Source organism: Salvelinus namaycush, chromosome 38 (genome assembly GCF_016432855.1).
Source record: "Salvelinus namaycush isolate Seneca chromosome 38, SaNama_1.0, whole genome shotgun sequence".
Lineage (NCBI taxonomy): Eukaryota > Metazoa > Chordata > Actinopteri > Salmoniformes > Salmonidae > Salvelinus > Salvelinus namaycush.
The window spans coordinates 11,499,576-11,571,664 of NC_052344.1; the positions used below are offsets into that span (position 1 = coordinate 11,499,576).

At 45.6% G+C, this 72,089-nt stretch overlaps 3 protein-coding genes across 6 annotated transcripts in view; 1 reads left to right on the forward strand and 2 right to left on the reverse strand.

Annotated features, from left to right (window-relative positions):
- The first annotated feature begins 2,609 nt into the window (after positions 1–2,609).
- On the forward strand, positions 2,610–40,051 carry efcab6 (EF-hand calcium binding domain 6). 4 transcript variants are annotated; one of them, XM_038977557.1, is made up of 28 exons: positions 2,610–2,766; positions 3,664–3,891; positions 4,044–4,264; positions 8,770–9,260; positions 9,618–9,684; positions 16,378–16,514; positions 17,081–17,199; positions 17,356–17,492; positions 18,101–18,249; positions 18,625–18,726; positions 18,896–18,986; positions 19,942–20,244; positions 20,702–20,862; positions 23,072–23,285; positions 23,524–23,638; positions 27,828–27,955; positions 28,288–28,520; positions 28,620–28,683; positions 28,795–28,913; positions 29,038–29,187; positions 29,336–29,491; positions 29,886–30,096; positions 30,350–30,877; positions 31,273–31,509; positions 31,769–31,964; positions 32,118–32,305; positions 37,069–37,218; positions 37,383–40,051. In XM_038977557.1, exons 2-28 carry the CDS (start codon positions 3,684–3,686, stop codon positions 37,503–37,505), a joined length of 4,998 nt encoding a protein of 1,665 aa, XP_038833485.1. In that variant the 5' UTR covers positions 2,610–2,766; positions 3,664–3,683; the 3' UTR covers positions 37,506–40,051. The 4 variants fall into 4 exon arrangements, with proteins under 4 accessions (XP_038833485.1, XP_038833487.1, XP_038833488.1 ...); XM_038977559.1 differs by lacking the exon at positions 2,610–2,766 and having other exon boundaries at positions 3,603–3,891; positions 30,350–30,556; positions 30,668–30,877; XM_038977560.1 differs by lacking the exon at positions 2,610–2,766 and having other exon boundaries at positions 3,603–3,891; positions 30,350–30,544; positions 30,668–30,877.
- Positions 40,052–42,494: 2,443 nt separating this feature from the next.
- mpped1 (metallophosphoesterase domain containing 1) lies at positions 42,495–71,540 on the reverse strand. Its single transcript, XM_038977649.1, has 6 exons — positions 71,368–71,540; positions 70,526–70,707; positions 60,387–60,612; positions 44,776–44,891; positions 43,332–43,445; positions 42,495–42,616 (listed from the first exon to the last, which is right to left on the reverse strand). Exons 1-6 carry the CDS (start codon positions 71,538–71,540, stop codon positions 42,495–42,497), a joined length of 933 nt encoding a protein of 310 aa, XP_038833577.1.
- A 139-nt stretch (positions 71,541–71,679) lies between these two features.
- The window catches only part of LOC120031829 (signal peptide, CUB and EGF-like domain-containing protein 1), a 98,810-nt gene continuing 98,400 nt past the window's right edge, over positions 71,680–72,089 (reverse strand). The window contains exon 15 of the mRNA XM_038977650.1: positions 71,680–71,831. Within this exon, the coding sequence (XP_038833578.1) occupies positions 71,680–71,831 (152 nt within the window). The remainder of the gene's footprint in view (positions 71,832–72,089) is intronic.

The following is a 72,089-nucleotide window of genomic DNA, read 5'->3' on the forward strand; positions in this document are numbered from 1 at the left end:
TTCTCTCACTGTCTATCTCCCTCTCTCTGTTTCTCTCACTCTGTCTGTATTTTCAATTCAATTCAAGGGGCTTTATTGGCATGGGAAACATGTGTTAACATTGCCAAAGCAAGTGAGGTAGATATTATACAAAAGTGAAATAAACAATACAAATTAACAGTAAACATTACACATACAGAAGTTTCAAAACAATAAAGACATTACAAATGTTATATTATATATATACAGTGTTGTAACAATGTACAAATGTTTCTCTCACTCTGTCTGTATCGCTCTCTGTTTTTCTCTCTCTGTTTCTCTCACTGTCTATCTCTCGCTCTCTGTTTCTCGCTCTCTGTTTCTCTCACTCTGTCTGTATCGCTCTCTGTTTTTCTCTCTCTGTTTCTCTCACGCTGCCTGTAACTCTCTGTTTCTATCTCTGTTTCTCTCACTCTATCTGCATCTCTCTCACTCTGTATCTCTCTCTCTGTTTCTCTCACTCTGTCTGTAACTCTCTGTTTCTCTCACTCTGTCTGCATCTCTCTCACTCTGTTTCTCTCTCTCTGTTTCTCTCACTCTGTTTCTCTCTCTATGTATCTCTCTCTCTGTTTCTCTCACTCTGTCTGTATTTCTCTCTCTCTGTTTCTCTCTCTCTGTTTCTCTCACTCTGTTTCTCTCACTCTGTCTGTAACTCTCTGTTTCTATCTCTGTTTCTCTCACTCTATCTGCATCTCTCTCACTCTGTATCTCTCTCTCTGTTTCTCTCACTCTGTCTGTAACTCTCTGTTTCTCTCACTCTGTCTGCATCTCTCTCTCTGTATCTCTCTCTCTCTGTTTCTCTCACTCTGTTTCTCTCTCTATGTATCTCTCTCTCTGTTTCTCTCTCTCTGTCTGTAACTCTCTGTTTCTCTCACTCTGTCTGCATCTCTCTCTCTCTGTTTCTCTCACTCTGTATCTCTCTCTCTCTGCATCTCTCTCTCTCTGTTTCTCTCACTCTGTATCTCTCTCTCTCTGGTTCTCTCTCTGTTTCTCTCACTCTGTATCTCTCTCTCTCTGGTTCTCTCTCTCTGTTTCTCTCACTCTGTCTGTATCTCTCTCTCTGTTTCTCTCACTCTGTCTGTATATCTCTCTCTCTGTTTCTCTCACTGTTTCTCTCACTCTGTCTATAACTCTCTGTTTCTCTCACTCTGTCTGTAACTTTCTGTTTCTATCTCTCTGTTTCTCTCACTCTGTCTGTATCTCTCTCACTCTGTATCTCTCTCTCTGTTTCTCTCACTCTGTTTCTCTCTCTATGTATCTCTCTCTCTGTTTCTCTCTCTCTGTCTGTAACTCTCTGTTTCTCTCACTCTGTCTGCATCTCTCTCTCTCTGTTTCTCTCACTCTGTATCTCTCTCTCTCTGGTTCTCTCTCTCTGTTTCTCTCACTCTGTATCTCTCTCTCTCTGGTTCTCTCTCTCTCTGTTTCTCTCACTCTGTATCTCTCTCTCTCTGGTTCTCTCTCTCTGTTTCTCTCACTCTGTCTGTATCTCTCTCTCTGTTTCTCTCACTCTGTCTGTATATATCTCTCTCTGTTTCTCTCACTGTTTCTCTCACTCTGTCTGTAACTCTCTGTTTCTCTCACTCTGTCTGTAACTTTCTGTTTCTATCTCTCTGTTTCTCTCACTCTGTCTGCATCTCTCTCACTCTGTATCTCTCTCTCTGTCTGTAACTCTCTGTTTCTCTCACTCTGTCTGCATCTCTCTCACTCTGTATCTCTCTCTCTGTATCTCTCTCTCTCTGTTTCTCTCTCTCTGTTTCTCTCTCTCTGTTTCTCTCTCTGTGTATCTCTCTCTCTGTTTCTCTCAGTCTGTATCTCACTAGCGATTCAATTCAATTGGCTTTAGAAACATGTGTTTACATTGCCAAGTGGAATAGACAATAAAAAGGGAAATAACCTCTCTTGTCAGCTTTTTCTCTCATTCTCTCTGTTTACAACCGTTGGCAATCCTGCTGCAGCCCACCTCTACAAGGGTCATGTGGTGTACTGTTTGTTTGGTTTTTGTAGGGTTGTCCTAACCTGGGCATAATGCATTGTACTTTACATGCTTGCTTTCTGGTTTATTAATAAAGTTATGTATTCAGGACAATTGTGTTGTGTGTGTGTGTGTGATGTCTTCAATGCACTTGCATTATTTACGAGCAATATTGAGTTAAAGTATAAATGTTGTTACTTCCGTTGACAACCTCCCTCTGCTCAAACCATGTGGTTCCCTCTCAACTGTTGCTCCATCTGTTGGAGGCTTGGAATACTCAAAACGCTCAACTCTGGTTGAAACTCGTAGTCCAAACCTCTTATCATATACTGGAGCTGCTTTATTTGACTCTTGATCGTTTTGCGTTGTCAAGCGCTTTGAGAGTCTTTTTTTAATAAAAAGCGCTATAGAAGTTGAATACATGTATTATTATTACTTCAGAAGGCATCTGCAGTATCACCATAGTCCTTATCACTAACCACTCGATGTGTTTACTGTTGCGTGAGGGTCTACTACTGGATGAAGAATATGTAGCTTGAAGTGGAGGCAAAGGCATGAAGGGAATTCCTGACATAACTTCCATCCAATCATAAACAATAGCGGGAGGAGTCAGGAACTATAGAACCGTGTCAATACATCTCTATGGCAACCATAACGCGTTCTCTGCGTTCCCCTGCGCTTTTACTCAACTCCAAAGAAACCGAGGGAGAACGTAGGTCAGAGTCAGAGAGAGACAATTTCAATCTATCCAGAACTACATGACATAAAGAAAGAGGGTAACTATAACATTCAATCAGCAACCACATTAGTTGTCCTAATGCTACATGATAGAATGAAAAGGACTAATAACATTGCGCAACAATTCGCAATAATTGAGCACGAACTTCAGAGGAATAGTTTTAACTTAATTGTAGTAGGCTACATTTCTTCCTGCCCCTTTTAATGGATGTTTTTTTAGTTGCAGCTTTAAATTAATCAAGCAAAGTCAAATAATTTATTTATAACAAACAAGCATTTCAATTGGAGAGATCACAGGAACTAATTTTGATATTTCTAAATTACAAACGGTACTTTCCATTCAAGTACTAATTCATAAATTCATTTGTGACATACTTTGCATAAAACAACACAAACATTTTAATAAACAACTGCCCTTTTAATAATCTAAGCAGGAGGCAAATATGTAAATGTTGTGATTAACCTTGGGGCGACTTCAACGTTTATGCTAATTATGAAAAGGTTCATTTGAAGTAAAATAATAATTGCCTTTTATGTTTAAATTCTGCTCTCATCCCTGATGTAAAATGTTTCCTATTGCTGTTGCTTTGATTGACTGAGACAAGTTCTCTACATGATGTGTGTCTGATATCTAAACACACAGTTCAACAGTAGCCTTGAGTTGATTTACGATGTGTTTGCGTTGGGAAGAGTAAGACATTGTAAACAATCCTCATGTGACACAGGGACAGAACACCCTGCTCTCTTGAATTATGTCACCTGGGTTTCACCTTTCTCTCTCTCTCTCACACACACACACACACACACACACACACACACACACACACACACACACACACACACACACACACACACACACACACACACACACAGTACTCAAAAACTCTCCAGTGAGTACTGTATGCACCACCCTTCTCTCTCCCCTGTCCCCACAGCTCCACCGGAGCCAGAAGGCATGAGACGGACCCCCCCTGTGGGCCTGGGGGACTTGACCCTCATGTCCCGAGGACTGGTCATCGCCCCGCGCCCCTGGACCGCCCAGCGCATCAGCATCACACACACACCTGGCCCTTCACACTCATATACACACACACCTCCATACACACCTGTGGAAGGACAGGGAGCAGGGGAACCCAGAAAGACAGCACTACAGTCAGACTCAGGTGAGTTCATTCATATATAATTCTCAACTCATAGCTTACTCATAACTTAACATGATAATGTACCGTAAGGGCAAAACCCTGGAACACATCTAAACCAAACACAATTAACAGTGTCCCCCACACAGACTCCTAATCACGTCCATGTCCTCCAGTCTCATCGGTACAGTCAGCCCCAGATGAGCATCTGTCCCTGGGGGAGATCAAGGCCCTGCTCCCCCAGAGGCTGGGGGAGAGGCTGGAGGATGTGAGGGCAGCGTTCAAGGCCCTGGACCCTGAGGGGAGCGGCTCAGTGACCCGGGGGGAGTTCAGACAGGTGGTGGAGGCCTTCCTCTTCCCCCTCACACAGACCCAGCTCAACGCCATGCTGGCCAAGGTGAGAGAGGGCAGGTGTGGGTCTCTTATAGACTGGTTTGGGATCTGTTTGTGCTGTCTTGCCAACTCCAATGACAGCACAAACAGATCTGGGACCTGTGGGGTATACTACAAAGCAGGTTCAATGAGTTAGCCAGCTAACTTGCCTAAATATTCTGAAATAACTTGTACTTTTTTTTAAAGATATGCTTGAAATTGACATGGTCTAATTGACTCAACGAACAAAAAGCACATATCTAAGTTTAGCTTTTTTAAAGAACCAGAAAATCCATCATTATTTCTGGTTGTTTATCCAAGTTAGCAGGCTAACTCATTGAACCTGCTTTGTAGTACACCCAACAGGTGTCCTACGTTCTGCTCTTGCATAGTCTGACAAAGTAATTACATCGCCACCACTGCATGGTCATTGACTATATTGGTCACTAGATGGCAGTACAAGACTTGAGGTTAGTCTTGGTAACGACAGGTGATATCACATACTGTTAAAAAAGGGTTTTATGGCTCATGGAGAGGGGACACGTTTCCGTATCTGAAATGATTTAAACATTTCCCACTAAGCCTTACTACATAGTCTTGGAGTTCTCAGTTTCTTTATAACTTTTTAGGACAAGTGCTGTGCACAGATGTTTGGTTTGGGTGTCACTGCCCTTTTCTGTTTTCAGAACTACACTGAACAAAAATATAAATGCAACATGTAAAGTGTTTCCCCTGTTTCATGAGTTGAAATAAAATTCCCATACATTTTCAATACACACAAAAACCTTATTTCTCTCAAATGTTGTGCACAACATTTGTTTAAATCCCTGTTAATGAGCATTTCTCCTTTGTCAAAATAATCCATCCACCTGACAGGTTTGGCATATCAGGAAGCTGATTAAACCGCATGATCATTACACAGGTGAACCTTGTGCCGGGGACAATAAAAGGCCACTCTAAAATGTGCAGTTTTGTCACACAACACAATGCCACAGATGTCTCAAGCTTTGAGTGAGCGTGCAATTGGCATGCTGACTGCAGGAATGTCCACCTGAGCTGTTGCCAGATAATTAAAAGTTAATTTCTCTACCATAAGCCACCTCCAACGTCATTTTAGAGAATTTGGCAGTATGTCCAACCGGCCTCATAACCACAGACATGTATGGCATTGTGTGGGCGAGCGGTTTGCTAATGTCAACGTTGTCAACAAAGTGCCTCATGGTGGTGGTGGGACTATGGTATGAGCAGGCATATGCTATGGTCAAAGAACACAATTCCATTTTATCGATGCCAATTTGAATACACAAAAATACCCTGACGAATTGTGAGGCCCATTTTTTTTTAAGGTGTCTATGACAAACAGATGCATATCTGTATTCCCAGTCATGTGAAATCCATAATTAATTTATTTCAATTGACTGATTTCCTCATAAGAACTGTAACTCAGTAAAATCAATGACATTTTTGCATGTTGCGTTTATAATTTTGTCCAGTACATGAGGACCACTTAGGGAAATGTGACTCTCTTGATGCATCACTGATAGTAGTAATGGCATTAGCCACATTACTCATTGATCAAATTGATCATTCCCTTGCACTGTTTATGAAAGCAGTGGGGACATTGATCAATATTTAGTTACGTAGTGTAGCTGTTCGCGCGTTTACATTCTGTGTTCATATACCTCCCACTGTTTGTTCTTCATCCACACCTGTTTATCATTGATCAGTACCAGAGTGGTGTTATGGGTAGTGATATACACCTACAGCACAGTTGTTTATCATGTATACGGTGTATCCCTTCTCCCCCCATCCGTGGTGTGTTGCTGTGCGATGCCTCTCGTCACTCCACAGCGCCAATGTAATTGTCTCCACTGTTCCTCTTTGTTCCGTCTCAGCGCTTACGCCTGACAGTTTGACTGCCTGTCTTTCCCACAGATTTCCACCCATAATATCAGCACTTTGTGTCCCTCCCTCCCTCCCTCCCTCCCTCCCTCCCTCCCTCCCTCCCTCCCTCCCTCCCTCCCTCCCTCCCTCCCTCCTCTTCTCTCAGTCTTTCTGTTCCTTATTCATTAAAAATATGGTGTTTTTCGAGGGGAGTTGTTGAAAGTTTACTTTAAAGGACCATATCGCAGGAGCAGCAGCTGTTGTGCTGGTGACATTTTGATGTGGAAGTCGCTTTGTGCTTGAGGGAGCGAGATGCCACCAGCGGATTTTTTTCTCTGTCTCCCTCCTCTTCCTCTTTCCTTTTCTTTTTGTCTCATCTGTTTCTCAAACACTTTCAGAGAAGCGATTGAGAGCTCGGTGCGTTTTTTTATATATTTTTTAAATCGTGATCAATTATTTAGCAGGCGGTGGTTGCCTTACGTGTTAAAGAACACTTACTCCAATAATTACAGGGAAGTCCTAGAGCGGGGTTAGAGAGGGAGAAAGGGAGGGAAAGAGAAATAAGACAGACTGACAGAAAGACAAACAAGAGATGGACAGAGAGGGAGTGGAGGGGAAGATAGAGGCGGATGATGGACAGAGTCTAAGACAGACAGAAAGAGAGAGAGAGAGAGAAAGAAACAGAGTGAGTCTGTCATGTCTGAAGGGTGAAGGTGCCACCCACTACTCTATACTGCCTACCTCTACTCCACTGCACATTCACTATAACATAATGACTTGGGTCTGACCTTCACACTAGAACACTATACCTACAGTCGTGGCCAAAAGTTAATTTTCACAAAGTCTGCTGCTTCAGTGTCTTTAGATATTTTTGTCAGATGTTACTATGGAATACTGAGGTATAATTACAAGCATTTCATAAGTGTCAAAGGCTTTTATTGACAATTACATGAAGTTGATGCAGAGTCAATATTTGCAGTGTTGACCCTTCTTTTTCAAGACCTCTGCAATCCGCCCTGGCATGCTGTCAATTAACTTCTGGGCCACATCCTGACTGATGGCAGCCCGATCTTGCATAATCAATGCTTGGAGTTTGTCAGAATTTGTGGGGTTTTGTTTGTCCACCCACCTCTTGAGGATTGACCACACATTCTCAATGGGATTAAGGTCTGGGGAGTTTCCTTGCCATGGACCCAAAATATCAATGTTTTGTTCCCCGAGCCACTTAGTTATCACTTTTGCCTTATGGCAAGGTGCTCCATCATGCTGGAAAAGGCATTGTTCGTCACCAAACTGTTTCTGGATGCTGAATCGCCCTGAAGCCTTCTTCACAACAATTGAACCGCTCTCCTTGAAGTTCTTGATGATCCGATAAATGGTTGATTTAGGTGCAATCTTACTGGCAGCAATATCCTTGCCTGTGAAGCCCTTTTTGTGCAAAGCAATGATGATGGCACGTGTTTCCTTGCAGTTAACCATGGTTGACAGAGGAAGAACAATGATTCCATGCACCACCCTCCTTTTGAATCTTCCAGTCTGTTATTCGAACTCAATCAGCATGACAGAGTGATCTCCAGCCTTGTCCTCGTCAACACTCACACCTGTGTTAACGAGAGAATCACTGACATGATGTCAGCTGGTGCTTTTGTTGCAGGGCTGAAATGCAGTGGAAATGTTTTTGGGGGATTCAGTTCATTTGCATGGCAAAGAGGGACTTTGCAATTAATTGCAATTCATCTGATCACTCTTTATAACATTCTGGAGTATATGCAAATTGCCATCATACAAACTGAGGCAACAGACTTTGTGAAAATTAATATTTGTGTAATTCTCAAAACTTTTGGCCACGACTGTACACAGCAGTCTTACCAGCCCCATTCCCAGGTATATAGAGCATGCAGGGCGGTGCAGTACTCCTGTGGTTCTAGCGAGGCGTTCCGCTCGGTGCCTGCTGATAGCAGTGATAATTAGACAGTGTGACATCTATAATAAGACTCAATGCCATAGAGCTCTGTAGGGAGCAGAAGCACTGGATTACACCGTGGTAGGATGTAGGGCAGGGTGTCAGAGACTAGACTTTGATTATGAGCCACCAGAATAGGTGTGTGTGTGAGTGTGTGTGCTTGCGTGCATATCTCCCTTATCCATCTGTGTGTGTGTGTGTGTGTGTGTGTGTGTGTGTGTGTGTGTGTGTGTGTGTGTGTGTGTGTGTGTGTGTGTGTGTGTGTGTGTGTGTGTTGCTGTGGGGCTTACTTAAGAGAGATACTGTTCCACTGCTGGGGCCAGGATAAAAGCAGTGGGCTGATTCCTCAGGTGTGACCCATTCTGAACACCACCTATTCCCCGACCACCCAGCCCCAGAATTACAGCTCAACCCACCTGACGCTACACAGGCAGAACCCTGCTCTTACCGTCTGACGCCATGGAGATTTGATTACTCTTCACTCTGGTTGTTGTGGTAAAAAGTCTGGAATTGCTCAGAACTTTTAGGGGAAAAAATATATTTAAATTTCAGCATTCTTATGATGCTTATGATGAACATGATCATTATCATCCTCCTTATCACCATCACCATCCTTGTCCATTCTCTATACCAGTGATCCAGATACACTGAGTAAACAGTCTGACTTTGTTGGTCTCCTGTAGGTGTCTAAGAGAGACAGTGTAACGGTGGACTACATGGACTTCCTGAGGAGGTACAGCAGGGTGACTACAGCACAGAGACCAGACACGTCTACAGCCTCCTCTACAGCACAGAGACCCTACAGATCTACACCCTCCTCTACAGCACAGAGACCAGACACCTCTAGAGCCTCCTCTACAGTACAGAGACCAGACACCTCTACAGCCTCCTCTACAGCACAGAGACCAGACACCTCTACAGCCTCCTCTACAGCACAGAGACCAGACACCTCTACAGCCTCCTCTACAGCACAGAGACCAGACAGCTCTACAGCCTCCTCTACAGCACAGAGACCAGGCACCTCTACAGCCTCCTCTACAGCACAGAGACCAGGCACCTCTACAGCCTCCTCTACAGCACAGAGACCAGGCACCTCTACAGCCTCCTCTACAGCACAGAGACCAGACAGCTCTACAGCCTCCTCTACAGCACAGAGACCAGACAGCTACACCAGGTGGGCACATCACCATTACACTGTAACTCGCATAGGTGAAAAGACTATCTGTGTTACATGACCCTATGGTTGGTTTGGTTCAGCAGGTTGACCTCTCTCTCTCTCTCTCTCTCTCTCTCTCTCTCTCTCTCTCTCTCTCTCTCTCTCTCTGTCTGTCTGTCTGTCTGTCTGTCTGTCTGTCTGTCTGTCTGTCTGTCTGTCTGTCTGTCTGTCTGTCTGTCTGTCTGTCTGTCTGTCTGTCTGTCTGTCTGTCTGTCTCTTTCTTTCTTTCTTTCTTTCTTTCTTTCTTTCTTTCTTTCTTTCTTTCTTTCTTTCTTTCTTTCTTTCTTTCTTTCTTTCTTTCTTTCTTTCTTTCAGGTGTGTCTCTGGATCAGACCAGAGGGGTATGACCCTGACTGAGATACAGCAACGCCTCAAGCACAAGGTCTGGATGACACACACACACACACACACACACACACACACACACACACACACACACACACACACACACACACACACACACACACACACACACACACACACACACACACACACACACACACACACACACACACACACACACACACACACACAGAAAGACACTAATGCACACCTTGTTGTTTCAACACAAGCCTGGAGAAGATAGATACCGCTCTATATAAAAGGGAGGTGACAAACATGACCAAATGACATGTATATGTGGGCGGTGAAGTGATTCACCTGTGAAATTGAGATCTAGATGTTTTTGTCATGTCAACATAATAATGTCCCTATGTATCCAGAAGAATGTACAGCACACGTAGGAGGCATACTACACTAAACACAAATATAAACGGAACATGTAAAGTGTTGGTCCCATGTTTCATGAGATGAAATAAAAGTACCCCCTGAAGTGTTCCTGATTAAACAGGATGATCATTACATAGGTGCACCTTGTGATGGGGACAATAAAAGGCCACACTAAAACATGCAGTCTTGTCACACAACACAATGCAACAAGTGTTGAGTGAGCATGCAATTGGCATGCTGACTGTAGGAATTTCCACCAGAGCTGTTACCAGAAAATGGGATGTTCATTTCTCTACCATAAGCCGTTTTAGCAATTTTGACAGCACGTCTAACCGGCCTCACAACCGCAGACCACGTGTCTGGCGCCGTGTGGGCGAGCTGTTTGCTGATCTCAACGTTGTGTACAGAGTGCCCCATGGTGGCGGTGGAGTTGGGCAGGCATAAGCTATGGACAATGAACACAATGGCATTTTATAGATGGCAATTTAAATGCACAGAGATACCGTGATGAGATCCTGAGGCCCATTGTTGTGCCATTCATCTGCTGCCATCACCTCATGTTTCAGCATGATAATGCACAGTCCCATGTCGCAAGGATCTGTACACAATTCCTGGAAGCTGAAAATGTCCCAGTTCTTCCATGGCCTGCATGCTCACCAGACATGTCACCCATTGAGTATGTTTGGGATGCTCTGGATTGACGTGTAAGACAGCGTGTTCCAGTTCCTGGGAATATCCAGCAACTTTGCATAGCCATTGAAGAGGAGTGGGACAACATTCCACAGGCCACAATCAACAGCCTGATCAACTCTATGTAAAGGAGATGTGACCCGCTGCATGAGGCAAATGGTGGTCACACCAGATATTGATTGGTTTTCTGACCCATGCCTCTACCTTTTTTAAAAAGGTATATGACCAGATGCATATCTGTATTCCCAGGTATGTGACATCCATAGATTAGGGCCAAATTAATTTATTTCAATTTGACTGATTTCTAACTCAGTAAAATCTTAGAAATTGTTGCATGTTGCGTTTAGTGCATATGTTCCAGATATTAACTAGGTTGTTTATTGTGATGTGAAATAGAGGATTGTACTAAATGGAATCAGTGGTTAAATGAAGCCCTCAGAGGTTGCGGTTGTCACAGTTCTGTTCTGTTGGGCTGTACGACAGGCTGCTGTGTAGTGGGTAATGTAGTAATGTACAGTGCCGTCGGAAAGTATTCAGACCCCTTTACTTTTCCCACATTTTGTTACGTTACAGCCTTATTCTAAAATGGATGAAATTAAAGATCTCAGCAATCAACACACAATACCCCATAACGAAGCGAAAACAGTTTTTTTTTATCTTTGCAAATGTATTAAAAATAAAAAACAGAAATACCTTATTTACATTTTAGTATTTTAGTATTCAGACCCTTGAGCACAGCTGCATCCTGTTTCTATTGATTATCCTTGAGATGTTTCTACAACTTGAATGGTGTCCACCTGTGGTAAATTCAATTGATTGGACATGATTTGGAAAGGCACACACCTGTCTATGTAAGGTCCCACAGTTGACAGTGCATGTCAGAGCAAAAACCAAGCCATGAGGTCGAAGGAATTGTCCGTAGAGTTCCGAGACAGGATTGTGTCGAGGTACAGATCTGGGGAAGGCTACCAAAAAATGTCTGCAGCATTGAAGATCCCCAAGAACACAGTGGCCTCCATCATTCTTAAATGACAGAAGTTTGGAACCACCAACTCTTCCTAGAGCTGACCGCCCGGCCAAACTGAGCAATCGGGGGAGATGGGCCTTGGTCAGGGAGGTGACCAAGAACCCAATGGTCACTCTGATAGTTCCTCTGTGGAGATGGGAGAACCTTCCAGAAGGAAAACCATCTTTGCAGCACTCCACCAATCAGGCCTTTATGGTAGAGTGGCCAGACGGAAGCCACTCCTCAGTAAAAGGCACATGACCGCCCGCTTGGAGTTTGCCAGAAGGCACCTAAAGACTCTCAGACCATGAGAAACAATATTCTCTGGCCTGATGAAACCTAGATTGTACTCTTTGGTCTGAATGGCAAGAGTCACTTCTGGAGGAAACCTGGCACCATCCCTACAGTGAAGCATGGTGGTGGCAGCATCATGCTGTGGGGATGTTTTTCAGCGGCAGGGACTGGGAGATTAGTCAGGATCGAGGTAAAGATGAACGGAGCAAAGTACAGAGAGATCCTTGATGAAAATCTGCTCCAGAGTGCTCAGGACCTCAGACTGGGGAAAAGGTTCACCTTCCAACAGGACAACAACCCTAAGCACACAGTCAATACAACGCAGGAGTGGCTTCGGGACAAGTCTCTGAATGTCCTTGAGTGGCCCAGCCAGAGGCTAGACTTTTTCGAACATCTCTGGAGAGACCTGAATCAAAAGGGTTCTACCTGGAACCAACAAGGGTTCGTCAAGGGACAGCCGAAGAACCCTTTTAGGTTTCTAAGAGTGTACATCACAGCTCAGGTCAGTCACACGTGTGTGTATGTGTGTGTGTTTATGAGTGTGTGAGTGTATATATGAGTGAGTGTGTGTGTGTGCATGCGTGTGTGTGCGTGCGTGCATATATGAGTGTGTGTATATGACTGTGGGTGTGTGTGTGTGTGTCTCCGGTCACTCTCTGATGAGTCGTCTCTGCAGAGCATGGTGAGTCTCAGAGGAACAGCTGTGGCTGGTAATGAGTGATATACACACACATATGATGAAGTACCAGTCACAGCTGTTTACCCTGCACATGCGCCTCACTTATCAATATTCCATGTAGACCACAGTCCCCCTCTTACCTCCCTCCTCTGATACCTCCACCTCCTTGGAGAAGTGCAGAGTGAGATCATTAGCTCACCTCTGGAGTAACCATCCAAGGACCTTTGAATGAGGAACACTCTCTCTCTTTCTGGTGTCATTGGGTTCTCTCGTTGTGTTTATCTCGCGGTCGATCTGAGTGGGCTCTCTATGTCTTTCGCTGTTCCAGAACTTCTCATTCATTCCCTTCCTCTCATTAAATCAATAATAATGTTGTAAGTCCAACTTTCCTCATGCTTAACTTCAAATGCGTCCAAAAGAGGTTTAGCTATGTCACCTTGAGTAGAGGTGTATGCTTTGAGTTTCAGTTTCTCTACTTTCCCTAATCCTCCTCTATCCCCCTCCATCCCCCTCTGTACCCCTCCATCCCCCTCCGTACCTCTCCATCCCCCTCCGTACCCCTCCATCCCCCTCCGTACCCCCACCTCTACTGACATGCTCTGACCAGAGAAGAATTACCCCCTTAACTGACAGACACACGTAAAGGCAGCAGCACTCTTCTCTCTGATCTACTCTCTCTCTCTCTCTCTCTTTTCTTCTCTTTATTTTCCTCCCTCTCCCCTCTCTCTCTCTGTCTCAGTCTCTCTCTCTCTCCCTCTCCCCCCTCTCTGTGTCACTGTGATTTCTCCTCTTAACTTCTATTTGTGATCCACCTCCCTCCCTTCATTTCTTTCTGACTCTCTCCCTCCATCTCCTCTTTCATCGCTCTCTTCAGAGAGCCACCCGCGTCCCTCTGGTTGTCTCCTACCCATAATTCATGGTGACAGGAAAGGTTAGATTGCACGTGGAGGAGTTCTGGTTGACAGAAAGAGGAGCGGGAACACTATTTAGGCCTGTCATTACACACTGTTTACAAGACATCTTCAGAGTCCGACCTAGACTCACACTCACACATCTCCACACAATTGACTCTATGACACTGTAAATATTGACAAGTTACTGTGGCTTCACTGGCTTTGTCAGTTTGAGATAGAGAAATATACATTTACATTAGTCATTTAGCAGACGCTCTTATCCAGAGTGACTTACAGTAGTGAGTGAATACATATTCATACTTTTTATGTATAAAAATATACTATAACCAGAGGAGAGACAAAGTAAGCAGGGAAGCAGGGAATTGAGAAAAAAGGGAGAAAGAGACAAGGAGAGAGAGATAGATCAAGAGTGAGAGATCGAGAGACAGACAGACAGAGAGAGATGATATGTAGCCAGTCACAGTCTGTAACCCATCCCCAAATGCCCCTTTGAGTGACTAGATCTGTGGCTGTGTTATCCATCTCATTCTAACTAGCTCACAAGGACACACACACACACACACACACACACACACACACACACACACACACACACACACACACACACACACACACACAAAGATGGATTAACATATAACAGGCTGGTAAACAAAAACAACAGAGCTTTCGTTAATTAACGAGCGCAGGGCCGGCCGGGCGGGCGGGTGGCGAGGGGCGCTCACAGTGGCACCATGCCAGGCCCCAAGCCATGCCAACCTGAAACACAGCTGCCTAATGGTGAACTGGCACTGGCTGGGACAGGGATGGGAGACAAGGGAGGAAGGGATGGGAGAGAGCAAGGGAGAGGATGGGATGGAAGTGGGGGAAGGGGATGGAGGGAGACAGAGGATATGGAGATAGAGGGATGGTAGAGAGAGGGCAAGAAAATGATGGAAACAAGGGAGGCGAGAAAGACAGAGAGAGGAAGGTACACAGAGAGACGGAGCAAGAGAAAGAGAGACAGAAAAGCAGAGAGAAAGAGAAAGCAAAACGTTAGCGAGAGAGGGAATAGAAAAGGAAGAAACAAAGGCAGATAAACGGAGAGAGGAGAGGGGGAGTAGCCGTAGCCCGTAGTGTGGAGAGAGAGGAGATAGAGAGATAGCGATAGAGAGATAGTGCTAGAGATTGGATGATGATATCCCTGTGCCTCTGCTCATTAATAGTGTAAGCTCTCCTCTCTCTTTCTCCTTTGTGATTTTAACACATTTCTAATTAGCACAGAATCCTCTTCGTTTGGGAGAGGGGATGGAGAGATGGGGGGATCATATTTATATCTGTCTTTAATAAATTCCCTTTCATTTGATCTTTTTTTAAACACGACACGACGGTATAGCTAGCGTTTCCTTTCCCCTGACTCCAGCAGAAGAGAATGAAAGCTGGTCCTAATGCAAGGGGTAATTGGTATGCTTGTCTGAAAGCTTTCATAGTTGTCGAAGTTGTTAGATTCTACAAACAGTAGGAGATTTTTCGGAAGTTAACAACAGAGAGCAGAGAATCAAAAGGCGGACTCAAACAACTTTGGAATCGAGTCTTGAATCAGTATTGTTCATTATGATGCTCAAAATGATGAGACGCTAAAGGGTACTATATGATGCTAGCATTTTAGGTCAGTTAAGGTGATTTGGGTGGTGTTCGTTAGGGAATCCAATGGAAAACGTTTTAAAAACGTTTCGCAACGAAAACCGAATAAGTGTTTTTTATTGGATAAGTTCAGCTAGTCCCTCCTTATTTCAGTCCATTTTCTTCCTTTTGGTGCCTAATGAATACGACCCTGAGGGTGTTCTATCAGCTTGTTTTCTGTCAGTCTAACCTTCTCCATTTGGAGGGACAGTATTATGTGCGACACACTGCCGTATAGACAATGTCAGTGTGTTAGCCCAGTGGGGAGAGGGAGGCTCCCCTGCTTGTCTTTCAGGGAGACGTTTGGCAGCGCTGCTAATCAGAGTGCAATTAGACAGAGAACACTTTGGGCGACAGAAAACTCTGATTACCCAAGAGTCAACGGGGTATATTTAGTATCTATCTGTTCCTGTCCATGGTTGCCGTGGCGCCCCCGAGCTACGAGCTGAAGTGTGGAGGAGAACGAGGAAAGATGGAGGAACGAGTGATCACACAGTGGCTCTAAAGGACACTCCCTATAGCTAACCCAACACTGTTTACTTTATGGCTAGTCAACCTATAGATGTACAGCATACTGTACTTATCACCTACATAACTACACACAAATGTTACCACTTACCGCCTGCAACCTACAACTACCTACAAACAGAAATGTAACCCCTCTAGAAGGACCCCAAACTCAAACCCAGCTATCTGCCCTAACCCCTCATGAAACCATTTAACCCAAAATAACACTCCAACTACCCCCCATTAACAATCACAAAATAAGTCTGACTTAAATCAGTCTGTATTTAGCCTCCAAACCCAAACCTACAGTAATCTCTCTGACTCAGCCCTCATCCCTCTAACATCCATCCCCTTCCCCTCTGCTCCGTCTCTGTCTCTCAGAAGTCTGCAGTACTTGTGTTTACACCCTCCCCTCTCACCCCAACACAGTGCTTTGGGGAACAGAACACACTCTGCTCTGCATCAACAGAGCAAGGCTTCAGAATCAGAGGCGTCAATACCACTGCTTGTACAGATGAAAGTCAGAGAGCTTCAGACAGAGTTTAGGAGTTCACACAGACACTTCTGAGTTGTTTTCTTGGTTTTGAAACTCTGCAGATTGGGAGCAACCTGAAGAATGTAATCCGGGCCTTTCGTCTGTTCGACTACAACCGAGACGGACAGATCCAGCAACACGAGCTGCGCAGGATACTGGAGAACTACTGCTTTCCCTTAACACAGAGAGACTACCAGAGGTGGGAGAGATGGTCCAATACATACAAGCATGCACACACACACCCATCATGGATGATGGATCCAACTATTTCCAGTACTCCCTACGGTCAGAAGTAATCTTTTGGATAGGACATGATAACTAATGCTAACTTTGTGGTCAGTCCTTTGTCTTTTCATTGAGAGAGAGCTAATTTACTTTTAAAACTTTGGGCCCTGCAGTCAAATCCACTCCAGAAACGTCACCCAGCTTTTAGTGATGTGGCTCTAGAGGATTCTGTGTGACAGGTTCATTTAACATGGCTTTAATTGGTTTCAGTACTCAGGAAGCTCTCTCTCACTTTGTCTCACCATCTCTCCTTTAAAAAAAATCTTCCTCTCGCTTTCTCTCTGTCCCACTCTCTCTCTCTCTGACACACACTATCTCTCTCTCCATCTTTCCCTCACCCTCTCTCTCTCTCTCGCTCTGTTTATTTTCAGCACATACAGTATCTCACAGTGTTGCCCCTCTATCTCTCATTTCCTTTTCTGATCTTCGGTTTACTTACCCAATAAAACGGACTATGATTTGATCTCCTCTCCACTGCAGACTGTGGACCCACCACAGCCCTAACAACATGGCAACCATGTCCTACAAAGTGTTCCTGGAGAAGCTGGGCCTGGAATCTAACAAGTACCCGAAGTTTGTCCCGGAGCCTCCAAAGCTAGGTAACTCAAATGACTACAATCAGTTCATAAGGCACTCAAATAGCTGTTAAGACACACAGACCTGCAGACAAATATACACAGAGTTTCAACCATTAAGCTACAGCCGAACACTTTAATCTGTCTTGGATATGACTGATGACATTGTATGTTTTACAGCGTTGGGCTGGCAAGAAATTAGTCCTCCAGACAAGATAAAACTGAGGAACAGAGCCTTGTCCCAGAATGCAACAGGAGATACACAGGATATCCAAGGCCTGACTCAAGACGAGCTGCAGACGCTCTTCCTGAAAAAGGTAGAATAGTCAACTTTGACGGCGCCATGATAATGTATTGTGGCCAACTCAGTGGAGAAAATAGCAAAACAGAGATTATCCACTAGCTAAATATTTGGCCAACTGCTAAAAGATCTTATCAAGGTCACTGTTGAAAAGTGAAAGCATCACATGATATGATTGGGAGGATACCATCTATCCAGATTGGTTTAAGCTACGACAGTGTCTGCGATTGCGTTTGTGTGCGTGCATGCATGTGTTTGTACGCTCCTGCTTGTGTATGTGTGCATAGTTGTGTGCGTTTTATTCTTGTTTGCATGTCACCATCTGGCCCTGTTCCGAGCGTTATCCTCTTAGATGAGACAGAGAGGGGGAATTGGCTCTAAGTGGCGCGCTAGTATGCGTCGCGACAGAGGGAACACTTCTCATTAAAATGTTTGCCCAGAAAAATCTGTTCCTGAGTTAGTGTGTTAATCATGACTAATTTGTGGGAAGGCAGCAGCAGTGTAGTACTGCACATCATATGGGGGTGATCCCCACGGCAACCACAACGTTGACTCACTTCCTGTCATTAGTGTTGTGTGTCTGCTCCCCAACGTAATGTGTATGTGTGTGTGTGTCTCTGTTAGTTGTGTGTGAGCTGTACCCTAGTGTGGAGAGCACTGCAAGCGTTTGATGTCACCCTCTCTGGACTGGTGTCACAGGAAGACCTGAGGGCCGTCCTCAGCAGCTTCCTGTTTCCCATGAGCCTCAGCACCTTCCAGAGCCTGACCTGCCGGTATGAAACTGAACACAGTGACACGGTTAACTTGACTACTATGCTCTCTTTCTGTTACCAATTCCCTGCTGGTGACTCTTATCAGCAGCTCACAACACTTTCCCGTTTTATCTCGGTTAACCCAGAAAAATATTTGGTCAGATGCTCGATTGTGTTTACGTAGTTTGTCCACGAGAGATTATTTCAAATTCCCACTCCACTCCCCATCCCCCAGGAGCGGTGCCTGAGTCTAGCAGGGGAGCACTTCCACTTCCTTTGTTTCCTTCCCTGCTTTCTGACATTTTTGTATCCAGAGTCTCAATGTTAACAAGATGAATGTGTGTTTTGCATTTGTTGTGTGTTTGTTTGTTTGTGTGGTGTGTGCGCATGCTGTAGTTTTGGGGTGAGAGCAACAGGGCCTGTGAAATGGAAACAGTTCCTGGGTCAGTTTCAGGGTCCAGTCACAGAGGAGGACTACACCACTCCTCAAACAGACAGGTCAGTTATCTCTAACTACCACTCCCTGATCTGAATTCTATACAAGGAACTATTATATTATTCTATTATATATCTCTAATTCATGACCTCTGGTTCTGGGCTTCCAATGCACCTTTCACTCACTATCGACCGTCCTCTCTCGCCGTCTTTCCCAATCTCTCTCTCATAGGGTTCCTGAGCTACCTGACGCAGAGGAGGGCCATCGGAGTCTGACAGAGTTCTACCCTATACTGAAGAGAGCCTTTAAACAGTTGGACAGGGTAAGAGACAAGTCCTCACGAAGGAGTGGAACAAGGGACAGGAGAACTGTAAGAACTAGCACAGTATAAAAGATTTAGGGAAACACAGTACTTCAGAAGATTACAGATAGACAGACCGTTAGATGCCGCTATTGATGTCCAGGAACGGAGTTACATATGGCCACTAGTTACTCACTCAGTCACCATATGTTCACTTGACAACCATGTCCGACATCAACATCATCATGCCTCAAGTTCTATCTCGAGATGTTCAAATCAGTCCACGTCAGCCGTATGAAACGTGATAGTGACACTAGACTTTGGTGGAGAATATATCTTCGATTAATTCACAGCGATGTTTGATGTTGATGGGCTACAGTTATACGCGAAACAATCATTGGTGTCCAAGTTCGAGCGTGCGTGAAGCCTATCCAGATATAAAATCAAAACATATCTGCCAGAAACTCCTCCTTTTATAGCACTAAAGAAAGAAAAACATCCCCCCCATCGACTGTTTTAATAATCAATTCTGTAGGTACTAGATCAAACATGGCGTCCACACACCCCTCCCGCCAATAATTTGCTTTTCCAGACAGTTAGGTTGGAAGCCAGCCTGCATGTGTTTTAGACAGACTCTGGGGAGAAGTTGTGTTAGGCTGGGATGAGGTACGCTGATGCACAATGTGTATGTGTGATTCACCAACCAATATAAAGCTACTACTGTTAAAAATGACACAAGGGCAACAGACGGCTGGCTAATGGTAAAACAACACTTTTACACAAGCCTATGGCTGCGAATGTAAGAAGATCACTTTTCAACACCAACGTAGAGCAACTAATGTTTCCTAACTATTTTACACAAAAACACTTCACAACTCAAAACTGGGGCTTTAAACACAAATGTAAAGGCAACTCCTACACCTATATCCTAACCGAGGAAGACAGCTCAAAGAGGGGGTGCCATGTCTCTCTACAGGGTAGGATAGGGAGGATCACCAGGGCAGACCTTCGTCATGCTTTGGAAGTCCCCCAGTATAACCTGAGGGGTCCCCAGAGCTCCTGGTCCAGCCGCAGGGAGCCCCACACCCCCAGGCCCCGTCTGAGCCCAGCCCAGGTTAGAGAGCTCCTGATCCTGCTGGACCCAGAGCATACTGGGGTCATCACTCAGCCCAGCCTGGAGCTGCTCAAACCCAGGAGGGTGCACTCTTCCCCGGGGAGGGAGACATTACACACCCCTACTGGAGGATGGAAGGAGGAGATCATGGAGGATGTGGCTCAGGTACAGGAAGTTCAGTGTGTGTGTTTGTGTGTTGATGTGTTGGCACATGTTCATGTGTGTGTCTGTTGACTAAGGAGGAGAGGGAGTTGAATGAGACTCAGTATCCACAGTGGATTGAAAAGGCAGCCACGGCAGCAGACACATGGACTACCGTAAATAAACTGCAAAACACAACATAGCACAGAAAAAAATGGCTGTTTTCACCCATTTTAATATATTGAGTAATGAAACATAGACATATACAGTTCCTCTCTGTTGTGTTGTGTGTATTGATGTGTGTATTGAGGTGTGTATTGAAGTGTGTATTGTGGTGTGTATTGAGGTGTGTATTGAAGTGTGTATTGTGGTGTGTATTGGGGGGGGGGGGGGGGGGGGGGGGGGTGTATTGTGGTGTGTATTGATGTGTGTATTGGGGGGGGGTGTATTGTGGTGTGTATTGAGGTGTGTGTGTCTGCAGGTGAAGGGCTTGCTGCGTGATAAGCTGAGTGATCAGATAGGTCCCATGCTGGAGGCTTTAGGGGACTGTGACCCTCGACAGACAGGCTCTGTTCACCATGAAGACCTGAGAAGGATCATACAATGTTACGGCCTGCCCCTCTCACACACACACTTCAACAAGTGAGCAACCAATCCCTCTTGTAGACACACACTTCAACAAGACTTAACAATCCTCCAAAAATGATGAAACATAAAAACGACTGATTACAATTTGAACTGGTGAATAGACGACTCTATAGGTTGATTTTTATTATTAATTGAAATTCCATACATTTTGAAGAATACAAATTAAAATGTGCTACAAAAATCTATACATCCTTCGTAAAAATGTTAGCACACTTCATTACCTTCTAATTCTTACAGAACATAGAGGTTATACAGTGGCTTGCGAAAGTATTCACCCCCTTGGCAATTTTCCTATTTTGTTGCATTACAAACTGGAATTAAAATAGATTTTTTGTGGGTTTGTATCATTTGATTAACACAACATGCCTACCACTTTGAAGATGCAAAATATTTTTTATTGTGAAACAAACAAGAAATAAGACAAAAAAACTGAAAACTTGAGTGTGCATAACTATTCACCCCCCCAAAGTCAATACTTTGTAGAGCCACCTTTTGCAGCAATTACAGCTGCAAGTCTTTTGGGGTATGTCTCTATAAGCTTGGCATATCTAGCCACAGGGATTTTTGCCCATTTTTCAAGGCAAAACTGCTCCAGCTCCTTCAAGTTGGATGGGTTCCGCTGGTGTACACCAATCTTTAAGTCATACCACAGATTCTCAATTGGATTGAGGTCTAGGCTTTGACTAGGCAATTCCAAGACATTTAAATGTTTCCCCTTAAACCACTCAAGTGTTGCTTTAGCAGTATGCTTAGGGTCATTGTCCTGCTGGAAGGTGAACCTTCATCCCAGTCTCAAATCTCTGGAAGACTGAAACAGGTTTCCCTCAAGAATTTCCCTGTATTTAGCACCATCCAACATTCCTTCAATTCTGACCAGTTTCCCAGTCCCTGTTGATGAAAAACATCCCCACAGCATGATGCTGCCACCACCATGCTTCACTGTGGGGATGGTATTCTCGGGGTGTTGAAAGGTGTTGAGTTTGCGCCAGACATAGCGTTTTCCTTGATGGCCATAAAGCTCAATTTTAGTCTCATCTGACCAGAATACCTTCTTCCATATGTTTGGGGAGTCTCCCTTATGCCTTTTGGCGAACACCAAACGTGTTTGCTTAGTTATTTCTATAAGCAACAGCTTTTTTCGGGCCACTCTTCCGTAAAGCTCAGCTCTGTGGTCCAATGGACAGATACTCCAATCTCCGCTGTGGAGCTTTGCAGCTCCTTCAGGGTTATCTTTGGTCTCTTTGTTGCCTCTGATTAATGCCCTCTTTGCCTGGTCTGTGAGTTTTGGCACTCTCTTGGCAGGTTTGTCGTGGTGCCATATTCTTTCCATTTTTTAATAATGGATTTAATGGTGCTCCGTGGGATGCTCAAAGTTTCTGATCTTTTTTTTTATAACTCAACCCTGATCTATACTTCTCCACAACTTTGTCCCTGACCTGTTTGGAGAGCTCCTTGGTCATCATGGTGCTGCTTGCTTGGTGGTGCCCTTTGCTTAGTGGTGTTGCAGACTCTGGGGCCTATCAGAACAGGTGTGTATATATACTGAGATCAAGTGACAGATCATGTGACACTTAGATTGCACACAGTTTGACTTTATTTAACTAATTATGTGACTTCGGAAGGTAATTGGTTGCACCACATCTTATTTAGGGGCTTCATAGCAAAGGGGGTGAATAAATATGCATGCACCACTTTTCCTTTTAAAAAATTTTAGAATTCTTTGAAACAAGTTTTTATTTTTATTTCACTTCACCAATTTGGACTATTTTGTGTATGTCCATTACATAAAATCCAAATAAAAATCAATTTAAATTACAGGTTGTCATGCACTAAGGGGGATGAATACTTTTGCATGGCACTGTATGTTGTTTGTGTCCTGTGTACTCTAGGCTGTGTGAGTCTGGTTTAGACCCAGGGTCATGCAGGGTCAGGTACAGACAGTTCCTCAGGGCCCTGGGCCTGCCTACAGGAGAGACACAGACAGGCACTATACACTACCCCCGCAAGGGCTCTGACAGGTACGGGGAACAAAGGCAGAGAGAGATAGAAGGGACAAAGTGAGAGATAAAGAGAGAGAGTGAAAGGTGGTCAGACAGAGAAAGGGGGTCCATAATAACAAAGGGTAAAGTTAAGTAACAGAGGAGTTAGAGAGGAAGTGTTTTTTGTTCTAATGCAACATGTACTACATTTCGGACACCAACAGACTGAACTATCAATCCCAGAATGCCTTGGTGAACAACAAGCCAGTGCGTCCCCGCAGCGCCACTATGGGGGGTCCAAGGGTTCGCATGGTGGAGAACATTATGTTCAGGAAGCTCAAAGAGAGGCTGGACCACAGACACGTTACCCTCGACGACCATATCCGGGCAACGGCCAGAAGCTCAGACGGAATGCTGTCGTTGAGAGATCTAAAGAAGGTCAGAAGGTCGAGACAGTTGTGTATACTTGACCTCTACTTGACACCTGGTGTACTTGAGCTCTGCTCTCTCAGGGCCTTGACAATAGTGTTCCTCTATGTGAGCCACAGCTTCTTTTTATGAAGATTATATCGCTCTACAGTCATTATTATAAGTAACTTATCCGACACCTTTGTATAGGACATGCACCTTGTCCTAATGTAGTCCCAACCTATTTCCTTGTTATTAACATTCCCAGATACTGGATGACAGCTGGATCACCTTGGATGAGAAGCAGTTCCGCAAGCTCAACGTATCGCTTGGTTTCAAAGACGGAAAAATGTCCTGTTCAGCTTTCCTGGATAAGTATGACGGTACGAGTCGAGTGTGACTCTTAACTTGCTATGGTCTAGAGACTCAGACTGATCTCTAAATTAGTGTCCTAGCAAGGGGAGTTAAAGAGAGGGTCATTCCACTTGAAAACCCCTCAAAAATCCTCATCCCTCCCCAACCAGCACCCCACCCACGGCGATCAAAGGCTACTCCCCTGCCTCCTGTAAAATGATGTCTCTGTTAGCACATGACTCATTGGAGAGCTCATTGGGATTATAAATATAGTTTTATACAAGCTCTCCATCTCTCATTAGTACAGAGGAAAGGAGAGAGAGAAGCAGAAATCCTCTTATTGCTGACTGTTTGGGGTAATTATGAGCTTTGGGAGCAGAATGGAAGCAGCAGGGCACCACTCATTTGTATCCTCGATTTAATATATATATTACATTAAACAGAATCAGGACCTAAACTTAGCCATGTTTGCAAAGTGCAACATTTGTGTTTTAAAGGATTTGGAGAGAAAAAGTGCCAAGATCCTATTTAGAAATGGGTCAGGCAGTTAAAGGACTACTGACGTCGGCAGTTGTGAGGGGTCCTTTTTCTGTGTGAAAAAAACACAAACGCCTAATCCGAGTGGAAATTATAACAACATTCTAATTTGTTGATGTCAAGTTCAGACACTGACATTGCATTACATTAACCAGTAAATAACATAAAAGGGCATATTTTACACAAAAGACAACAGTAACGGCTGTCTTCGGGTGAAAAAGAGGAGGACCAAAATGCAGCATGATGATAATCCATATTTTAGTTAGGATATTTAAACGACGAACAAAAACAACAAACTGATAGAAGGAACCGAAAACGCTACAGTCCTGAACATGGGAACACAGAACAGATGAACACACGAACAGGAACAATCACCCACAAACAAACAGTGAAAACAGGCTACCTTAATATGGTTCCCAATCAGAGACAATGACAAACACCTGCCTCTGATTGAGAACCATATTAGGCCAAACAACAAACCCAACATAGAAACACAAAACATAGAATGCCCACCCAGCTCACGTCCTGACCAACTAAACAAAGACTAAACAAAGGAAATAAGGTCAGAAACGTGACAACAACAAACTGAAATGAATCCTTTAACCTTATCAATAAATATAAGACGATAGCCTCAGTTATTCATTTTGTGCCTGACATTCTTCCTTTTTTCCATTTGCAACTGGGAACATAAACATTTGACATGCCAAGTTGAATTCTTGGAAGTCAATTAAATAACGATAAGGATGACATTAAAGGAGCAATCTGCTGTTGTTGCATCCATTTTTGCGACGTATAAATTTATGATATGTACCCCATGATTCTTGAAGAATATAACTTATTACATCCTTAAGAGTCTATTGACGCACGGGTGTGTCAATGTAAGTAACATAATAAATAAATCCCAGTTAAAATCCGTCAATTTAAGCTGGAAATATCAGGTTTTTGGATGGGCTGCGTCTCAATCCACCACATCCACCACATCGGCCTTCAAAATCTGCGGTGGAAGGGGGCCAAGCTACAGCGGTGTTTGTCAGACCATGAGACATCCCAAAAATCAGTCTTCTCACGAAAACGTCTGTAGCATCTGACTGTTTGGCCTACGATCTATTATGACAACTTTACAGAAAGGGGAGACTCTCACGAAGGAGTTCTCCATTTTGACTTGTCTGTAGGTAGCCCATACAAACGAATAGAAGTATGGAGGTAGTTTTGTTCCAACAAAAGTAAGGGGTTAAATATGTGTCCCAAAATTTCCTGAGCTTTGTTATAGGACCGACACTTCAAGACTTTATTCCTTATGATTTATTATTCAACTGTCTTTTTTGCTGTTTAGGAATGTGTTGTTCACTGCGTTTTAATGGGCTATAGTAGTAAAGACCAAACTCAATATTGAATAAAATAATTGTGTATTTTTTTTTTTATACCTAAAGAGGTCCTAAAATTCAAAATCCAATAGTTAAATGATCCATGGTTTGACCATCCTAAAACAATTCCATATTTTAGCTTAGTAACCCCCCCAACGGCTTAGACTTTTGGAGGTTAATGCCTCATGAGCTTCGTTCAACTGCCATACCCCATCAGAACCCAAAATCTAAGCTTGTTTTACGCCAATGTTTGTAAACAAAGCAAATATAAACAAACTGTATAGCTTCAAAACGTTGGTTACAATCAGTCCTTGCATCCATAGCTTTGTCTGTACATTTGAGAGTGGTCCGAAACAGTGGCGGGAAACTTTTATTGTTATTGTTTCTACTCCGGATTGCCCCTTTAAAGTGACAAATGTAAAGGTCCAATGCAGCTGTTTTTATCTCAATATCAAATAATTTCTAGGTAACAATTAAGTACCTTACTGTGATTGTTTTCAGTTAAAAGTGCCAAAAAGAAACAAAAATATACTGAACAAAAATATAAACGCAACATGTAAGGTGTCCCATGAGCTGAAATAAAAGATCCCAGAAATGTTTCATACACACAAAATGCTTATTTCTCTAAAATGTGCACACATTTGTTTACGTCCCTGTCAGTGAGCATTTCTCCTTTGCCAAGATATTCCATCCACCTGACAGGTTTGGCATATCAAGAAGCTGATTAAACAGCATGGTCATTACACAGGTAAAACTTGTGCGGGGGACAATAAAAGGCCACTCTAAAATGTGCAGTTTTGTCACACAACCCAATGCCACAGACATCTCAGGTTTTGAAGGAGGGTGCTTTTGGCATGTTGACTGCAGGAATGTCCACCAGAACTGTTGCTAGAGAATTGAATGTTAATTTCTCTACCATAAGCCGCTTCCAATGTCCTTTTAGAGAATTTGGCAGTATGTCCAACTGGCCTCACAACCGCAGACCACATGTAACCATGCTATCCCAGGACCTCCACATTCGGCTTCTTCACCTGCGGCTTCATCTGAGACCAGCCACCCGGACTGCTGATGAAACTGTGGGCTTTCACAACCAAAGAATTTCTGCACAAACTGTCGGAAACCATCTCAGGGAAGATCATCTGCGTGCTCATCGTCCTCACCAGAGTCTTGACCTGACTGCAGTAACCAAATTCAGTGGGCAAATGCTCACCTTCGATGGCCACTGGCACGCTGGAGAAGTGTACTCTTCATGGATGAATCTCAGTTTAAACTGTACCGGGCGGATGGCGTCGTGTGGGCCAGTGGTTTGCTGATGTCAACATTGTGAACAGAGTGCCCATGGTGGCGGTGGGGTTATGGTATGGACAGGCATAAGCTACAGGCAACAAACACAATTGCATTTTATCAATGTCAATTTGAATGCACAGAGATACCGTGACGAGATCCTGAGGCCCATTGTCGTGCCATTCATCCGCCGCCATCACCTCGTGTTTCAGCATGATAATGCACAGCCCCATGTCGCAAGGATCTGTACACAGTTCCTGGAAGCTGAAAATGGATTGGCCTGCATACTCACCAGACATTTTACCCATTGAGCATGTTTGGGATGCTCTGGATCGACATGACAGCATGTTCCAGTTCCCGCCAAAATCCAGCAACTTCGCACAGCTATTGAAGAGGAGTGGGACAGCATTCCACAGACCACAATCAACAGCCTAATCAACTCTATGTGAAAGATATGTGTCGCTCTGCATGAAGCAAACAGTGGTCACACCAGATACTGACTGGTTTTCTGATCCACGCCCCAACTTTTTTTTTAAAGGTGTCTGTAAAATCCATAGATTAGGGAATAATAAATGTATTTAAATTTACTGATGTCCTTATATTGAACTGTAACTCAGTAAAATCTTATAAATTGTTGCATCTTGCGTTTATATTTTTTTCAACGTTTTTGCTTGAGTAATTGCTCTTTGCTAAGAAACTACTTCTTAGCAAAGAGCAATTTCTCAAGCAAAAACGTTGTTATGATTGTCTGGGAGAGGGGAGGGGAAAACTGAAAACTCTCTTTCTTATTGCGCTATTAACTAATTTACCACCTGGTGATGTCACCAGGCAGGCCACAACTCCATCTTACCAAAACAGGCCCTTACAACTAAAGGTCATTATCATAATTTTCACAATTTTACAGTATTATTTCAACTTCATAGCGTGTAAATATATATAAATCACAGGCAAATCACATTTTTGACTGCACTGGGCCTTTAAAATCCAACCCTTTCATCCAATCAAATCACAGTTTAATTGTGTTCTTTAATAGAGAACCAGGCCAGAGAGCAGAACCAGGCCTCGGGGGGTAACCGTGGTAACCTGCGGGCTAAGCCATGCCTCCTGACAGCGGAGGACTGCCTCGGTGTGATCAAAGAGAGGATCGAGAACATCCACGGGGTGAGAGAGAGGAACCGTCCACGCTCACTACAGAACTCCACACTCCATTACCTCTGGGATCAATTGTTTTGATCAATATACACATTCTATACTGCACACACAAACACCTAGTACTGACTGGATAAGACGACAAGGGGTTGGGATACTAACCCTCACAGACACCCTTTAAAGTCAGTTGAAAAAGAATGCATAATGCCAAAGCCCAAATCCAAGCCTAGCGCTAAAACGACAAGAGAACGTGTAGCAAAACAATACATGTTCCATACATATTTACATCCAATCAATATACACAGCCAATCACCATGTGATCATCATCTTCTCTGTCTAATCAGGACATCCTGTCAGCGTTCCGTGTGATGGATAAGAACTGTGACAGCGTGGTGGACAGGCATGACTTCAGAGAGCTGTATGACAGTCTGGGCCTGGTCACCAAGGAGAGGGAGTACCAGCGTCTGCTGCAGCTGCTGGGCCTGCAGCCTGGAGCCAACCTCAACTACCCAGAGTTCTTCACCCTCGTCCAATCCAGCGGCAAGAGTCGCAGGCAGAATTTCAAGCCAGCCAATGGGTGAGTAGGGTCTTGTGGTGTGTGTGTGAATTTAGACAGGATTCATATGTAAATGTCGCTGAGATGTTTCTGTGTGTGTTCTTGATGCTGTTCAAACAGGCCAGACCAACTGCATGAACACCTGGCGTCCAACGCACGCCACAGATGGACTGCTATGTCAAAGGTCAGTCTGGTTTAACGCATACGTCTACCCTGAAGCTCAAGTCTCAAAGAGGATAATGTGTATGTTAACATGTGAGAGGAACCCCATTACAAGTTATGTTACCTCCTCCAGGTGATTTGTCGCTTTGATGAAGATGGTCAGGGTCTGGTCTTTAAGAAGGACCTCAGGAGTCTCCTCTATACCTACGACCTCCCCATCAGTCCTGATGAGTTTGAGGAACTGTGGGCCAGGTGAGCGATATTAGAGTGCGGTAGAACACCACAACCCAATTCTAACATGAGATCTGTTTTGTGTAAATCATTCAACGATATCAATGCGGAGCTGTGATTTGTCCGAACACTGTTCCACTGACAGGTATGATGGAGAAGGGCGTGGCTACCTCACCTGTGCTGCGTTCCTAGAGAAGCTGGGCGTGGATCCACAGGAGGTGGGACATGCGAGGAAGGATGCAGACACCACTCCCACAGATGGTCTCCCTGCAGGGGCTACGCTGCAGGACGTTGAGTGAGTGAAGAGTGATTAACTAAATTAATTAGTACAATTATTAATTAAATTCTATAGAATACGCTTCTAGAGTTAAGCATGCGTCTGAGCTTTGGCCAAAGAAGTTATCAATAATAACTATGTGTGTGCTGTGTATTTGACCATCCAGGCGCGTGGTGCAGGGTAACTGTGAGGGGTTGAGCAGTGCTCTGAACCGCCTGGATAAGAAGAGAGAGGGCCTAGTCAGGGTGGAGGACCTACAGAGTCTGCTCCAGAGATACAACTGTCCCCTACACAGACACCAGCTCGCCCACCTCCTACACACGTAAATAACTCTCATTATAAAGACCTCTCCATTCCTTCATATAGCTAACACACCTTAATAATGATCAAACTACTGGGTTATAATCAATCTGTCTATCTTCGTCGTGGTCCTGGAAAAATCTTATATCTCATTTTTTGCCAATGTTATTTCAACAAAATAATAATAATACACAAATTGTTCTGTGAACGTTTTCTGACTCTAGGACTAATAAAAGTAATGCCTTGTGAACTACAACTGAAAATAAACCGTTTTTAATTCCCTGAAAAGTTTCCAGGAAGCAGAAGCATTTACTGATGTTGAATACTGTTGAAGAGATGTTGAACTGATGTTGAACTGATGTTAAACGGATGTTTGTAACTGCTGAATACTTAGACACTTCTGTCTCCTCTTTTAGACTCAAGGTTCCAATGGACAGTGAGGACAGGACGTTGTCATACGTGGACTTCCTGAAGGCGTTTGACCACGTGACAGGGAAGGGGCGTGAGCACCCCCCTAGGCCCTGTGGATCCCCTGACCCAGCCGAGAGTCTGGAGTGGCTCAGTCCTGAAAGAGCTGTTGGTAGGATACGGGAACTGGTCACTGCATCGATGGATATACTCCACAAGGTTAGGCCTCTCCCGACACTCTGTCCCTCTTCTTCCCTGGCTCTGATTGTGAAGACCAACAACGTATACAGTTAACATCAATTTGTTTTAGCTACTTACAGTAATAAACTATTTAAATTGTAACAATTGAACTGTGCTTTTTAATATGCATTAAGACTGAGGGAGGTCCTTCTACTTGCGTAAGCTCAGACATGCTCTCATCTGGTCAGCCACACCTACTCCTACTCACCTGTCTCTCCGTCTGGTCTCTTAGGCCTTCTCTGCCTTCGACAGGAGTGGGAACGGGACGGTCACCCCTCTGGAGTTCCGGCGGGTGCTGGACCATTTTTGTGCCCGCCTCTCGGACCCCCAGTTCAGATTCCTGCTTGACAGAATGAAGCTGAACTGGGAGAACCACACGGTGTACTGGAGAGACTTCCTCAACCAGTTCAACCTTTGCAACCTGGACGTGTGTGTTTGGGTCTGTGTGTGTGTGGTGGGGGGTCCGTACTCTGTGTTTATACGTAGGCCTGTGCATGTGCATTATGCATCTGTTTTTATTTGTTGCGTGTGTATGCATCTGTGTGTGCAGACCCCTGAGGATTGGTCAGACAGAGTGGGTAAGGCAGGTTTCCCCACCCAGCCCCAGCCTTTGCCAATCAGTGAGGAAGTTGTCTCCGCCCGCCTGTACACCATCACCAAGGAGATAGTGGACTTAGACCACACCCATAATGACACCATCTCTAAAGAGGACTTCAGAATGATGTGTGACCGCCATTTCATGAGGCTCACCTGTGACCAGGTAAGCTGACAGGGTCCTGTCTCAATAGGGTCATACAGTATAGCTTTTTACATATATTTTTATTTATTTAACTCTTACTTGGCACAATTCATTATACTCTACCAATGGGTTGTCATGCAGAAACAACAGGAATAGACATACGTGCGTGTGTAAATTAGATTTTTTCATTTTTTGATGCATTTGCCAGCCAAGTTCTCCTTAGTTTTTAATTATTGCAATCAAAAACAAATTTGTATGTGTTGATAATTATTGACTACTTATTGAGAACGTTAGTCATCCGTGAAGTTCATTAAGCTTGTGTGTAAATGTGAGTGTGTGTCTGTGTGAATATCAGTTTGAAAATGTGGGATATGATGTGTGTGTGTACTAAACGTGTAATTCCTCTCTCTCCTCAGTTTGAGAGGGTGTGGGAGAAGCTGCCAGTGAATGTGCTGGGGGATCTGGAGTACAGGGAGTTCCTGAAGCACACCAGGGGAACTGTTGGGATAAGGGACAAGACCACAGACCCAGAGGACATCAGTCCCCTGAAATCTGCATCACCACCATCCCCTGGGGCCATAGATAGGATGTCATCCTCCCCACCAGCTCAACAGAGGCCAAAGACTACAGGCAGCAACCTCCAACGCTCAAAGGTACAGGATCTCTCTATACATGATGCGTATCAGTTTACTTATATATCTCCATCTTTGTATTTGATAGTCCACAGTTCTAAGTAGCGTTATAGAAGCCATCCCAGTTAGTTCTGTAAGCTCCTGGGAGTGACCAGAAGTGATATCCAAAATCTAACTAGGATGGCATCCAAATCATAATACACATACCTTATCTCTTCTAATCTAGGACTGAAAGTAACACACATTATCAATCCCCCTGTCCTTGTCCCCCTCCCCCCAGTCGGAGGTGGGTGTGTCCAGCAGGGCCAGGCGTCCGTCCACGGCGGGGAGAGAGAGGGAGAGCCCCCTGGTGGACTGTGAGGAGGTGGAGAGGAGGCTGAAGGGGCAGGTGCAGCACTGCTGGAGGGACATTCAGAGGAGCTGCAGGGAGGAGGACAGAGACAGAGACGGAGAGATCAGCACACACTGCTTCCTGGGTAAAACGACCAATCACAGAGTGACATACATACAGCGCAGCGCCTGATTCATTATCCCCAGTCAATCATTATTTTATGTAACTTCAATTCACAATCCACCTCAAAACCATTTGATCAAAATCACTTCCATACCTGACTGTGTGTGTGTCACAGACATCCTGCAAAGCCTCAACGTCAGTGTGACCCAGAAGGAGCTTGATCGTCTGGCCGTAAAGTTCGACACGAGGGACAGTGGGCACGTGTCATATCCTGACTTCCTACGTCACTTCCTCCTCAACTTCAAACCGCCAGCAGTTAGAAAGCCCTTTGAGCGGCCCAAACTACCTCTCCCCACTACACCGGTACTGTACACCCCTGTTTAACTACCTCTCCCCACTACACCGGTACTGTACACCCCTGTTTAACTACCTCTCCCCACTACACCGGTACTGTTTACCCCTGTTTAACTACCTCTCCCCTCTCCCCACTACACCGGTACTGTACACCCCTGTTTAACTACCTCTCCCCTCTCCCCACTACACCGGTACTGTTTACCCCTGTTTAACTACCTCTCCCCACTACACCGGTACTGTTTACCCCTGTTTAACTACCTCTCCCCACTACACCGGTACTGTACACCCCTGTTTAACTACCTCTCCCCTCTCCCCACTACACCGGTACTGTACATCCCTGTTTAACTACCTCTCCCCTCTCCCCACTACACCGGTACTGTTTACCCCTGTTTAACTACCTCTCCCCACTACACCGGTACTGTTTACCCCTGTTTAACTACCTCTCCCCACTACACCGGTACTGTACATCCCTGTTTAACTACCTCTCCCCTCTCCCCACTACACCGGTACTGTACACCCCTGTTTAACTACCTCTCCCCTCTCCCCACTACACCGGTACTGTTTACCCCTGTTTAACTACCTCTCCCCACTACACCGGTACTGTACACCCCTGTTTAACTACCTCTCCCCACTACACCGGTACTGTTTACCCCTGTTTAACTACCTCTCCCCTCTCCCCACTACACCGGTACTGTTTACCCCTGTTTAACTACCTCTCCCCACTACACCGGTACTGTACATCCCTGTTTAACTACCTCTCCCCTCTCCCCACTACACCGGTACTGTTTACCCCTGTTTAACTACCTCTCCCCTCTCCCCACTACACCGGTACTGTACATCCCTGTTTAACTACCTCTCCCCTCTCCCCACTACACCGGTACTGTACATCCCTGTTTAACTACCTCTCCCCTCTCCCCACTACACCGGTACTGTACACCCCTGTTTAACTACCTCTCCCCACTACACCGGTACTGTTTACCCCTGTTTAACTACCTCTCCCCACTACACCGGTACTGTACACCCCTGTTTAACTACCTCTCCCCACTACACCGGTACTGTACACCCCTGTTTAACTACCTCTCCCCTCTCCCCACTACACCGGTACTGTTTACCCCTGTTTAACTACCTCTCCCCACTACACCGGTACTGTACACCCCTGTTTAACTACCTCTCCCCACTACACCGGTACTGTACACCCCTGTTTAACTACCTCTCCCCTCTCCCCACTACACCGGTACTGTTTACCCCTGTTTAACTACCTCTCCCCACTACACCGGTACTGTTTACCCCTGTTTAACTACCTCTCCCCACTACACCAGTACTGTTTACCCCTGTTTAACTACCTCTCCCCTCTCCCCACTACACCGGTACTGTTTACCCCTGTTTAACTACCTCTCCCCACTACACCGGTACTGTACACCCCTGTTTAACTACCTCTCCCCTCTCCCCACTACACCGGTACTGTACATCCCTGTTTAACTACCTCTCCCCTCTCCCCACTACACCGGTACTGTTTACCCCTGTTTAACTACCTCTCCCCACTACACCGGTACTGTTTACCCCTGTTTAACTACCTCTCCCCTCTCCCCACTACACCGGTACTGTACATCCCTGTTTAACTACCTCTCCCCTCTCCCCACTACACCGGTACTGTTTACCCCTGTTTAACTACCTCTCCCCACTACACCGGTACTGTACACCCCTGTTTAACTACCTCTCCCCTCTCCCCACTACACCGGTACTGTACATCCCTGTTTAACTACCTCTCCCCTCTCCCCACTACACCGGTACTGTTTACCCCTGTTTAACTACCTCTCCCCTCTCCCCACTACACCGGTACTGTTTACCCCTGTTTAACTACCTCTCCCCACTACACCGGTACTGTACACCCCTGTTTAACTACCTCTCCCCTCTCCCCACTACACCGGTACTGTACACCCCTGTTTAACTACCTCTCCCCTCTCCCCACTACACCGGTACTGTACATCCCTGTTTAACTACCTCTCCCCTCTCCCCACTACACCGGTACTGTTTACCCCTGTTTAACTACCTCTCCCCTCTCCCCACTACACCTGTACTGTACACCCCTGTTTAACTATCTCTCCCCTCTCCCCACTACACCGGTACTGTACACCCCTGTTTAACTACCTCTCCCCTCTCCCCACTACACCGGTACTGTACACCCCTGTTTAACTACCTCTCCCCTCTCCCCACTACACCGGTACTGTACATCCCTGTTTAACTATCTCTCCCCACTACACCGGTACTGTACACCCCTGTTTAACTACCTCTCCCCTCTACACCGGTACTGTACACCCCTGTTTAACTACCTCTCCCCACTACACCGGTACTGTACACCCCTGTTTAACTACCTCTCCCCACTACACCGGTACTGTTTACCCCTGTTTAACTACCTCTCCCCACTACACCGGTACTGTACACCCCTGTTTAACTACCTCTCCCCACTACACCGGTACTGTTTACCCCTGTTTAACTACCTCTCCCCACTACACCGGTACTGTACATCCCTGTTTAACTACCTCTCCCCTCTCCCCACTACACCGGTACTGTTTACCCCTGTTTAACTACCTCTCCCCACTACACCGGTACTGTTTACCCCTGTTTAACTACCTCTCCCCTCTCCCCACTACACCGGTACTGTTTACCCCTGTTTAACTACCTCTCCCCACTACACCGGTACTGTTTACCCCTGTTTAACTACCTCTCCCCACTACACCGGTACTGTACATCCCTGTTTAACTACCTCTCCCCTCTCCCCACTACACCGGTACTGTTTACCCCTGTTTAACTACCTCTCCCCACTACACCGGTACTGTTTACCCCTGTTTAACTACCTCTCCCCTCTCCCCACTACACCGGTACTGTTTACCCCTGTTTAACTACCTCTCCCCACTACACCGGTACTGTTTACCCCTGTTTAACTACCTCTCCCCACTACACCGGTACTGTTTACCCCTGTTTAACTACCTCTCCCCACTACACCGGTACTGTACACCCCTGTTTAACTACCTCTCCCCTCTCCCCACTACACCGGTACTGTTTACCCCTGTTTAACTACCTCTCCCCACTACACCGGTACTGTACACCCCTGTTTAACTACCTCTCCCCTCTCCCCACTACACCGGTACTGTACACCCCTGTTTAACTACCTCTCCCCACTACACCGGTACTGTACACCCCTGTTTAACTACCTCTCCCCTCTCCCCACTACACCGGTACTGTACACCCCTGTTTAACTACCTCTCCCCACTACACCGGTACTGTACACCCCTGTTTAACTACCTCTCCCCTCTCCCCACTACACCGGTACTGTACACCCCTGTTTAACTACCTCTCCCCTCTCCCCTCTACACCGGTACTGTACATCCCTGTTTAACTACCTCTCCCCACTACACCGGTACTGTTTACCCCTGTTTAACTACCTCTCCCCACTACACCGGTACTGTACACCCCTGTTTAACTACCTCTCCCCACTACACCGGTACTGTTTACCCCTGTTTAACTACCTCTCCCCTCTCCCCACTACACCGGTACTGTACATCCCTGTTTAACTACCTCTCCCCACTACACCGGTACTGTTTACCCCTGTTTAACTACCTCTCCCCACTACACCGATATTGTAAACCCCAGTTTAACTTACTGTCAATATGGGACAGAGTGCTGTATGAACATAATGTTTTTACTGCAGAAACAGTGGTAAATTAGTATTTGGGGAGAGAGAAAACAGATATTTTATCTTCCTCTTTTTTCCTCTCCCTCACTCTTTCTCTGGTCCATTGTTGGCTCATTAACTGTCACTTTCAATGGGGAGGGGGTGTGTGAAGTAAAACGAGGGGGCGGTGGGTTGCCAGATTGTGTATACTCAACGGGGACCTCTCCCACCCTCGGGCTCTCTGCTGTCTCCTCCTTGACAACAATACTCGTCAAGTTTGGTGATTTGTGTGCTTTTGGCACAATGAGGTATGTTAATAAAATCTTCGAAAATTGACACGCGGGTGGCCAGGTTGGAGAAGATCCCCGCCCAATGGGCTATTAAACATTAGCATTAAGCAGGGCCTGGCAACCTGCGAGCTGCAAACCATCCAAACCCCCTCTCGTACTGGCTTTGGTTCACAATTATAACCCTCATTATCTACTAACCAAACCAACCATCTGTGTGATAAATCAGAGACCTAGCCTGACGAATCGCACTGTCGTCCGCCACATACTTTAGTCTGCCATCGTTGAAGTTGTTAGTGGTGACGAGGGGCGTTGTACAAAACAACGTCATCAGCGATTGGATGGTCTCTAACAAATCAAAGTATCAAAGCCAATGACGGATCTTTTCAAACCGCCGCTGTACCCATGTGTGCTCCGGCTCTGGCCGAACCCATCGGTTTCTGGACCATTCAGACGGCCGCGAATGTGTTGGCATTCGGTTAAGGGTCGGGGAGGTACTCAGATCCAGACTCACTGCGGAGAGGAAACTAACATCCGTGGGTGTGGCGTAACGTTTGGCCAGAGCAAGGAGTCTGGGTAGCCAGGCAACCAGAGACCCCTTTTGTGCTTAATGCTGGAACAGTCTTTCAGAAAAGTTCATAAAGATTGCTACTTTACTGAGTTACACTCATAATTTAAGGTGTACAAAATAGAAATATGATTGGAATGATTACATCCATGCAATGGTCTTTAAGTGTTTGTTAACGCTGCTCTGTCCTCTCTGGTCTTCTCTGGTCCTGATGCGGTCTGGTTGTGGTTCCCTTGCGGTCCAGATGAGTGGGGGTGTTCTCAGTAGACAGTGTGTGGAAGCCATGCTGAGGCTCTATGGCCCGGTCCAGCAGTTCTGGCGCTCCTTGAGGCAAAACTTTGTTACCTTGGACCACAACCACAGTGGCAAAATCTCCATCAAGGAATTCAGAAAGGTATAGTCCAACAATCTACTGTTTGACCATTATTTAAAAAGCTGTTTACTAATAACACGTCACACACACACACACACACACACACACACACACACACACACACACACACACACACACACACACACACACACACACCAGATAATCCTGATTGTGTATTTCTACAGGTACTAAGGCAGTTCAGAGTGAACCTATCTGAGGAAGAATTCTTCCACCTCACCTCTTTCTTTGACAAGAACACTACGGGGAAGATCTCCTACAATGACTTCCTACGGGGCTTCCTACACTGACCTCTAACCTCTGCCCTCTAACTATGGCCCTACTGTAGGCTCCTGTGAAGGTTTAGCTAGTTATCACTGATAAATCAGTCCATATTGATCGCTATAATTTTACTGCACCACTGAGTGAAGGAGGGATACACAGAATTATTACAAAATCATGTCATATAAATTAAAACATATAAAGTGATGTATTATATAAAATATGTATTTGAGGGTTTTCTCCCAATATCTTCCCCTGGCATATCTACAGCTTTTTCTCCCTCTAGCATACCGATTTATCTCTCCGCTGTATGACTTTATGATACTGATTGCTTTCCGAACCAAACCCAACCAAATAAAGTGCTTTTGGATGATGTACGGACGCTGCAACATGCAGGGGGACTGTCTTTGTTCCCATCTGACGGGAAACGAAATGGATGACAAGGAGAAGGAGAGGGCGTTTGTCATTCATGAGATAGACGGCATCACCGTTGCAAGACAGAACCCAGAGAGAGAGAGATCATTATCTAAATAATCTACAGAAAGATGGAGAGAGAGTGAACAACCGAAGGGGCCAATGGAGATGGAGTGTGAGACCATGAAAAGATAGAGAGGGAGGGATAGAAGGAAAATAAAGAGAGAGAGGAGATGGGAGTCTATATGATAGGTACTGTATTAATGGTGTAAAGCGAAAAGCCATCCGCAAATAAATTACCCCATCTCCTCCGGGATTACTAATGTAATTATTTGAACGAGGGTTCTCATTAGAATGTGCAGAGGTGTGGAAGAACCAAGCTATCAAATGAGAGATGAGGAACCCAGGTTTAGACACTGGAAATTAACTCTGGTCCCGGCTCACTTAATTGATATGAGACACATATGTTTGATTGGTGCAAAAGAGCCAAGCTGAAAAAGAAACAATCACCACACTCTTTTTTTTGCCACAGAACAAAAGAAAAGAAAGGAGGAAAACTTACACAAAGAAAGAGTGTGGGGAAGAAAAGGAGGGATGATCCATTGGTCACAGATAAGATTTAATTCAATTTGTGTAGATAATCTCTCAGAAAACCAGAAGCAGGTAGTTTTAAGAAAGGTATTTTACATTTACAGAGTTGTCTCCAGGGGCAACACATTATACAATACCATTCTAAAATGGTTGGGTTTTTCTTCTTTTCACATTAAAAAATATTGTACATCATTAAAGCAATAAAAAAATCCCAATAGTTAGTATATCCCAAACAATGGTAACAACGATATACAATACAAGCAGATTGTCATCAGAAGTTATTAGATTCAGAACAGCATGCCCCAAGGAACGAACAAGAAATACAACAGCAAAACTTGAGTTTTCAAAGAAATCAGGAAATACAGAATACAGCTATTGAGGCACAGTGCATAAAAAGTGAGACATTTCAAAGTTATGGTTGAAAGAGAATAGTAAGAAATGCCCAAAAACAAACAGACATTTTCCCCTGCAGAAACCTTTAAAAGAAAAGAAGATGATACAGGCACTGACTCCCCCCCTCGTTTAAGCATGTTCTCAGAATGCTTACCCCCTGGCTCTATCCACACGCACACAGGTATACGTACACATACACACACTTATCTGTAAACATTCTATCCTATTCTTTGTATTCCTACAACAGCCCACTAGTCTGCCCCATTAAGACATAACCCAGCTAGCACAATGTGCAGAACAGCAGTGAAACACCAGTGACCCTGGGAATAAAACGTAGCCAGAGGGGATGTTCATATATAATGTCTGAGAGCAGAGAGATCAAACGGGGATGTAGTCTTGTTATGCTAACCACACTTTGAGCTCAGCTAGCCAACCAAGGACTTTGGCTGCCAGACGAGCAGAGGAAGGACGCTCATTCACAAGTGCTTTAGAAAGAAAAATGTTACCCTTTTTTACGCAGACAACTGCTTGACAACATGAGAGAGTTAATAATAGTGTGGGTAACCCCATGCAGTCAAAAAAATTATATTTAATTTAGAGCTGGTTAAATAATGGGCAGAACACATGTTGGGTTATTTTTGACCAAGCCAATTGGGTTGCATGAATGACCCAACATGTTGGGTTGTTGGGATTACCCAAACATGGGCTAATGTAACCATCAGTTGGGTGTTTTTGACTCTCATGCTGGTTGACCTAGAAGCTGGGTCTTTTTTAACGTAATCCTTAGGTTATTTTCAGGAGGCATGGTTTATTAGGGGCGTGGCTTTCAGCTAGAGCTTATTGGCCACCCGTGAGAGTAAATGTCATTCCTGTACATCATTTTAAACGTACATACTGCAAATTACAATGTCAATAACATGTTTTTCACACATTCTTTTGTAATATTAAGATGATTTATTATAAGGTATACCATCTTACTGCCTAATAAGGTATACCACCTTATTGTATCCCAACAATGGGACTTACGTAGGTTTTAGGGAACTTATACACTTCTGTGAGCGTCATTGAAGCTACAAAATTTTAAATGTTCGACCTTAATATGTCATAACTATGCAACAGAACAGATGAATAGGAATGACATTTACTCTCATGGGTGGTTAAAAATAACTATCTGAAAGCCACGCCCCTACTAAACTACACCTCCAGTCTTCTGATCTGACCCGCTGGGTCATATCTCAATAACCCAGCACAAATAACCCAGCACAAATAACCCAGCATCAATAACCCAGCACCAATAACCCAGCACCAATAACCCAGCATCAATAACCCAGCATCAATAACCCAGCATCAAAAACCCAGCATCAATAACCCAGCACCAATAACCCAGCATCAATAACCCAGCACCAATAACCCAGCATCAATAACCCAGCACCAATAACCCAGCACCAATAACCCAGCATCAATAACCCAGCATCAATAACCCAGCACCAATAACCCAGCACCAATAACCCAGCATCAATAACCCAGCATCAATAACCCAGCACCAAAAACCCAGCATCAAAAACACAGCATCAATAACACAGCACCAATAACCCAGCCTCAATAACCCAGCACCAATAACCCAGCACCAATAACCCAGCATCAATAACCCAGCATCAATAACCCAGCACCAAAAACCCAGCATCAAAAACCCAGCATCAATAACCCAGCACCAATAACCCAGCACCAATAACCCAGCATCAATAACCCAGCATCAATAACCCAGCATCAAAAACCCAGCATCAAAAACCCAGCATCAATAACCCAGCACCAATAACCCAGCACCAATAACCCAGCATCAATAACCCAGCACCAATAACCCTGCAGTTTCTAAAGAAAACAACTCAGCAGTTGAGTCAACCAAACAACCCAGCATTTTTTAGAGTGTAACATAGTGCAGATATTATTATACAGTAATACGCATTTATTAGCCTATATAAGAAAGAACTGAACTTAGAATAAAATGTAAACATTGTTTCTGCACTGGCTCTTTTTTTAACAACACACACACATATTTAACAACATCTGAAGTAATCCTTGATTGCTAACATGTTTTTACAATGACAGGTGATGTAGATGTACAGTTCCAACTTCTTGACCAGTTACGGTACATTAGGCCTACACCTCATCGTCATCCATTGGTCCACTAAGAGTTCAAAGTTCATGCACATGATACATCTCTCGCAGAAAGGGCACCATGGAGCAGCGAGAACATTCCAGACACCGCTGCTTCTGTACAGGGTCGGGAGCGAACACATTTGCCAATCCGCTCTGTTGGTTATTATGTATTTCCAGTATTCCGTACTCGGAATCAAAATCTTGCAGGCTTCCCGGCCGGTGACCTTGGAATAAACTTGTCAGGATCACGGCACATGAGCCAGGGATGAGACGGTGAGCTGATTACACATGCAACGAGGGATGGAGGGGGGAAGAAGGAGAGGGGAAAAAAACAGAAGAAGGAAGAGAGGAAGAGAAGAGATCCCTCTCCCCTGGTTAAGAGGCTTACTGAGAGTTGTAATGAGACCCAGGGGAGTGGTGTCAACACGTTTGACACCTATACTCACACACAGCCTGTGGCAGAGACCTCCCGTTGCCCTCACACACACACTTTGATCTCACACACACACACACACACACACACAAACCACCATGCCCAAGGCCTGAGAGAGAGAGAGAGAGTGGAGAGTGAAACAAGAGGTGCAGATGAAAAGAGGGATCAAGAGAAAAAGGGATGAGGGGAAAGCAGTGTTTTAATCTGCAGTGCAGGAAGTGTGATATCAGAGTACTGTCAGGGGTATCCATTCTGTGCTGGCAAACAGCTCCACAAAGTCAAACATGGACATTGGGTTAATGTTCTGAAACCCTACTGGTAAGTGTTCAATCACTCCCCAGGGAAGGTCTCAAATGAAGGGTGGACCACACTGTCACAATGTCAAAACATCACCACTGAGCAACTTCCACTGGTGGCTTAACAGAGTCCTCTATGAGGAATAAGAGAGAATGAGAGTTATCCAGTGTCTTCTTCTGAGAGAAAGACTGTGAGTTCAAACAGTGACACAGGAGACACTGTTCCCCTGTCCTCTTCTCTACCTGACAGCCAGGTCAGATTGCCAGTGCAGTAGAAGTGCAACAGAAGATTTACAGGCTAATGCTGACATGTCCATATGAGAGATGAGGCATCTGGGGTCTGGCTTTTGCCGTACTTTAGAGTTTCTAAGAGCTTTTGTTGAAATAAAGGAATGACAGTACATAAAATAACATTAATGGATTTGCTAAGTGAGGATTTGCAACAGCGCCTGTCTCTTTAGACACACACATCGTCCATCAGAGACTTGCGCGTGTGTGTTGTGCCACACACACACACACACACACACACACACACACACACACACACACACACACACACACACACACACACACACACACACACACACACACACACACACACACACAGACAGCATCCATTAGAACCTTGAATAAATACAGTACACCACCACACCTGCCCACCACCCTCACCTACCTGCCTTCCCACCACTAGGCTCCTGATTGGAGGGGGGCTCAGCAGGGCGGGGCTTCTCTAGTCATGTGGTCCTGGTGGGATTGGGCAGGTCGAAGACGATGGGTGGGTTCATGGGCTGGAAGTTGACGGTGCAGGCCGAGGCGTTGACGAACGTGGTGGTGCCGTCAGTCATCATACCATAACCTGGAGGAGGTAGAGGAGAGAGGAGAGAGGAAGGGAGACGACTGTTAGAGAGGGAGAGAAAGACAGACTGTGACAGTAACACTCATTTGTTCATTGACTTCTTTACACTCTCTCTACATTTCCCTTTATTGACAGAACTAGCCACATCTAACTCTGACAGCGGCAACTGCATCTCGTTTGACATGAAGCAAATGTTTTACAGGTGAGATACTTTCTGCTTTTTCGATCACTCAGAATGAACTGGTCTGATGTAGAGAATGTGTGACAAATGACAAAAGCTACAATTCCTTTTCTCTCCCTTCTTCCTTGCTCCCAATCTATCTCAGTCACTCCACACGCAGTGCTAAATCCGGCCTGTTCCTCTCTGTGTGAATCTGATTTAGTTACTAATCTGGTCCTCTCCGAAGGGGCCATGGTGCTCCAGGGGACACACCTGCTAACCCCAAAATATAATCTCTCAGCCTGGAGACAAGGCCTCCCAGTCCCCCCTGGCCTGGATGAGATACTGCAGTACCACTTACAGGTATAATATATGACTAGAATTAAATACAGCCTCGTTGCAAGAATCCATAAACGAGTCATAATGATGTATTCCAAAGACCTTGACCTACAAGATCAATAATCTGATTTAAATATGTAGGCTTGTGTAGCAGTATGAGAAACCTCATTCATACAGAATGAAAGTGTGTGTGTATGTGTGTGTGTGTGTGTGTACCTTCGTGGATGTGTCCGAACACGTGCAGCTTGGGCTGTACTCTCCTCTGGACAGTGTTGAGCAGCTCCATACAGCCCACCCGCTGCATCTTCTTAGGAACCCAGTCCAGGAACCCTACAGAGACAGCAACACAACACACGTCAATAACCACATAGGAAACACTGGTGCTATAACATACGGACACATACTACACCCTGTATACACATCACTCCACAATACTATAATGCACTAGTCCAGAAGCCCTGTAGAGAATGGAGATGACTTACACACACACATTCTGCTACACACACCGCTGCACTTTGCTACACACAGGGTGACACGGGTAAGAGAGAGAGAGACTGATTTAGTGCCACTTCTACAGGAAGCATTCTGCTGAGTCTATAGAAACACTATCGGGACTGGTCTTTCTTGTGCCATGCACACGTTGGTGGTGGATGGCGTGACACACCCTCATACACAAAGTGCTTTGAAATCTAGTGAAAAGCTCGAAATAAGTAAACGCAATTCGACTAAAAACCCGTTGGGTTACTTTACAAGTCTGTGGAGACTTTTGTGATGTGGAGAGTAATGGCTCTGTCTCCATTTCTGGACACTCAACTAATTCTCTGCTGGTTTTAAAGCAGCTGGTGAGTAAACAGCATTTATACAGATGTTTCTCTCCTGTGTAACTTCCTCCTCAGCGCTAGATAAAAAGAGGCCATATTTCTCCTCTCCTCCATCTCCGTTCCATCGCTTTATCGCGCCCCATAAAAGACGAGGGGTTTTGCCGCAGTGCGAACGAACGGCGTCTCACTCTTTTTCTCGGTCACCTTCCGTCTAGCCCTCGCTTTCTGTTGTATCTTTCTCCTCCTCTCTCTCTAGACTGACGGTCTCTCTGTAGTTCTCTGTCCCTCGCTCTCTTCTTCTCTTGCTCTCTGCATTCTCCCCCACCCCTTTCTCCCTCTCCTCCCCAGCCTCCTCTCTCTTGCTCTGTCTCTCCTTCTTCCCCACCTCTTTCTCCCTCTCTCTCCCCCTCTCTTTGTCTCTCCCTCTAATAGGCATTAGTGGCCCGCTGTAGCTGCTCCATATGCCGGTGGCTTATGAGGAGAGGGGAGCTGGAGACACTTGGCTAAACTGAACGGAAAATAACTCCCTGTGTTTAGAGGCGAGACGCCACGCAGCAGCCACAGAAATCAATCACACACACTCGTCTGAGCATCTCCCAGCTGCAGCAGGAGATGGGCTGTGAAAGTGTGTGTGTGTTATGCAAATGTGTATGTAAGTGTGGGTAGATATTTACACGAGGATGATAACAGGAATAAATTACAGATTATTCAAAAAGAATTACTTATTTGACAGTCTATCAAAGCATGTGCGTGTGACTGTGTGCATATGTGCGTGTGTATGGAACGTGTGTGCGGTGACGTCTCATGATTGTGTCCCCCAGGTGTAATGTCTCCCTCACCCAGTGGGGGGCAGTGTGTGACCAGTATGTCGGTGGAGTCGGGTATCTGGTTCCACTTGTCCAGCAGAGCCTGACCTCTTGGCAGGTTGAACCCCCAGCCATAGTACCATGGCTGCCTGGCTCAGAGAAAGAGAGAGGACAGAGATTAATACAGTATATCATATCAACTGTCAACACAATCACCCATCAGATCATCATCTCTAATAAGGTTGAGCCCTGCGGGGTGAGAGCCCTGCTGGGGGAGAGATTAACAGCCAAAATGGCACTTAACCTCTGAACCTCAATCATCTGCTCTGACATATCAAAGACTACTGCTGCCACGTACAAAGTGCAACAGCATAAATTAGACAGAACCTTAGAGACGCAGGCAGAAAGCTCTAGGCTACAAAACCTCACAGCCCCAACATTAAACATTAACGCCCGCTTGATTCAACAGTCGGCATTGGAGCCTTCCAGGACGGGAGGGGAAAGGAGAAGAGATAAAAGAAGAGGAAGAGAGGGACTTGACAGCTGGGTCCGTGTCCCTTCACTTTGATAGCGGACGCCTCTGGTGGGTGAGTGACGGTGGAGAAATGAACATGTCACTAACAATGAGTCCTCAGATCCATCTTCCTCTGTACCGTAAGGCGAGCCACGCGTGTGTAACCACGTTGACGCCGCCGTTAGCTCTCGTACCGCCGTCTTTTTTTAATTTGCAGAGAGCAGTCACTGGAAAAGCCAACTTTTATCTGCGCCACGCCGTCCGTCGCTTCAGTGGAACGTCAGATGGAGGGTGTTTTATCATTTCCTGCCCGTCTGTGTATGTATGCAAGCGAGTGTGTGTGTGTGGGGGGGCGCACACACATGTACACGCACATACACGTACTTAATTAAAAAGTCCTAGTGGTATAATACAGCAGGATACATTTGGTGATGGTCCCAACCCTGGGGTCACTGCCTGAGAGGTTAAGGAGACAGAGTGAGAGATGCATCATGGGAAACGCTGTCCCATTTCAGCTTGAATCTACTCCACTAAAATTCCATCACTTCGGGACATCAGAGCCTAAACACTTGATGAAACATCTGAAGTTCCCAGTGAACGCAATTTCAATAATTTACACAAACGTTTAAATTGGCCTGAGCATATTAATTGGGCCGGTTAAATATTAATGTCCGTCTTAACATGGATGTCTCAATTAAAATGAGATGAGCTGCCAGTCTCATCTGCGTTCGAAATGGCACCCTATTCCCTAGTGCACTACTTTTGACCAGAGCTGTATTGGGAATAGAGTGGCATTTGAGACGCAACCCATCCATCCCCTCTTCATATCTGAATGGAGAGATGAACAACAAGCGAGAGATGAGAGACGGAGGAAAAGCACTTTTCTCTGGTAATCGCTATTGGACTGTAATTTCCCTAACAGAGGATTATATAAAGAGAGAGAGAGATAGAGAGAGAAGGGGGAGATGAGAAAGAATTAAGGGGCTATTGAGAGAGACATGGAGATGGAATGAGATAGAGATGAAGGGAATGAGAGAGAAAAGAGTGAGTTTGTACATTATGTAAATACTTGCATTTCTTCTTTCTGTTCCCACTTCCAACTTGTCTCAAGTTAAAAGTCTGGGATTTTCTACCATTATTGCCAAAATCACATGCTATACAGTATCTAGCATGCTAGCAGATACCCATACTGCCCTACCAAGCAAAAAGGCAGGATCTGCTCATATCGTGGAACTGAGAAAATGTTTTTTATTTACCATGGTTTCACAGTAACTTATTGCAGTTACTCCTAATATGAACCCCATTTTCTCCAAAACACAATACAATCGATGCAGGATACTTGTCCACATAATTAAGCATGTATTTAATGTAGCAAAAATGACATTAACTAATTTTCAACCAAATTAGCAGTTACTGCCTTTTTGCTTGGTAGGTAGGGCAGCATAGACTTCCAGTCATTGCGCTAACGCTAGTTAGCATTGGATCGTGATACTACCACCAACTACCTTGATACTGGACACAGACATAAAAATGGTATCCACGAGTGTACCTGACTCTGAAAGTGTACCTGACTCTGAAAGTGTACCTGACTCTGAAAGTGCCCCTGACTCTGAAAGTGCCCCTGACTCTGAAAGTGCCCCTGACTCTGAAAGTGCCCCTGACTCTGAAAGTGCCCCTGACTCTGAAAGTGTACCTGACTCTGAAAGTGTACCTGACTCTGAAAGTGCACCTGACTCTGATAGAGCACCTGACTGTTTTCTTTTATTAGGACATGGACCATATGAAATGTAACATGTTACATCCTTATCACAGTAGCAAAAGGAAGATACATCTCTTCTATATAAATAGGATTTGACCAGAAAAGGGATTAGAATTGAACTAGCGTTTTTTTGGTGCAGTTAGGGAGGAGAATTGGGGACGTGCTCAGCATATTAAAGACTGTTAATACCCAAGGTTTGTTACGGATATGAAAAAAAAAGGAAACAGATGTTTGAGTTAGAGCGCTGGATCCCTAGGCGTCGTCTAGGGGCAAAGCAAAGCACACTGGGAAAAAAACAATAGCATCAAAATCACTACTTTCATTTGATGTAATTGTTTTCCCCCTTTCTTTTCTGAAGCGAGAGAGACTGACACACACATAGAGAGAGAGAGACAGAGAGAGAGACATAGACAGAGACAGAGAGAGGTGGAGACTGACAGAGACAGACAGACAGCAAGAGACAGACAGCGAGAGAAAGACAGCGAGAGACAGACAGCGAAAGACAGACAGCGAGAGACAGAGACAGAGAGAGAGAGATTGTGTCAGGTTTACCCAAAACACCACTTTACCCAACAGGGTAATATTATAGAAGGTTTAAAAACAAATAAGAGATCAGTCTCGCTCTTGGTAATGTGTGTGTGTAACTACTTCAGTGTGTGTGTGTATGTGTGTGTGTATTTGTTTCTCCATTCAGAAGCTTAATGATATCATTGGAGAAAGCCATGAATGATTAACGAATCAGGCAGTGCTGAGGGGCGCGAGGCGTTAACCACACACACACACTTTGGTTAACTTCACAGTCGTTAGGAAGAAAAACAGCACGCCAGAAGAGGAATTTTAAATCTAAATCAGTTCCAGACTTATCCTGAGGTCTAGAGAGGAACAGGCTTGGTGAGAAATATAGAAAGAGAGACAAAAGAGAGAAAGAGAGGGAGATGGTTTTAGTGATGTTGTGAGACAGAGGAAAAGAGAGCGGTAGAGAAAGGGAGGTAAAGAAAAACGGAGAGAGCACACAGAAGAGAGTGGTATCTATACAGTATAGAGCCAGTCTGGGTTCTCTCTATATATCTTTTGACAAACAGTATGAAGAGACGCAGAATAGGAAGACGGAATAGATGCTGAGAGAGGGGGGCAACCAGAGAGACAGCTAACGAATGTGTGTATGCTATAGGAGTGTGTGTGTGTTCATTTCAAGTTTTCTATTTCTCAGAGAAGCTGAGTGGATGCAGTCACACCCCATCATCATCACCTCAGCTTGAGTTAATTAAGACAAACTGTCGACTTAATGACCCTAATAACAGCCTGGAAGGGGAGGAAAACACACAAACACTGAGTCACGACATACACTCTGCTTGTGTGATCTTATTAGACTGTGTGTATGTGCGTGTACTGTATACGTGTATGAGTGTGTACAGTATGCACATCTGGGTAATACAAAAGGGGGTTGCTGTGCTGTCACTCGTCACTCCAAAGAGCTGAGATCTTCTTATTAAACTCCCTGCACCCCCCCCCCCCCCCCCCCCCCCCCCGCTAACCTCGTTAAGAGCCTGTTTCAATTAAAAGTGTTCTGGGGTGGGAGAGGTCCGTTGGGACTTCACTGCTCAGATAGAGGTCAACAGAACTGCTTAGAGATGCTATTAGCATCTTCCTGTTCTCATTTACTTATTCACTAGCCTGGAGGCTAGGTGGGCTAGTTCAAACACAGGCTACTGACTGTTAACACTACTTACTATTACAGGGTAATTACACACAAACAATACATTCTACTCTCAGGGAACTTTTCTCTGTCAGTATTAGATACTATTAAATACTACTAGGTACTCTATGTCCTCTGACTGTCTGATATCTCCCATTGTCCTCTTTGTTTAAGTCTACTCCATGAGCCAATGAGGAGCCATTTTAAAAATGAGTCAGTTTAAGAAGCAGGACACTGCTTCTGTCCCATTCTCTCTATCGTACAGAATAGGATTAAAATCTTTCAATAGGACAGTTATAAATTAATTTACACACACGCACGCACGCACGCACGCACGCACGCACGCACGCACGCACGCACGCACACACACACACACACACACACACACACACACACACACACGCTGGTACATGGAAGCATGAGAGAGTTTGACTCCAAGGAGACGCTATTTCATGTTACAGAGAAATACATTTCTTTCTCTTATCCATTATTAATCCCAACTCTAAACCTTTCTCAGCGCACACTATTCTCCCTCCCACACACAATGGTTAATGTACAGACTTTGATGTTTAATCACGACTACCACACACACAAGCCAGTCCACCCGGCAAGATTGATCCTCACAGCAGGACTACTGAGACAGAGGGAGGGATGGAGGGAGAGAGAAGGGGAAGGAGAGGGACAGGGAGAGGGAGAAGAAGAGGGACACCGACACTGATGCAGAGAGAGAAGGAGATTGAAAGAGAGAGAAAGAAAGAAAGGGAGTGGGATAGAGGGGAAATAAGAGATGGGGAAGGAGAGAGAGAATGCTGAAAGGCAGAGTACTGTATATCTGACTGACAGTATGGAGGATAAGAAATGTGACAGGGCCCAGCCCAGCCTGCAGTAACAGAAAGGTAGCTGGTTCGAATCAGCCGTTCTGCCCTGGAGCAAGGCTGTTAACCCCCGATGATGTCTATTAAAGGCAGGCCCCTACACCTCTTTGGTTCAGAGGGGTTGGGTTAAATGTGGGAGACACATTTCGGTTGAATGCATTCAGTTGTGCAACTGACTAGGTACCCCCTTTCCCTGTGTGAGCTACAGAACAGTCCTTACTTCAACATACCCGTACCCTCCCGTTCTTCCCGTCACCATCTTGTCCTTATTTAATCTTTCACTCTCCATCTTCATTTTATCTATCCACGTACCATAACTCAACCCATCTATTCCTCTTATATTTCTGTCATCTAGTGAGCCCACTCTCTCCCTCCCTCTCTTCCTGTCTAATCTCACCTCTCCACCTCTTTACCTCTACCTGCCCCCATCCCCACTTCCCCTCTCTCTGTGGAGAGGCAGATTGGGGACATATTGGCCCTCAGCATGACTTATGTAACACCCAGCAGGTTCAGTAGGAACCGAGGAGCACCGGGCTGACACACACACACACACACACACACACACACACACACACACACACACACACACACACACACACACACACACACACACACACACACACACACACACGCTCAAAATTCGGAAAGAAATATGAACACACACAAGACACCGAAACAGGGAAACTGTATCAGTAAATGTTGACCCACGGGAAATCAAGCAATGCTGTTTTGTAGTCAGTCTCTCCTCCCATCTTTCCCTCTCTCAGCGCCTGTGTGTGTCTGTAATGGTTTAATTGCAGGCAACCGGTGAGCGCGGTAGTGGTCTAAGCACTGGGTGGGTGGAAGATTAGGTGATGGACTACCACCGAGCTCTCATCTACTAAACACAGTACAGTCACTGAGCTACACCAGTCAATGTCTGGCCCCGAAGCTGACACACACACACACTGACACACAAACACACACCTGCACAACTCTGAGCTGATATACACGTTTTGATATACACAGACACACCCCTATTCAGCAGTAGTCTCAGAGTTTCCAAACATCCTGGTGAAACTGGAGCAGACCAAGGTGGCGTCGCAGAGCCCATCTGTGACAGAGTGCAGGGAGATCTGCCCACACACACACACACTCACACACACACACTCACACACACACACACACACACACACACACACACACACACACACACACACACACACACACACACACACACACAGACACACACACACACACACACACACACACACACACACACACACACACACACACACACACACACACACACACACACACCAAGCCTCATCAACAAAACAGTGATGGGTACAGAGACACTTGTCTTGTGTGAAGTCTGAAAGGCCTGGTGCTCTGGACCAGTAGCAGTCAGCCTCACAGCTGTGCTCATTCACAGCTTCACACTCATCAGCAGCAGCAGCAGCACACAACCCAAGAACCCCCACCACCTTCAATGTCAGGTTTAAAGCCAGACGTGTTCTTATAGGGTTTTCTCAGAGGAGAGCATATCTTCTGTCAATAAAACCTCATCTTTATTAAACTAGCAGCACACAACAATATTATACAGCTGTGAAGCTGCCTGTACATTTCCTCTCGAAAATCTACATTTCTTTGTCAAATCAAGCTGGTTTCATCCATTCCCACAGCGAGCCCCATCAATGAAGAGCAGCTGCTGTCTAAACCAACCACTAACCCCTACCTCCCCCCATAAATCCCAGAGCTCCCACCTGTGTTTGTCACCCCTCCCTCCCATGTCTACTCCTCCACTGTGTCATTAATTCTGCTTGTTTGGTGAAATGCTGAAACATTGTTCCCACCGCCCCTTGTTGATCACATACTCACATGCACAAACACACACACACACACACACACACACACACACACACACACACACACACACACACACACACACACACACACACACACACACACACACACACACACACACACACACACACACACACACACACACACACCTACCTGGCAGGTCTCTGTCTCCCTATAGACTGATGTTTCCCACATTTAATAAAATGCAGGCAGACTTGCTCTAAAGAGGAACGATGAGGGATGGAGGGAATTAGGAGAGGAGAGGAAAACATAGGGGGAAGAGAAATATATTGTATACTGTCGGGAGAACGAGACGCATAGACAAAGACAAAAAAGAGAACAATGAATTAGAAATGGAAAAAAAGAGTGATACAGACATACCACCAGATAGATAAAAAAAGAAAAACGAGACAGACAGACAGATAGACAGAGAGAGAGAGAGAGAGAGAGAGAGAGAGAGAGAGAGAGAGAGAGAGAGGGCAACAGAGGGACTGATGCGTAGGGTTAGTGACAGATGAATAGATGTGTCTCTTGTTCCTGCTCTCCTCTCTTCCTCTGTCCCTCTCTTCCTCTCCCTCTCTCTCCTGCCTGCTGCTGTTCCTCTGTAATCAAGTTGGATGTCAGAAAAGACAAACACATCCCTGCCCTCCCTCGCTTTCCTCTCCTCCATGCCTCTCCCCCCCTCCCTTTCTTAGAAACAGTTAGAAAAGTACGGATCAGCAGAAACCAGTCAGAATCTCAGAGGAAACCGTGTTTGATCAGGGACTGAGCCTCGTCTCTCCTATACCTGTGCTATAGCTTACGCAGCTTACGCTTCACAATTGTACATCTGCCCACACGTCAAATCTACATCAGTGACATGCATTAAAGTGGGACTTAGGAAAGACTACTAGTAGTTAAACAGACACATGACTTTGAAGGAACTTCGGGCTACACAACAGAATATGACATCTGGGTCGTTCACTATCGTATTATCACTAATATTTCTGGTGTTTTACATCGCACCATAAAGCAGCAAGGGAAGCTCTGAAACTAAATCAGGCTAAAAGCATTTCTTCCCGTATTAACCCGAGAGAACGAGGAGGAAGGAGCGCTTCTATTGACAATGTTTCAGCAATTTACTGCCCTTTTTCAAAATAAGAATTTTAACCATGAATTTATAAGTTACAATACAGTTGCCAATACAATCTCAAGCAATATGCAGTAAACATAATTATATCACCCTCTCTACCTAATCAATAGACTGCTCACAAAGTTCCAATATTAAGACACGTAGTCACACTATGACACGCCTGTCATGGATCCCTATGAAATGCACTGTCAGGAATAGATACTGTGCATGGTCATGACATTGTGAGTTTCTCCAGATTCTGTAGCCAAGTACCCCGAACAAAGACCCTCCCCTCCTCGCTCCCCTTCCTCTCCTCCCCCTATCCCTGGCTGGGTAGTGTGAGGTACTGAGAGATGACAAATCTGCTGGGTAATGATAGACGACTTCATGCCCAGCGATAATGAGCTCCCGTCGGACGCTGCTCTCACAGGATGCTCAGAGACACGTTGCACTAATGTTGCACTAACTTTGCCGCTAGGGTGGGGGGGATTTGATGTGGACGTCCACATGCCACATGCCGCCACCTACGTCTTCTCGCAAAGTGGATACACTTGAAAGAAAGTGTGAAAGAGAGAAAGGAAGGAGAGAATGAGAGAAGAAGAGAAACATGGGGAAAAAAGAGAGACTGACAGACAAACAGACAGAGAGTAAGATTGGCAGACAAAGAAAGACTAAGAGGATGAGGAAGTGAGTCTCTCTGTGGATGTACATGTGTGTGTGTGTTCAATGTGTGTGTTTGTCAGCAGCGTGTGTGTGTGGAGAAGTAAGGGTGTAGGCAGCGCCTGCTTCCAACATCCTGTAAGCCTCCCTTGTTGCAGCAGGTGGAGGAAAGCTGCAGTAGCCCAGTGTGTGTGTGTGTGTGTGTGTGTGTGTGTGTGTGTGTGTGTGTGTGTGTGTGTGTGTGTGTGTGTGTGTGTGTGTGTGTGTGTGTGTGTGTGTGTGATGAGAGCAGGTGGGTGAGAACTGTGTCATATGGAGGTTCCTGGAGCGGCACTGGAGAGAGGGGTCCAAACCCTGCTAGCTTCGGGGGGGGGAATACACCCAAATATGCCAGCAAGGTTCCCCTTAAAGATGTGTCTGTGCGATGACCCACCTAATGCTTAAAGTAGGGATCTTGTTTCAAGCCAGCGCTCATGATGTTAAAGCCATGAGTTGACCTCCCATTTGGTTAACACTGATCTGGGTCAACATGGTCATAAGGTCCAATGCACACTAACCACTTTGAAGTAAGCTGCAGGTTGAGTACAAGATCAGACATCTCTAGCCTCTTGTACTTGACACTAGCCCTCCTACACGTTCTCCTGTGTCCATACCTGCCCATACACCCATCATCCACGGTCTAGTCTGACTCCATTCCAAACACACCTCTGTAGAGTGTCACAGGCAGACAACAGGTCTTTGCCGTATTTTGATTCCCATGGTTGAGCCTAGACTGCTGCCTGCCTGCTTGTCTCATTTCCACAGTTCCCTAATAACAGACGTGGCGCTAGGCGCTAACCCTGTTAGCGTAGAACATAATGCATTCCCATTTAAATAGCATTTAGAAGCGCTAGGGAAGCACATTTGTCCCTTCCTGTTCTAAATAATGACCAATTACCATGGAGGAAGAGGTGGCTTCACAGGGGAGGAGTGACAGTCGAAACGACAGTGGGGAAGACAGGGAAGAGTGGAGAGATGGGGGAGGGGCTTTCCTTTTTAATTGGTGGCAGATCTCAATGTGACGTGTATCTTTTTCTTCTTCTTATGATTCTGCAGAGGGGGGGGGGTGAAATAAGGAGGGAGCGGGGAGAAGAGATAGGGAGAGAGGGGAAGAGAAAAAGGGGGATGAGGCAAAAAGTGAGGGGAGGTGGGAAAGAGAGGGAAAGAGCGAGAGAGAAAGAGGGTGAGAGAAAGAGAGAGGGACTAGCATGTGTCTAAGCTGTGTTTGTCTTGGAGGGATAATGTGCGTTAGCTTCATCCACTACAGTCTAATTCTGTCCAGAAAAGCTGTTGGACTTCTTTTTTCCCCCCTCCTTCAGAGTGATAGTTGCCTTGGCAACCGTGGCAAATCTTCCCTTTGTCAAACAGATGTCCCATTTAGTTGGAAATTAGAATGTGTAAAAACCCACGAGACACAAATTATTTCAAAGTTCTCCGGTGGACAGAGGGAGAGAGAAGAACAGGAAAGAAAGGAAAAGAAAAAGGAGGGTCTTCTACTGTTGCTCCCTCCCTCCCTCCCATCCACCAGTCTCCTGTGCATAAGGAAACACACTGATTTGCCAAAGATGGAGGTTGGTCGGATGGTGCAGGGTGGGGTGAAAATATGGCAGATGGGGGTGAAGAGGGACCCCTGTTCTGAACCAGTTCTGGGCATCATGGCAGCACGTGTGCCAGCACAGCAGAAGGGTCTGATATGGAGGACAGAGACACCCTAAGGGGGAAGAAATAACCCCACACTCACAGCATCATACAACCCCACTCACACCCCTGATCCCTTTTGGACGAGCATTCCTGGTCCTCTAGACTGGTTCTGACTATGTGGTCTAATTGTGGTCAACAAAAACACTGACCAGTGACTGCTCACTGCCTGACCCGACTGAGACCGCAAGGGAGAAACTATACGCTGAGAACAACACTATATCTGTGTCTGTGTGTATGTGTATGTGTATGTGTATGTGTGTGTGTGTGTGTGTGTGTGTGTGTGTGTGTGTGTGTGTGTGTGTGTGTGTGTGTGTGTGTGTGTGTGTGTGTGTGTGTGTGTGAGCAAGAAACAGAGAGAAGAGGGTGGAACATATGGACAGAATCACTTTAATTCAGAATTAATATGAAGCCCACATGCCTTGGAGAGGGGAAGCATTTGTGTGTAATCAAGGAGAATGGCCTACAGCACCACACACACACACACACACACACACACACACACACACACACACACACACACACACACACACACACACACACACACACACACACACACACACACACACACACACACACACACACACACACACTCACAAAGTCTTTCCTCTTGAGGCCATTTAACAGGTAATTTAAAGAGAAATCCCTACAGGGAAATGACACAGGGAAACGAAACGTCTTCTCCTCCTCTCCTTCCTTGTTCATCCTCTCTCTCCCTCCCTTCATAACACCTCATCATAACAGTGTGTTTACTCACCTGCAGGGACAGAGACTGACAGCACTTAGAGAAAGAGAACGAGAATGGAGGAAAGAGATTAAAGAACAAAGAGAATCTACGGAGGGGGGAAAGTGACAAGTGTTGAAGTAGGCCATTTTCTCTCCCTTTTTCCCTCCAAACAGTTAAGTGGCCGTTTATTACTACTCAGTGTTCATCATAGGCTACCTCACTGTCCCACTTGGGGAATACACCTCAACCACTGGAAACAGGCGATGTGGAGGAACAAGAGAGAAAGAAGAAAAGAGGGAGAGAGAAGGAGGGGTAGAGCACAGGGCTCCAGGGTTTTGGGACAGTCTCTGAACACATCAGATGTTAATTTAGCAAGGACCCTGGTGAGCAGCCCTACAAAAGCAACACCCACCACAAGACACTACTGTAGCTAGCTAGCTCACACAGGGAAGGACGATCCCTCCCTCCCTCCCTCCCTCGTTATATCCTGTAAGAGATGTTCAGCAGTAACAGCTAGAACTCTTAGACAAACTCCAAAGAGGTCAAATTACCTTCATCATTTCTACATCATTAGAGTCATTATATAAAACCCCTGGAGTATTCTGTCCCTCTCTCCCTCTGCCACTCTCCACCCCTCCTCTCAGTCTACATCAAAACACCTGTTAATTAAAAACACAGAGAAAGAGGAGAGATCTCTCCTTCTTTCCATCCCCCCTTCATCAGAGAAGTTTTCAAAACAGGGGGAGCAGGTATTCTGTCCCTCACCATGAATCAAAGAGAGGAGAGGGGGAGGAAGAGGGGGAGGAAGAGGAGAAGACTCTCTTCATCTCTTTAGTTTTTCTGATGAGCTTTCTTAATTGGGCCACTATAGAAAGAAGTGAAATCCTAAATAATTAAAAAATCTAATTAAAGAGTCTTTTGCATCTCCGTGCTTAATTATTCCGTGCGGAGAGCAGTGGGGAGCGATACATTTCTCCCTTTTTCATTAAAAAAAAAAATGTCTCCTCATCCCACCACTCCCCCATCAATAAACAGTTCCTGATTTCACTCCTCTGTCCTCCCCCTCTCTCTCTCTCTCCCGCCGCTCTTCAGATGTGTGTGTGTGGTGTGTGCCGTCCTTAGAGACTGTCATTATGAACACTTAGAGAAAGTTAACCCATTAGTTAATTCCACAGAGAGGGCCGCTATAAGGCCTCTGTTACTCTCTCCATCCCCCTCTTCTCCATCTCTCCCCCTTTCTCGCGCTCCTTTCTCCATTCCTGCTTCTCAATCTCTCCATCTCTTTCTTTACCCCATTCTCTTACCTTCTTTCTACACCCTCTCCCTTTTACTATCTCTTCTCTGTAATAATATTCCTATCACCCTACTATATCTCTCTCTCAAGAGAAAACCAGTGAAGAGAGAGTGAAATACTGTGAGGATCTATGTGGAACTAAAGCTGTAGAAAGAACATGTTTAAAAGAACATGTTTAACTACAAGGTGATCATTCCGTCCATGAGCACGACACAGTTGTGTTGATGATAACTGAATCACAATTCAATTCATTGTTTAAGGGATTGGTTTACGATGAATTGAATCAGGCCCACACAGTCTCTGCTAATCATTTAAATAGGCTACATCATTTATAGTTCACTTCTTGGCTATACCAGTAGGGCGCACGCACACACACACACACACACACACACACACACACACACACACACACACACACACACACACACACACACACACACACACACACACACACACGCGCACCACAGTGTTGTGATCTCCTTAATTAGCCATGTGATTAGCTACATTGGAAGTCTGCAGCGAAGCGAGGAGCTCTCTCTCCCCCGTGTAAAGCAAAACATGTGTTCCCGAGACCTCATACATTCTGACACACACACACACACACACACACACACACACACACACACACACACACACACACACACACACACACACACACACACACACACACACACACAGCTGTAGACAACACTAATGCTGCCACCTCTGCCCTCTCAGACACACTCAAAATAGTAGGCCTAAAATTCCAAACACAGTTGAGCAGGTCTACATTAAAACTTCCCTCACTCGTTCCACTTTGTCCTCCTTCTCCCCGTTTCCCTCGCTCCGCTGTGTTTCTGTGCTTGTGCGTTGTGTAGTGGATTCTCTGCATCGTTTGGGCTTTGAAAAGACGACTACTGTGGCTAATTCCCATGCCTCCCACGCTACTGTTAGACTATGGTTTGGGGCTCTACTGTTCTGCCTCCATCATACACACACACACACACACACACACACACACACACACACACACACACACACACACACACACACACACACACACACACACACACACACACACACATCTTCCATTCTGTCTCGCCGTCCCTTTAGCTCTGAGACGCGGGGTGGCTTTGCGATACGCCCATGACAAATGACTTGTAAACTTGCATTACTGTCAGAACAGGAACAGAGGCACACACACACACACACACACACACACACACACACACACACACACACACACACACACACACACACACACACACACACACACACACACACACACACACACACACACACACACACACACACACAACTGCTCCCCCATGCTGTCCTTTTGATTCCACATTTCAGAGAATGACAAATTGTTAGGATTTGGGTAGGATGCAGCATGCTATGCTCGGATCTAATTTTGTCTGGAGACTGGGGGGTAGGGATAGGGATGGTGGAGCTGTGAGTGTGTGTGTGTGTGTGTGTGTGTGTGTGTGTGTGTGTGTGTGTGTGTGTGTGTGTGTGTGTGTGTGTGTGTGTGTGTGTGTGTGTGTGTGTGTGTGACAGAGACAAGGGACAAGGGACGGACAAGAAAGCACCGTGCTGCGAGCAACCTGCCATCAGAGCCCCGCGAGGAGAGAGGGACGGGTGAAGGGATAGAAAAGAGAACGAGTGATTGAAGGATGACAGAACAGAAGTAAAGACGGATGGAGGGATGGGGAGAAGGAGAGATATGGGATGGGAGCAGGGCTAGGTGGAATAGTGATGGCTGAGGGGATTGAGGGAGAAGAATGGAGGAAATGAGACAGGGAGATAAGGGGAAGAAGGGAGATGGAGGGAGGGTGAGAGCGGAGCAGAGGGGAGAGTGACTGGAGCAGAGGGGAGAGTGACTGGAGCATAGGGGAGAGTGACTGGAGCAGAGGGGAGAGTGACTGTGCTGTTACAGTTCATTCAGGCCAGACGACTCGTCAGGGCAGGAGACACAGACAGACAGAAAGGGTTCTCTCCTTCCACCACCCCGAGGCTACAGTACAGGCTGGCCACGGGCCATAAAGCAGTGCCAGCCTGGCATCGCCATGGAGACAGGACTGGAGAGGGTAAAGCAGGCGCTGTCCCACTGCTCCTGACAGAGATTAGAGATAGAAAGAGACATCCTCGTTCCCCCGCGTTCCCCTGTGCTCCCCACTGCCAAGCCAGCGACATGTGGAGCACACGGACAGACAGGTGGATTGAGGGAGAGGGGGAGGGATGAAGAGAGGTAGAGCGATAGAGGAGCAGACAGATGGATTGAGGGAGAGAGAGGGATGAGGAGAGGTAGAGATAGAGGAGCAGACAGGTGGATTGAGGGAGAGGGAGGGATGAGGAGAGGTAGAGAGATAGAGGAACAGACAGGTGGATTGAGGGAGAGGGAGGGATGATGAGAGGTAGAGAGATAGAGGAGCAGACAGGTGGATTGAGGGAGAGAGAGGGATGAGGAGAGGTAGAGAGATAGAGGAGCAGACAGGTGGATTGAGGGAGAGGGATGGACGAGGAGAGGTAGAGAGATAGAGGAGCAAACAGTGTGGAGAGGGGAACACACGGAGCCTCCAGCTGGAGTCCCTCTGTGCTGGAGGAACAGAGCCTCGGGCTGCTGCAACACACCCACCCACCCACACACACACACACACACACACACACACACACACACACACACACACACACACACACACACACACACACACACACACACACACACACACACAGGCACGCTAACAAACACACAGGCACGCTAACAAACACACACACACCATTTCATCTGCCTTCTGTAGCAAGCCTACTGCACCAGCCAAGCCCAGCTGGTGTTACTGAATTGAAGCTGTGTACACCATTCTTCCTCTCACACCCTCTGTCTTCAGTTCTCTCCCGCTTCATTTCTCATTCACTCTCTCTCTCTCTCTCTCTCCCTCCTTCTTCCTCTCTCTCTGTCCCTCCCTCCCTCTCCCCATCTCTCTCTCTCCCTCTCCATTCTCTCTCTCTCTCACCCCTTCTCACTATCTCAACACACCTCAGGCATCTCTCCATAGCGGCTATTCCTCTAACTCAAGGGACCCCACTATCTCAGCAAACCAATTACCTAGCATTGGGGGCCCCACACGCACACCCCTCCCAGTGCCTACACAATACCTCTGGGGCCACTCACCAAAAACACATGGACACACCAAAAACACAGCATCATGGAGCATTGGTCACACACACACACACACACACACACACACACACACACACACACACACACACACACACACACACACACACACACACACACACACACACACACACACACACACACAGTGGAGAACACACAGTGGAGAAGAAGGACAAAGTGGTTGTGAGAGAAGATTGATAGGTAGAAATAGATGAAGTAGTAGGAGTGTTGTCAACTATCAGGTATACTGCAGTTACAGAGACACCCACCAGGGGGAGCCATAGATGCGGAAGCCGCGTACGGTGACCTCTGAGTCCTGCAGGTAGATACAGTTGGTGAGCAGGGACTGAACGTTCTCGTAGTTCTCTGGTTTCAACTTGGAGGCTGATGGGAAGTAGTAGAAGTCCTGCTTGATCATGTCAGCCATGAACTCCTGGTCAAAGGTCAACTCATGGTTCCCCGCAATCACTATCTTTATGTCGTAGGGCAAGGTGCCTGGGAGGGAGAGGAGAGAAAGGAGAAAATGGACCATCATGTCAAAAGTAGTCCACACCCATTCAACAAACTTCTACAGGTGCAACAGAGTACAAAAATCCAATGGAAAAAGATAATTAATTGATACGGAATGTCTTTATTTTTGTCTCGTCTGTCATGAGTCGTACTAGCTCCGATCCATCTTAGTTGCAATGGTGTCAACAATCATATTTGTTTTGTTCGTTCTCACAAAGACATCTCTCATCTGACAGTCACAGTTCCATTAATCACAGGTAACAAAGGAATAGGAAAGGAAATATTTCAGGGAACTTTCAATACAGTTATTTCATTATTTAGCATTTTAGGAATATTATAAATAAAAGGATTTTAGAACTACCGTATAGTAAATATCAAACATATTCTATTAGAATAACCATTTTCTACATGAGCCATTGCTAGCATATCTTTATCATAGAATGGACCCTTCATCCAAACCCAGTCAATAATCATGTACTGTAACTCTTCCTCCTCCTCCTCCTCTAATTGTCTATTCAGAGATGGGCACAGTGGGGACAGTCCATCGATCCGCACTGCCTGTCCAACACTGTGGCAGGCCAACACACACATCTACATATCCCCTAATGTTTTCAAAGGGTTGATGAAAAAACCTTGTGAAAACCATGACAAATCTGGGGTCTTCTTTGTCTACGAGACGTGAGACACATAGGCGTTTGTCAGGTAGCACGGTTGATGGAGACTTCAATCACTGCATTTTTTGACAATTACTGCGAGAACGATGTGGCATGCTGTGTGTGTGTGTGTGCGTGTGTCATGCTGCTGAAAAGGAGTAATTAAACTCAGCTTTAAGAGAGGCTGACAACTCAAGAGACGGCTCTGTCACAACAGCCAGTCAGAGAACAGTGACAGCATCCAGAGAGACAGAAGGGGGGGATCCTTGAGTGGGAAAGAGGAAGAACTAGCTAGGCTGGATGTAACACATTTTTTTCTTGCATGTAAACTTTATTTATTGGGTTATTGTACAGATATACATAATGGCAATAAACTGTATGGACCTTGATTTGAGTATTTCTTACTCATAGAAAAAACAAAATAACCTAAACCATAAGAATGAACTTACATCATGATTTTTGCACCTGAAAACAAAGGCAAGTTTACATACTGGCATGATTAAACAGCAAAAAAAAAGATGTGGCCTACAGTACACATCACAAAAAAGGGTCAAAACTCACTTGTAACAATCATATAATTAGAATGATTATTTTTCTATGGTTCCAATAAATGGTCACAATGTGCAGCCAGAGAAATAGTGGAATGTGTACAGTACCATTCCAAGTGTTCCACTTTTCAGAGAAATAGCACAATGCCTTTAGTATCTATCTTCATCCTTTACTGACAGACAACCCAAGTGCCTTATCCAGCCAATAAAAACTAAATCCTGAAAAAAGTTAACTCTTCATAACAGAGCCCCCCCCCCCCCCCCCCCATCAACATGGACTGGCCGGTATTCACACTTCAACTCAAGAGAGAAGTGGCATCAGTCCAGCCTGAGAAATCAACCCTCTGCATCATCCAGCTGACCCTGAAAAAGGTGTTCAGGGGCACGTGGCATTTTGCAGCGGGGAAGAACCATCTCACAGACCTACATGACGGCATGGTTGGCTCCATCTCACAGATCAAGACAAATCGTCAGCTCCATTAAGGAATGATGTAGATGCCTATCAGAGGAGCAGGGTCTTCCTGTTCAGATTCCAACATGGTAGTTTGGCATGGAACGCCGCCTCAGTTTTGTAAAAGAAGTGAGGGAAGAGAAGGAAGTATACTCATGGACTTTCTTTTAAAGAAGAACTTGTGTCCAGACACCTTCCGGAGGCTTTGAGACGCCAAGACCTGCAGCCAGGAGGCTGTTAGGAGCTTCAGTTCATCTGATGACTTAAAGGGACATTTCATGTTCATCCACCCCAACGTCAACATATGTGAAAATGGCGTGTTTCTATGTTTTGTGTACATCTTCGGTGTGCATCATGTGATTTGAACCAATTATGAGTAGGCATTGCCAACTAATTGGTGGATGTCGTCATTAGAAACATTTATCTTCCTCAATGTTTTTTTTACTAGAAAATGCACCATTTTCTCATATGTTGATGGTGGTGCTGGAGATGATGAATGTTGAAATGTCCTTTTAAAGAAGATAAGCCTGCAGATACCCCTGGAGCAAGGACAACAGCAGAAGTTGGAACTCACAGAACACTGCAAGCCTGATGTCCCATTTGCAGATGATCAGATAGAGGCTGTTAAATAGCCCAGGTTAAAGACGTCAGGGATTTGGAGCTTCTTCACAGCAGTGGCCAAAGCATTTAATTGCACCCCTGTGGCCAAGGACTGAGGCAACACCTAGAGTGTCATCGTTTCCTATTTGTCCTACTTCCATTTCCATTTCCTCTGCCGCCTTTTCTTGAAACTTTTGAAATGAAGGACCTCTTAACAAAAAACACTGACCCAGTATATAAATTCAATTATGTCCGTTACCCTAGAGAGGATGTGACCGGATAAAATCCATCAAATACGTTCACTGGCCCTCAGTTAGGAGTGGAGTTAGGTTGACTGGAGTGAAGCATACCTCGTTCAATAAACACGCCCCCGCATCCACCTCCATTAATTCAAGTTTTATGTGTGACATTTTAAAATCATGTTTGGTGAAAGGCTGAATCTGCATATTGTATGACTAGGATTATGGCCAGGAGCGTTTCCTGACTACATGACCTTACCGGGAAAAACTCCTGGTCCTATGTACTTTATGAACACCACCAGTGATCAAAACATTGTGTTCTTCCAATGAGTGAAAGCAGGCCGTGCTTGTCTCTCTTTATCAAACATAATCTACATACAGGCACAGTGGAACAATGCATCAACGCTCAAATCACCATTCCACAATACAGTCACTCTCCCACATCCACAAAGCACACACGTTGGACACAATAACTCACTCAAACACAAAACTACATGAAGAAAGATGAACGTGATGCTTTTGGAAAAGAGAAAGGAAGGTAAGAGAGAGACGACAGAGAGTGTGAGAGAGAAAGAAAGAGGCAGAGAGAGACTAATCCAAATATGCAGGCAGCGGAGCACTGTCTGCTGCTGTTAGCAACCATCTTTTCAAAACTTTTGTCTTAGATTTCAAAAGCCGCTTTCAAGCAACAAATAGTTTAAACTTCCCTGTGAATCACCCGCACAAAGCAGCCAGCCTTCTCTGTGTTTCAGTTCAAAAGTAATCAAATAAAAACACATGTACACACACACACACACACAGTAAAACACTCAAAAACACGCACAACACTTCTGTCTAAGTCTAAAGCTTGTCTAAGCAGCCCTGCACTACAATCTCCTCCCAAAAGAGACACTGCAGAGGCGCTCTCTCTCAATCCCTCCCTCACTCTCTCCATCCCTCATCCCTCTCATTTCATCCCTCACTGTCCAGTGTTTGTGTGTGTGTGTGGTTTAATACAGACCCAGTGCTAACAGGGTTAGTTAAGGGGAGTGATCTGCTGTCTGAAGGGACCTGTGCTTGACAAGATACAGTGGAATGTGCTCTATACTGGCCTTTACAATAACCCCCAAATCCTCAATATCCTAGAAGCCGAGGAGGGCGGTTAGTCTGTGTGTCTGTGTGTGAAGCTTCCGGCGCTCTAGCCACCATTGTTCCGGTGTTCCGATGGGTGGTCCTTGCCCTTTGAAGAGGAAAATCCCTGTTTTGACCAAATCCATGGCATGTCGAGGGGGATTACTGCCCTTTGTGTGTGTGTGTGTGTGTGTGTGTGTGTGTGTGTGTGTGTGTGTATGTGTGTGTGTGTGTGTGTGTGTGTGTGTGTGTGTGTGTGTGTGTGTGTGTGTGTGTGTGTGTGTGTGTGTGTGTGTGTGTGTGTGTGTGTGTCCAACTTGTTCTAGCTGCCCATCGACATAACAGAGTGTATCTACCAGTACTTACTAATAATGTCTCCTGCACATTCAATCAAGTCATTCTATGCCATAACAGCCTAGTTGCATTGGTCTGTCTACAGAAGCAATAACTACTGTTTATAAGAAGACATGTTGAGACTCAACCTGGTTTAGCATTACAACGCCCATTCAGTGTGTGTGTGTGTGTGTGTGTGTGTCTAATCCCTCCCACCTGAACATGAAGCCATGAGGCAAATACACTCTCCTGTTTAAACACCACCCACACACCGCAGTGGCACATACACAATCGAAAAAACACACACAAAAACACAAGCGACTAAGCAAGCAACGCATCCAAAACACACACTCTGCCCTCACACAGTACATCCCAGTAATCACACACACACACATTTCATTTGCACCCGCAACCTAAACGCAAATCCGACAAAGACGGTAACACCATCTCCGGTCTAGTAGGTGGTCTCTGTCGTTCCTCTCACTCTCTCTCTTCATCTCTCGTTTCAGTCTTTCTCTCTTGCTGTTCCACTTCCATACCAAGCCTAGCACATACAGAAGACACAGCATCAAAATAGCAGCCTGTCCTGTTCTTTGTCACACAATGTCACATCAATATTCATCCACTGAAAAGGGTGATGAGTCAGAATACAGCCAGACAGAGATACCCCACTGGGCACGCATTACGCTGAACTCAAAAGTGAGTCTCCGACCTTGCTGATAACTACTTTATTGAAGAAAAATATACTTACTATGACTGAGATATGTGGTTATCCAACCTTGCTACACCACACGTCCAAAAGTATGTGGACACCTGGTCATTGAACATCTCATTCCAAAATCATGGGCATTAATATGGAGTTGGTCCCCCTTTGCTGCTATAACAGCCTCCACTCTTCTGGGAAGGCTTTCCACTAGATGTTGGAACATTGCTGCGGGAACTTCAAATCAAATCAAATCAAATGTATTTATATAGCCCTTCTTATATCAGCTGATATCTCAAAGTGCTGTACAGAACCCGAGACAGAAACCCAGCCTAAAACCCCAAACAGCAAGCAATGCAGGTGTAGAAGCACGGTGGCTAGGAAAAACAAAGGGGGACCAACTCCATATTAATGCCCACACTAGAAAGGCCAAAACCTAGGAAGAAACCTAGAGAGGAACCAGGCTACGAGGGGTGGCCAGTCCTCTTCTGGCTGTGCCGGGTGGAGATTATAACAGAACATGGCCAAGATGTTCAAATGTTCATAAATGACCAGCATGGTCAAATAATAATAATCACAGTAGTTGTCGAGGGTGTAGCAAGTCAGCACCTCAGGAGTAAATGTCAGTTGGCGTTTCATAGCCGGTCATATAGAGTATCTCTACCGCTCCTGCTGTCTCTAGAGAGTTGAAAACAGCAGGTCTGGGACAGGTAGCACGTTCGGTGAACAGGTCGTGTTCCATAGCTGCAGGCAGAACAGTTGAAACTGGAGCAGCAGCACGGCCAGGTGGACTGGGGACAGCAACTTGCGTCCGATCAGCCACAAGAGCATTAGAGAGGTCGGGCACTGATGTTGGGCGATTAGGACTGGCTTGCAGTCGGCATTCTAATTAATCCCAAAGGTGTTCGATGGTGTTGAGGTCAGGGCTCTGTGCAGGCCAATCCAGTTCTGACACACCAATTTCGACAAACTCTTTCTGTATGGACCTCACTTTGTGCACGTGGGCATTGTCATGCTGAAACAGGAAAGGAACTGCTACAAAGTTGGAAGCACAGAATCATCTAGAATGTAATTGTATACTGTAGCGTTAACATTTCCCTTCACTGGAACTAAGAGGCCTAGCATGAACCATGAAAAACAGCCCCAGACCATTATCCCTGCCCCACCAAACTTTACAGTTAGCACTATGCATTGGGGTAGGTAGCGTACTCCTGACATCCGCCAAACCCAGATTTGTCCGTTGAACTGCCAAATGGTGAAATCACTCCAGCAAACGTGTTTTCACTGCTCCAGAGTCGAATGGCGGCAAACTTTACACCACTCCAGTTGACACTTGGCATTGCCCATGGTGATCTTAGGCTTGTGTGCGGCTGCTCGGCCATGGAAACCCATTTCATGAAGCTCTCGACTAACAGTTCTTGTGCTGACGTTGCTTCCAGAGGCAGCTTGCAACTCGGTAGTGAGTGTTGCATTAGAGGACAGCATTTTTATGCACTCCAGCACTTGGTGGTACTGTTCTGTGAGACTGTGTGGCCTACCACTTCGCGGCTGAGCCGTTATTTCTCCTAGACGTATCCACTTCACAATAGCAGCACTTACAGTGGACAAGGGCAGATCTAGCAGGGCAGAAATTTGACGAACTGTCTTGTTGGAAAGGTGGCATCCTATGACGGTGCCACGTTGAAAGTCACTGAGCTCCTCAGTAGGTCCATTCTACTACCAATGTTTGTCTATGGAGATTGCATGGCCGTGTGCTCGATTTTATACACCTGTCAGCAATGGGTGTGGCTGAAATAGCCGCATCCAGTCATTTGAAGGGGTGTCTACATACTTGAATGAATATAGTTTCCAAATATAGAGATGAATATAGTTTCCAAGATCATTAAAAATAAAAACGTTTCTTAATTGTAACCGATCTAAAAAGTTAGAACCAAGCCCCCCTCCTCATCTACACCTCTGTAAACTCCCCCATGTGGTCCACCAATTTACCGTAGGCATGCGCCAGTGTCAGCACCCGCAACATAGCTCTGAGCTCCGTACACCCCACCCACTGCATCTGATGCTTCCTGGCTTCCACACTGCTACTTTCACCTGCCCCAACAAGTAATTACCTAGACAGTCCCTCCACCTGTTGACTACACTAAATGTAGGTCCCCTCCAACGTACATCAGCCCCCCTGGACATAGAAACAACAAGTGCTGCACTGTCTCCTCCTCCCCACTGATGGATGGATGGATGGATGGATGGAGAGAGAGAGAGAGAGAGAGAGAGAGAGAGAGAGAGAGAGAGAGAGAGAGAGAGAGAGAGAGAGAGAGAGAGAGAGAGAGAGAGAGAGAGAGAGAGAGAGAGAGAGAGAGAGAGAGAGAGAGAGAGAGAGAGAGAGAGAGAGAGAGAGAGAGAGAGAGAGAGAGAGAGAGAGAGAGAGAGAGAGAGAGAGAGAGAGCCTGTGAAGAGAAAGACAGCACTCATGAAATGTTTATGATTGTATTTTCTATTATTGAGCTAAGGAGAGGGTTGGGGGGGGGGTCATGAAGTGGACACAGAGTGCCTACGCGGCAATCACATCATAGGAGTCAGCCATCTATTATTCAGGAGAGAATGGGAGCAGAGGGGAACAGGCGCTAACTAAAGAGTAGTGCCCTAGACACAGGAGTCTCTGAACTCTACAACCCAGAGACACAGAGAGACACAGAGAGAGACAGAGAGAGACCCAGAGACACAAAGAGAGACACAGAGAGAGACACAGAGAGAGACACAGAGAGAGACAGAGAGAGACACAGAGAGAGACAGAGAGAGAGAAACACAGAGAGAGACACAGAGAGACACAGAGAGAGACACAGAAAGAGACAGAGAGAGACAGAGAGAGAGAGCGACAGAGAGAGACACAGAGAGAGACAGAGAGAGACAGAGAGAGACACAGAGAGAGATACAGAGAGAGACACAAAGAAAGACAGACAGAGACACAGAGAGACAGAGAGAGACAGAGATATGGGAAGATGTGCAAATACAGAGTAAAATACCAAGGTAGAGATAGAAACAAGGGAAATACGAGTTAAAGCGCTAAAGAGAAGGAAAGAAAGGAATGGACAGAGGAATAAAGAGAAGTGAGAGAGAAAAGAGGAGTATAGAGCAGAAAGTTAAGAATGAAAGCAGCTACACTCTTGACCCCTGTTGGACCCAGAAGCACAATGAGATCCATATTTAACCAGCGATGGAGAGCAGGCGGCAGCACAGAGAACATCTACTACTGGATACAGGCCCCGCTCCGCGACCCTCCACCATCACGTGATGAATGAAGATGCCACTGAAATCTAAAGCAGCACCTTCTCTTTCTCATATCCACACGCAGGGACGTTGTGCACAAACGCACTGCAACGCCACCCATGACTTAATGCATAGTACAGGTTCATCATATGGTTAGCGTCTTCGGTGTAATTTTTCTAAGCTGTATTGATTCATACTGGGCTGTGAAGTGTTAGCAGCATCAGTGTGTGTGTGTGTGTGAGTACACTGTGTTAGAAGCATTGATAGCTGATCAAAGAGAGCGTTATTGGAAAGAATTGGACTGAAGTGGTGCTGTATAGCCTCTCTGTGTGTACCTCTTGCCTTCTACCTATTCTCTGTCCCTTTTCTCTCCTCTCGGCATCTCTTCATCCTATCTCCTTCTCCAGTTAATCTGACACCATGCCTAACAAATCATGATTACATGCCCTACCACCAAACCAGGTCTTTCTTAGAATCCACAAAAGTCATTTTCACTAAAACAACAATATCTCTGTCTTCTGGGTCTCAAGAGACAAAAGCTGAGGATAACCAGCTAAAGATAGACCTTCCATGGGATGAAGTTCAACTCTACCTCCCCATCTTCCCCGCTGTCTTCTACAGTCCTCTCCCCTTCTCTCCCTCTCTCCCCCCTCTTCTCCCCCTCTCCTGCAGTGTGCACCAGCTCTGACAAAGCCTTGAGCCCCTGCCAGAAGAACCGGGAGGAGCCTTCCTGCTAAAAATACTGAGAGAAGGGAGGAAGCTGCCACGATGCCAAGAGAGAGGAAAAAAGAGAGACCCATATCTTCATAAAGGGAGGGAGCGATAGAGGAAGGGATAGAAGAAAAAGGGAGGGAATCAGACAAAAGAAAAATGAAAGAAAAGACAGAAGGAAAGTAAGAAAGAGAAGACAGACTTTCAGACAAGGAAGAGAGGAAAGAGAGGATGGTTGGAATGAGTGTGTTCACCTGGCAATATGACAGTGTTTCCCTACAGTGTGTTTTTGTACCGAGGTTCATCAGGTAGAATGAAAGTCTAATGCTGAGGCCAATGCTGAGCTCTCACTGGAGCCAGACTGCAGACACAAAGCAGCATGAGCTATACATTCATCCAGAGAGAGAGAGAGAGAGAGCGAGACAGATAGAGAGAAAGAGATAGAGAATGGAACAGGAGAAGAATACAGATTATAAATATTTATACGAGCGAGCGAGCGGGAGAGAAAGACAGCTACAGGAAAAGAAGAACGAGAGAAACTTCATAAGGCACACCGGGTGCGTTTGGCGGGTTTTATCTTCCTAGCAGTCTCTCCCGCCAGTCGAGGCGCGGGGCGAGCAGGTTTTCAGCTCGTGCTCCCCGTCGACTAGCCTTGGGGGGGGCTGAGCTGCCATCCCTTCTCCCCCTTCTTCCCCCCTCGAGCTTCATCCTTATCCCTCTGCTCTCCACCCCCTCTCCTCCCATCGCAAAGAGACAGGCGCTGGAAATAAGAATCACTGCAGCACGCTGGCTGAGGCGGCACACGGCTAATAGTTCCAATGTTCTGGTTATTACAAGATCTCTTAGAGCTAACGTTGGGTTCCTGTTTTATGAAGACAGTAACAGTGACGTGTGCCAACTATAATGTCACTGCTCTAAGTAATGAACATGAACAGAGTGGGCAGTTTCTTTTACTCTTCTGTTTCCTCTTTTTATCTCTTTTTCATCAGGTATCCCTCCAACCATGACTTATTTTCTTTAAAGTTGAGTGAAAAACACATTTTCTAATTTCATTTGTGGGTAATACATAGAAATATTTTCTAAAAACACATGAACTCTTGAGAACTGGCTCTTCTCAATGTCCATTTCTCATTTCACTACACCAGCAATAAAGAAGGAAGAAAAATAATTCAAATAAGATCTATCACATTTTAAAAGAAATTGTGCACCATTTCAAAAAACAAAAAATCTGTAGTACTAAACTTTGACGTGGTGTGATGTTGCTTAATGTGATTGGTCAGTCTTACCTAGCCAATCGTTGAACTTCTTGACCTCAGAGGGCAGGCCCAGCTCTGTGAAGTCTCCAGCATGGATGAACACGTCTCCATAGGGCATCTGAATGGCGTCCGTACGGGAGTGGGTGTCTGAGATACACACAAAACGGGTGTAACCTGGCGGCTTGGGAGTGTCGTGGGGCAGGGGGTCCACCCTAAAGTAGAGAGAGAACGAAGGAGAGAGAGAGAGAGAGAAAAGCGTGAGAAAGACAATGGGAAAGATAAACAATGGGAAGTCTCAAAGTGAAGAAGCAGAGTTGCAGTGTTAATGTAGTCTGGATCAGTATCCATCACCATCCCTTATAGAAAGTCAAAAAGAGAGAGAGAAAAAGAGAGAAATTAAAAGGGGGAAAAAAACTGTGAGAGGTCGGCCACAACAAAGGCGAAGGAATGGTAGAAAAAAGAAAGAAAAGCACAGACAGAGAGAGGAGTCCTGTGGGAGTTTTTGCAGCATGTGCAGCAGCCCCAGAGAGTCTCCAGAGGGAGAAGGGAGCTGGTGAATAACAGTGGCCCACTTTAGTGAGCTCTCCTCCAGGTACACAGCCAGCCCTCAACACACCACCATCACACAGAGACCGAAAGAAGGACAGAGAGACAGAGAGAAATGGAATGAGAGAGCAAATAACAGCATGCAGAGAGGATGAGTCTCAAAGAAAAAGAAAGAGGGGGAAAGGGGAGAGACGAACGGAGATAGACAGAGACCAGGTGTCTGAACATATGTAGTGTGTATCTGTATGCCAGTATATGTGTATGTACATGTATATCTGCAGGGGTGTGCGTCTGCCTGCCTGCATGCGTGTATGTGTTCTACTTACATGTGTACGTGCGGGGGCTGGAAGCGTCCCTGGTTGATGTTGTAGAAGGTGAAGGCCTGGGTGGGGTTGGTGCTGTATTCATCCACCTCCACGGCTGCCCTGCCTGCCGCCCGCTGGGCCTGGGACTGCTGCTGCCGCCGCGCAGCCATGATCTCTGACAGGGTGAAGGCCATGCTTCTGGAGCCTGGGCCTGGACCGCTACGGGGCTGGGGAAGAGGTGGGTTGGGCTGGGGCTGACCCACTCTGGGCTGGCCTGGGGTAGACGTGGTCTGGCCTGGGCTGGAGGTGGCCTGGTCCTGGCACACACAGTAGTTAGGACTGGGTGTGAGGCCTGCTGGAGCGGTCAGGGTTGCGGGTTGGCTCACCAGAGAGAGGCCCTCTGTCACAGCTTGGCCCACCTCGGAGAAACTCTGCTGGGTTGCTGAGCGAGCATGTCCCCCCTCCACCTCCGTGTCCCCCTACTCCTGCACACACAGAGAACAGAACCACTGAGTGGGAATACAACGCCAATCTGGAATGCGCAGTTAAGACTGTAAATAAATCACTATCCACCAAAGCAACATAACCCAACCCCTAAGAGCATCTACGGCTTTTACACTGTCAAGCAGATATCACATTTACTACTGCCTTCAAATTACAGCTCTGCTTCTGGGATTCTAGTAGGATTTCATACGGATCCTGTAAGATGGTGAGATGGTGAGGGAGGGATGTAAGGAGGCAGG

Bases quoted from the DNA above. Each gene is read 5' to 3' on its own strand.
- efcab6 (XM_038977556.1), top strand. From the start codon at position 3,630: ATGCACCACCCTTCTCTCTCCCCTGTCCCCACAGCTCCACCGGAGCCA. The intron at 29,188-29,335 runs GTGAGTGAAGAG...TTGACCATCCAG, and splicing joins GCTACGCTGCAGGACGTTGA to GCGCGTGGTGCAGGGTAACT. The intron at 30,097-30,349 runs GTTAGGCCTCTC...CTGGTCTCTTAG, and splicing joins CGATGGATATACTCCACAAG to GCCTTCTCTGCCTTCGACAG.
- mpped1 (XM_038977649.1), bottom strand. From the start codon at position 71,540: ATGGCCTTCACCCTGTCAGAGATCATGGCTGCGCGGCGGCAGCAGCAG. The intron at 44,892-60,386 runs GTGGGTGTCTCT...TCTCTGAGCCAG, and splicing joins CGCATCTATGGCTCCCCCTG to GCAGCCATGGTACTATGGCT. The intron at 42,617-43,331 runs GTACACACACAC...TACCTCCTCCAG, and splicing joins GTTCGGACACATCCACGAAG to GTTATGGTATGATGACTGAC.